Below are 72,089 nucleotides of genomic sequence, written 5' to 3' on the forward strand. Positions count from 1 at the left end.
TCTGGTGTGTGTGTGTGTGTGTGTGTGTGTGTGTGTGTGTGTGTGTGTGTGTGTGTGTGTGTGTGTGTGTGTGTGTGTGTGTGTGTGTGTGTGTGTGTGTGTGTGTGTGTGTGTGTGTGTGTGTGTGTGTGTGTGTGTGTGTGTGTGTGTGTGTGTGTGTGTGTGTGTGTGTGTGTGTGTGTGTGTGTGTGTGTGTGTGTGTGTGTGTGTGTGTGTGTGTGTGTGTGTGTGTGTGTGTGTGTGTGTGTGTGTGTGTGTGTGTGTGTGTGTGTGTGTGTGTGTGTTCGAAGAAATGAAGGAGCACACTTACGAAAATTGCATACTTTTACTCATTTCCGTTTCGGCCGTGCGTTATTGCAGAGAATTGGAGACAGCTTTAAGCAATGTCGTATTCTCCTTCCATGCTTTTCCTTTTTTTGTCTTTCCTTTTCTAGCATCTATTCCTATTATCTTTTACTTCCTTTCACCGGCACGGCGTAGCCAGCCCGTCTGAAAGCTGGACAAACCTCCGTCTCTATATTTCTTGCTCCTCCTGCTTTTTATATATTACCTGTTGAGGCACAGGACACTACGGTATAACAAATGGAAAGGAACAAGGCATGCACTGTACATACAAAACAAAGCTTTGTATATGCACCATACTCACAGCTGCATACCGTGGTCGCAGAAAATAAGCGTAGCTTTTAGCAAACCTCTATAGCATCTGTTGAGACATGTGCATCAACGTATGCGGCACTTGTGGCAAAATAGAGCCGACGACTTCAGAGACGACCATTACTATGCTATTTGCATGTACTACGTATTCGTATTGTAAAGTTTGTTTGATTGCAGTTTGAATGGTTCTCTTTGGGAAAATTCGGGCATTCACTAAACCAAAGGCCTGTTTTAGAAATATAATGTTTTTATTTTCCAAGACATTTGTTAGTGTCCTCCAGGCGAAAATCTCACATGCAGCCTGGAATTAATGTCCCTGAAGACCCGTACATAGCAGGCATATGTCTCCTATCGGAAATATTCAACATATAATACACTCAAGTTTTAGCATATATAATTAAAACGTAGGGAAACAAATGTGAAACACATAAACAGCTCCCAATTTTAGCGTGAATCACCGTACAGTATTTATAAGAAAAATGAACCACACTTAACGACAAACAAAGCCAACATGAATAGTGCGTTTATAGCTTCCTCATATGCATATCAGATTTCAAAAATAGGCACTTAAGTCAGAAAACAAGGATGTATAATATCATGATTCATTGAATTGTAAAACACTGAGCACGAATAATTACATACAATAAACAATGCGAAATGTAAAATGTTTTTTTTTCTTCATTTAATTTGTATTCCTTGCGCTTTGCGGAAAGGTATTTGCAATATTATTTTCTTTCGCTCATTTACTTAAATGTGGAGGTAAAATGCGTCTCAGCGACTGCTGAAGATAGCTTGCGCATTTGTATATTTGGCCACGTCCGTCAATCCTTCCGCGTTGAAGTGGTGACGTATGTGTTAAGAATGGTTTTAAAGTTTTCAGGTGTGAAGGAAAAAGATTACAGCAGCTGCAATTAATGAAGATTGGTTACTTTTATGTTGTATTTCTAGAAAATTTCAAAGTAGAAAGAAAATAAGGTGCATACGCTATGTGTCTCAGTGCTCCTTTCTGAAGTTGAAGTGAATGAAATTTTCTTTTCCTGGTGATGGCTCACACAAGGGCACAATAGCTCCCATGAAAATTAAACAAAGCTTAAGGCATAAGATATTCATCCTGGTGTGCGATTTGTTATTAGTTGAGAAGCGTTCTTCCTTAGAAATTTGTGCGAGTTTCCTTTGTAGCTTCGTGAGTCAGGTGGGTTTCTCCTTTTTTGGGCGCTTCCGCAGACTTTCTTGGCCAGTGCCGAGATTCAGTGCCGGAATCTATGTGCAGTTTGGTCTTTTCTAATAACGACGAAACCCCCTCTTATTACGTTATTTCCGCACTGCAACAACGAAGTACCACATTTGTTATATGGCATATGCTTCCTTTGCAACCAGTCCTTCAACGCCGATTTATATAAACACCACTTCGCAATCTTCATCTATTCACACATCCGTCAGCCATTCGCGAGAATATATAGAAGTGGCTAAAGAAGTTCCGTCACTGAAGAAATTAGATCTGTTCGATAAATGCTGTCACAAACAAAATATCTTAATAAAACTTATGCAACTGAACTGTCGCAATTTCCCGAGCAAGCGTCCCCCCTCCCTTTTGCGAGAGATTTGAAACATGCGCCAATGACAGAGCAAGCGCCTCCCACCCACCCACACCGCCATTTTCACAGCTTTATTGATCCGCGACCGAGCAGCCCCCCCCCCCCCCCGTCTTGTCTTGTCGGATATTCTTTCAACGGAAGGGGGTGGGCGGCACTTGCTCGGGATTTTACGGTACACGAATAAAGAAAGGAAGCCTTGTGGCCTGTGTTCATGTCCTCACAATCCAAGCGACATTCCGGGTCATGAACTTTGGTTTCTAGCGCTTGACATGCTAGCTCTTCGACTTGGAGGCCTTGATGATGTACATGCGGAACCTGGATGGTTCCGTCTCGGGGCCGTGAAGCTTTCGGACGATCGCTGTGACGTCATCGCGTAGCTGCTTCCTCTCGTCGTCGGAGACTAACTGGTTGATTGGGACGATGCTCATGTGAAGTCCTGCGAAAACAGCGCGCATAAGTTACCAATGCAAAGTAATTTAGACAACAGAAGATCGAGGCGATGAGAAATCGTCCAACAAAGCATGTCACAGAAGCCAACTGCCCGGCAAGATAACTCGTCTTCAGCTGCGCGGCAAACAATGAGACCCCTCAAAGAATGCCACGTGCAGTAGTGAGCATTGTGTAAGGGAACACCGAGGGAAGGAAGAAAAACGGAAAAGGAGAAGGCAGGGAGGTTAACCAGAAACACTTCTGCTTACCACCTTATAAAGGTCATAGGGGTTAAACGCAGTTGGCAAGCGCAAAAGTGTTTATAACACCAAATGGTCAAGCGACAAGGTATATCTTGCAATTCAATACGTTATAATCATATCAGTACATCACAAGGAATTGTTGATTAAGCACGAATTCAGTGTTCGCTCTGATACTGCTCATGACTGTACCCTATTGAAAGGAATGCCGCAGTGGGCCACTACCTTAGCTGAGAGAGCCGAGCACGAGCTGTTGGCGCTTGGACTGTGCCTCTGGTGTTGGTTTTCGCTGCCCGCCTTCAGCGTCCTTAAGCCTCCTTCTCAAGCGCTACTTGTCGCCAATAAACCCCGTTGCAGAGTGGTGGAGGTGCTGGGTACTCAACCTGGAACTACGAAACAGGAGACTGCCCGCTCCCCCGGAAATGGCCGACGATACCACCCAGCGAGGCGCGGTCCAACTCCCGATGGTCATCGTGCCCACGGCGCTACGCCTGCGCGATCCACCTTTCTTCGACGGCACCGATGAACAAGTCGTCGAAGATTGGCTGTCGACATTTGAAAAGGTGGGCGCTAGCAACAAGTGGGACGATCCGTCGAAGCTTCAATATGTGTCTTTCTACTTGAAAGAAGTCGCAAGCCTCTGGTTTCACAACCACCAGTCGGAATTCGCCACTTGGGGTGCTTTTAAGCAACGTATTGCCGATGTGTTCGGTCGCCCCGAGGTACGAAAGCTCCGTGCTGAACAGCGGGGAGCTTTCTGTCGCTGCCCCACTGAGTTATGCGGCTGTTCCTGCTACTCCACCGCGACCTCTACCTGTGTCGACTCCCCGACCTGTGCGAGCACCAACGACGCCACTTCCTGGTACACAGCAATGCTACAACGGCAACCCCTGGCGCACACTTGACAATCGTCCAATCTGCTATGCATGCGGGTACCCAGGCCATGTCGCGCGCTTCTGCCGTCAGCGCTTCGCAGCGACCCCAACAGCATCGAGATACTCCGACTACTATTTCCAGGCCCCGTACGACGCGCAACGAGAACTGCCCCCTCAACGTGACCTGCTACCAGCCGAACGAGACCGCCAACCTGCTCCCGAGTACCGATCATTCGCTCCTCGTCGCTCACCCTCACCACGGCGCCGTTCTCTGTCACTCCTGCGTCGCCGACCGAGCCCCTTGGAGACGGAAAACTGACTGCCGCACCTCCGGAGGCACGAGCTGCGTCGTCGTCACACTGTACAAGTCCTCGCCTGTCCCCCGCCAATGTTATGGAAGTGTTTGTCGAAGGTTTACGAACTCTCGCGCTTGTTGACACCGGTGCTGCCATATCTGTGATGAGCCGAAAACTTTGCCGCTCTTTACGAAAAGTAACGACGCCGCCTTCCGAGTTTTCGCTGAGTACAGCGAGCGCGCAACAAATTCGACCGGTTGGCGCATGTACGGCGAGAGTCATCATTCAGGATTGTTGAGGTGTTTATTAGACGGCAGTCGGCGACGATGCTCAATGGCGACAGTCAAGCAAGAACACGAGCTCAGAGCGCGAGCGGGAAGAGCCCAAGAGGACGACCCACTAGAAGGCTATAGAGAGCGCAACCCCTTACTCAACTCAAAGGCTTCGCTACAATTTCCCCGGGTACGAAAAGGGAGCCGTCCGGCGACCTAACAGCTCGTCACTATGAGTGGGTCATAGTAGGCCTTGAGGCGCTCCACGTTGACTATGTCGCGCCCTCGACGGCGCATGTCCGAAGATGGTTCGATGGGTTCGATCACGTAGTTGACCGGGGATGTGCGCTCGACGACCCGATAGGGGCCTTCGTATTTCGGCAGTAGTTTTGAAGAGAGGCCAGTTGCAGTGGTAGGGACCGAGAGCCATACGAGTGCTCCAGGGAGGAACGTGGACTCAGAAGTGGTGGTGCCACCGCGAATGCTCTTCTGCCGCTCTTGTTCCTGCGTTGTAAAAGTCTTGGCAAGCTCGCGACACTCTTCCGCAAGCCTGGCTGTGTCAGAAATCGGCGCACACTCAGTTGAATCCGGCTTGTATGGGAGTATCGTGTCGATGGTGTGCGACGGGTGCCTTCCGTACAATAAGAAGAAGGGTGAAAACCCAGTTGTGCTTTGAGGGGCGGTATTATAGGCGTAGATGACGAAGGGCAGAATGACATCCCAATTTGTATGATCGGCGGCGACGTACATTGAGAGCATGTCGCCGAGCGTGCGGTTAAAGCGTTCGGTTAGGCCATTCGTCTGCGGGTGGTAAGCAGTAGTTTTGCGGTGAACAGCATGGCACTCTTTGAGAATGGCTTCGACGACTTCCGACAAGAAGACACGGCCTCGATCGCTGAGAAGCTCCTGGGGTGGACCGTGACGCAGCATGAATCGGTGTAGCAGGAAGGAGGCAACGTCGCGCGCTGTAGCCGCTGGGAGGGCGGCGGTTTCGGCGTATCGCGTTAGATGGTCAACAGCGACGATTGCCCAGCGGTTACCAGCCGATGTCAGAGGAAGTGGTCCGTACAAGTCGATGCCCACGCGCCCGAACGGACGGTTAGGGCAAGGTAATGGTTGTAGACCAGCGGGTGACACGTGCGTTGAAGGTTTTCGGCGTTGGCAATCGAGGCAGGAGCGAACGAACTTCTGCACGTAGCGGTACATCCCTCGCCAGAAGTATCGTTGTCGAATGCGGTGGTAAGTTTTGGATACCCCAGAGTGCGCGCATTGTGGATCAGAGTGGAAGGACTCGCATATTTCAGAACGCAGACTGCGGGGTATCACAAGTAGCCACTGGCGGCCATCGGCGTTGTAATTGCGTCGGTGCAGTAGATCGTCACGCATGGCGAAATGGTGGGCTTGACGACGCAACGCGCGAGTGGTTGGTGTTTCCGACGGATCAGTGAGCAAGTCTATCAGCGAGGCGATCCATTTATCCTTGCGCTGTTCGGTAGCGATGGTGTGAACGTCGATGGAAGAAACAATAATGTTACGTGACGAGCATGGGGTATTGTCGTCAGGCAAGGGCGAGCGCGAGAGGGCGTCGGCGTCAGCATGCTGGCGTCCGTTGCGGTACAGCACGCGGATATCGTAGTCCTGTAGGCGAAGTGCCCAGCGGGCGAGGCGGCCTGAGGGATCCTTCAATGACGACAGCCAGCACAGTGCATGATGGTCGGTGATGACATCAAATGGGCGACCATACAAATAGGGTCGGAACTTCGTAAGGGCCCAGATGATCGCCAGGCATTCCTTTTCGGTGACGGTGTAATTGGTCTCGGCTTTAGTAAGCGTACGACTTGCATATGCCACGACATATTCAGGGAACCCCGGTTTGCGCTGCGCAAGGACAGCGCCAAGGCCAACACCGCTGGCGTCTGTGTGTACCTCTGTAGGGGCCGTAGGGTCGTAGTGGCGTAGTATGGGAGGCGACGTCAACAAACGACGGAGCGTTGCGAAAGCGTCGTCGCACTCCGACGACCACGAATGGAGGGGCCCGTTACTTCCGAGGAGCTTCGTCAGCGGCGATATGATAGTCGCGAAGTTTCGAATGAAGCGCCGAAAGTAGGAACACAGTCCTACGAAACTGCGCAGTTCTTGGACGGACGTCGGTTTCGGGAACTCGGTCACGGCCCGAAGCTTGGCTGGATCGGGGAGAATTCCGTCCTTGGACACGACGTAGCCGAGTATTGTGAGCTGCCGTGCTGCAAATCGGCACTTCTTTAGATTCAGTTGCAGACCAGCGTTGCTCAAACGCGTCAACACATGCCGGAGGCGTTGAAGATGCGTGGAGAAGTCTGGAGCAAACACAACGACGTCGTCGAGGTAGCACAAGCACGTGTGCCATTTCAGGTTGCGCAGAATAGTATCCATCATGCGCTCGAAGGTGGCGGGCGCATTACACAGCCCAAACGGCATGACGTTGAATTCGTACAAGCCGTCGGGCGTGACAAAGGCGGTCTTCGGTCGAGCGTCATCAGCCATAGGTACTTGCCAGTACCCTGAGCGCAAATCGATGGATGAAAAGAATTCTGCTCCTTGTAGGCTGTCAATCGCGTCGTCTATGCGCGGTAGTGGATACACGTCCTTACGAGTGATCTTGTTGAGCCGTCGGTAGTCCACACAGAACCGCACAGAACCGTCCTTCTTCGCAACAAGAACGACAGGAGACGCCCAGGGGCTGTTAGATGGTCGAATAACATTGCGTCGAAGCATGTCGTCGACTTGCTCGTTGATTACGCGGCGTTCTGTGGGAGATACGCGATATGGACGTTGCCGCAGTGGCGGTTGGGCGCCAGTGTCGATGCGATGCGTAACGGTGGACGTGCGGCTGAGAGAAGTTTGAGCGACATCGAAAGAAGCGCGAAATTCTTCCAAGAGACCCAGAAGCTGGGAACGCTGGACCGGCGTAAGGTTGTCAGCAATGGAAGAAGCGAATACATCATCGGGCGATGAACCAGACGTGGTAACAGCACTGAGCGTACTGGAGTTGGGGCAGTGCGTGTCATCTGGTTCGTCCATAACTTGTGCGTCTTCGAGGGGTTCCACGCTGCCGAGACATTCTCCTCGCACCAACGTAACACTGTACGGAGATGGGTTGATAACAAAAATTGACGCGCTCCCCTGAGTGACTTGCACGGTCGCGAAAGGCACCAGCAAGCCTTTCCTCGTGCAAACACGGTCAGATGGCGAGAGGAGTGCAGCGGTGTCGGAGAGACTGGCGCAGTAGACGGATACCGCCGTTGACGAGTTTGCAGGCACTGTGGTGTCGTCTTTGACGAGTACCTTGCTCACAGACGATGGACAGTCAGCCGGCGTCAGATCAGAGAATGGTGAGAGCTCTATTTCGGCTGGTGCGCAATGAATACCGCGAGGTAGAAAACCAAGTTACTGAGTTTGCCTGCCTCGTCCCATTTATTGGGTACGCTCACACGCTCGTACATCGCAAGCCAGTCCTAAACGTCGGTCCCATCCGCGCCGGTGAAGATAGGGGGGTCGCGGATGCGGGGGACACCGGGGCAGGAGGTCGTTGTTGGAGGAGGCGTTTGCTGAGCAGCGTCTTGAGGCATGGTAGTTGGTAGGGTACGGGATCGTAGCTCCAGGGGCATCGAATGGGAGCACAGCACTCTCCACCAATTTGTTGAGGTGTTTATTAGACGGCAGTCGGCGACGATGCTCAATGGCGACAGTCAAGCAAGAACACGAGCTCAGAGCGCGAGCGGGAAGAGCCCAAGAGGACGACCCACTAGAAGGCTATAGAGAGCGCAACCCCTTACTCAACTCAAAGGCTTCGCTACAGGATGTTTTGTATGACAGAGTTCCTCGTGTTGGCCGCGTGTTCCCACGACGTGATCCTCGGATGGGATTTCCTGTCGCGCCACCACGCCGTCATTGACTGCGCTCGCGCTCAGGTGGAACTTTGTGATTTCCGATGCTCCGTCCGCTGACACCGAACGACCTCGCGTTGGCAAGCTCCTTGTTGCCACCGACACCGGCGTTCCTCCTCTTAGTGCCGTCATTGTCCCTGTTTATCGCACCAAATTTTCTGGCTCCACCGTCGTGTTCACGCCATCTGACGTTTTCAGTCACCGGCACGGTACGTCTCTGCCATATGCCCTCCTGCCGCCTCACCAAGATGCGAGGAATTGTCGTTTGCAACCGCAGCTTGTGCGCTCTCACCTTACATATTCACAAGACGCTCGTCCACGTTCACCCTGCAGACGAAAATGCTATAGTGTCCATTCAATCCCACGACACTGGCCAAAACCTTCCCTTGAACGCTGTCACACCTCGTCTTACGCCGGATGACATCTCCTCGGATATATTCAACCGCTCCATCGACAGCCAGCTTCCTCCGGATCAACGGGCACAGCTTATCGCCCTTCTGCATGAATTTCGAGATTCGTTCGACCTTCCGCAGAAGGCGCTGAGTCAAACGAACGCAGTTGCTCACGCTATCTACACTGGAACTCACCCTCCTTTGCGTCAACGCCCCTACCGGGTATCACCGAAGGAACGTAGTATAATTGCGCAGCAAGTCTATGACATGCTTCAGCGCGGTGTCATCACGCCTTCTGCTAGCCCTTGGTCTTCCCCTGTCGTACTAGTTAGAAAAAAGGACGGTTCGATTAGATTTTGTGTGGACTACCGACGACTGAACAAAATTACGCGGAAAGATGTCTACCCTCTTCCCCGCATCGACGATGCTATCGATTGCCTACAAGGTGCCGAATTATTTTCTTCACTTGACTTACGATCGGGTTACTGGCAGGTCCCGATGGCAGAGTGTGACCGACCCAAGACCGCGTTCGTTACACCAGTAAGGTGGATATTTGGGCAAGTTGGTACAACTTCATCTTAACACAGCGCGCACACACGAACACAGAAGAAGGCCGTCGTTACACAGTATAGGCCGTCGTTACACCAGACGGCCTATACGAATTCACGGTAATGCCATTCGGTCTGTGCAATGCGCCTGCGACGTTTGAACGGATGATGGACACCATTTTACGTAGCCTAAAATGGCAAATATGCTTATGCTACCTTGATGATGTTGTCGTCTTTGCACCATATTTTTCTACACACGTTGACCGTTTGCGCACCATTCTTCAGTGCCTTACTAAGGCAAACCTTCAGCTTAATCTGAAGAAGTGCCGCTTCGGGGCTCGCCAGCTCACGATACTTGGCCATGTTGTGTCAAAGGATGGAATTCTTCCGGACCCAGACAAACTTCGTGCAGTAGCCGAGTTTCCGAAGCCGACTTCACTCAAAGAACTTCGGAGTTTCATCGGCTTGTGCTCATATTTTCGTCGTTTCGTCCGTAACTTTGCATCTATAATAGCACCACTTACGCAACAACTGGTTGGCCCCGCTAAACTTTCTAATTGGACCCCAGCATGTGACGAAGCCTTCCATACACTCCACCGCCTGCTTACGTCACCGCCCATTCTGCGCCGTTATGACCCCACTGCTCCGACTGAAGTGCACACGGATGCTAGTGGCGTTGGTCTTGGCGCTGTACTCGCGCAACGTAAGCCCGGCATTCCAGAGTACGTCGTCGCATATGCTAGCCGCGCACTCACAAAAGCGGAGGTTAACTACTCAGTCACCGAGAAAGAGTGCCTTGCAATAGTATGGGCATTAAACAAGTTTCGTCCATACTTGTACGGACAGAGTTTCGACGTCGTAACAGACCATCACGCACTCTGTTGGTTGGCTTCGCTAAAGGATCCTTCAGGCCGCCTTGGACGTTGGGCTCTTCGACTACAAGAATTTGACATTCGTGTCATCTACCGCTCAGGAAGAAAACATTCTGGCGCGGACGCGCTCTCACGATCACCAGTGAGATCCAACGCAGACCCGCACTCAGACGCTGACTTTTCCATCGCTGCCATTTCTGTCACGAACATATCATCTGAGCAGCGAAATGACCCATGGATTGCCTCTCTGCTTAACATCCTTTCCGACACTTCAGCGTCTGCATACCCACGTGCCCTTCGCCGCCAAGCCACACATTTTGAGATACGGGACGCGCTATTATACCACAGAAACTACCAACCGGATGCTCGTAAATGGCTCTTGGTTATACCAAGCCACATGCGATCCAACGTATGTGCGTATTTTCATGCCGACCCGCAACATGCTCACGCTGGCGTGTTGAAAACGTATCACCGGCTCCGCCAGCGTTACTACTGGCGCGGTATGTACACGTTCGTCCAAAAGTACATTCGATCCTGTCCATTATGCCAACAACGGAAGACATTTGCCCATTCGCCCGTATTACTTCAGCCTCTACCGTGTCCTGCACGCCCTTTCGACCGTGTTGGCATTGCCCTGTATGGGCCCCTTCCGTACACTGCGGCTGGCAATCGATGGGTAATTGTCGCCGTCGACCATCTCACTAGGTACGCTGAAACAGCTCCGCTACCTTCTGCTAGTGCTCTTGACGTAGCCAATTTCGTCTTACGTCGCTTCGTCCTGCGTCACGGTGCACCACGCGAACTACTCAGCGAGAGGGCGTGTGTTTTTATCCGAAGTTCTTCAAGAACTCCTTCGCGCTTGCCGCACGGTTCACCGCACCTCTACAGCCTACCACCCGCAGACCAATGGTCTAACTGAGCGCTTCAACCGAACACTGGGAGACATGCTCGCGATGTATGTCAATTCTGACCAATCGAACTGGGACGTCGTTCTGCCATTTGTTACTTATGCATACAATACCGCGACGCAGTCAACCACGGGTTTCTCGCCTTTCTTTCTTTTATATGGCCGTGAACCATGCGCTACCCTTGACACTATTTTGCCGTATCGCCCGGACGCCTCCGAATTCAGCCCTGTTTCTGAAATTGTACAGCACGCTAAAGAGTGTTGTCAATTGGCCCGCTCCTTCACCTCGGACAAACAAGCCCTCGAAAAAGAGTGCCATGACCACGACCAGCACATTGAGACTTTCGCCGTAGGCTCGCTCGTCTGGCTCCGACTGCCCTTTCACTCTCCTGGCCTGTCATCCAAGTTTGCCCCCAAATATCACGGTTTGCCCCCAAATAGCCGTAGGAAAGGAGAAACATCTGGCGTCTTTCGTTAAGCAACTGGCGTCTTTTCGTTTTGCTTTAGAAACATCTGGCGTCCTTTCGTTTTGCTTTTAGAAAACATCTGGCGTCTTTCGTTGGTTTATTTCATCAATCAACGGCGTTTTGAACAAAAATTTTATTGTTTATACACGCACAGGAGAAATCTCACCAGGCACTACCTTGGAGGTAAACAATGGCTGCTAATGGGAATAAGAGACAGAAGAGGTCGGCTTTTAGCTAACACTTACACTTCTACTTCTACTAACGTTTCCTACTGGAACATGCCAATGGCTGCTAATGGGGAATGAGAGACAGAAGAATTCGGCTTTTAGTTAACGCGCACGCTGCGAATTTTTTATTGTTCAACAACGCACAGGAGAAATCTCCCACCGGCACCACCTTGGAGGTCAAGATCTGGTACTAGCGTTAAGACTGGTTACGCACTACGACGGGGACGAACGGGTGCCGCTTTAAGGAGCTTCGCCCCTAAAACATTGAAGACGCTCAAGGGGTGGGTTTCGCGTTGTTTTGAAGCTTTCTTCGGCACATAGATTTGCCCGATGCCGCTCTCTACTTCCTCCTAACTGCACAACCTTGAGGCCGACAGTTGCTGCAGTGATATACCTCTCTTTTTTTTGCATAACGTGCCCGAGCAAGCACTCCTTTGCGAGCCAGTGGGACCTCTGAAGAGGCTGTCCGTTTCGCCACTGTCTTGTGCGTAACGTGCCCGCGCAAGCGCTCTCCTGGGGTCGTATTCTGATATGATCGCTAAAGGCAAAAGTGTCAGCTTGTGTTACGTATAGTCTAACGTGTTGAATAACTGAATCAACTGATATCCCATGACGTTATCATTGCACTGCCGTTGCTGATATCGAACGTCTCACAACACAAGAATGAGCGCACTGTACTAGAGCAGAGTGACCCCAGTGTCGTGTTTTGGAGTGTAAAGGCTTCTACGAAATGGCTAGGCGTGGCTCTGGCTACTTGAGATATAAGAAATGTTGAAACTACTTTCAACGTTTCTTGTGCAATTTTTTAAACCGCAGTATAATATTTAAAGAATGCAACCTTGTGTGAAATGTATTTTTGTTGAGAGTTTAATACGGCGAACTCAGAGAGTTCAGCTGTGGTGTGTTGCCGCACCGACATCGTCTGAGCATCTCAACATGCTGCCGGCGTACAATAAACCAGGCAAAAAACGCATGGTTCATGCTACTGCCACGTTCAAACCACAAAAACGAGCACTCGCAGAACAACGATCACTAGGAACACACCAAGGTAATGCTCGCTAAAAGCTTTAGCCTAAAACGTTCTGCGCACATCAATCAGGGATTCAGTACTAGAAGCTACCGTCTATATGTAAGTGAAACGCTAGACTTTAACACCGACCGATGGGTATAAGGTGCGTTCGTTTATGCCAGGCATGTAAAGAGCGCCGTGACGTCGACGGAAATACTAGGTGGCTCCATCACTTTGCAGATTTTGCTCAATAGTCAATCAGCACGCACCAAAGGCAACAATTTTGTGATTGTCGCCTTTCGCGATCATATTTCAACATAGTCCCTGGGTTGCTACACGACACGAGCAGATGAGAAGGCGTCGGTCGATACTATGGGAAAAAATATTGGCAGATCCCACTCATTCTGAGAGTAGATGTCATGCGAAGCAGTAGGTAATTAGTGGCCAAACCGATTTTTTTTATTGCTTTGAATCAAGCGTTGCGAGTTGGACCTACTTCATGTGCATTTTGAGTAGTTATGCGTATATCGTGGGCATATGCGTTTATACAGGAGGTTTAAGGGCTGGACAAGGGATGGTGAAATAACGACAGACCAGGGCGCTGAACTAACAAGCAGTGGTTTATTGCTGAGATATACAATATATACGGAAGCTTTCGCGAAGAAGACCAACAAAAACACAGTATCTGCGCAGAGATTGATCTGTATGACGTAAGGGGGAGGCCGCTTTTTTGTGGGGGCCGGCGCGATCACTTTTGATTTCGCCCTTAACGTTCCATGACGAATACCTCGCATCACGTGCAACTTTGGTGATTTTATAAAAAATGAGAATACCATAAATTGGCACGCACCACGACTTTCTAACATAAACAACTGCCGTCAAGTTAATAATTAAAATGTAAATGACGAGTTTTTATCAATTTTTCTTTACTGTCATTCCAGTCGTGACAAAATGTTTCCGCCTCGACGTAGAGTATGTGTGCGAAAACGATTGGAGCGTGACTTTCATAGAATTTTTATAAAATATCTGTATTTTCTAAAAAAACCACCCTGCAGATCATGCCAATCAGTTCTGCACAAATTCGCAAAGTCTGAGGAGATTTGTGAAAAGGAGAATCCTTCATCCGACTTGCAGCACAGAGGCGGTAAAAACACGTATATTTGTTCATCAAAGAAGTGATCACCGCAGGTAAAGAAAGGTTGGTCCCGTCTGGGGTTCGAACTTTGGGCCATCGCATTTATGGAGCGGTCACTCTAAATAGGGGGCTAGCTAGTAGCACTACGAGGTCGAATCAATGGACAATTCGAAAATAAATGCTTAATTCTATAAATTAGTTCCGCGGACTTCCTCTGCAGAAAGTTTCACAATTCATTTTCCTCGCGTCTTCAGATGTTGGGATCCTAAACTTGGACGCATCAGCTAGCCAAAATATCAATCGCACAAATAACCAATTACATCCATCCTTACCGCCATAACTTGGAATATCACTCACCGATTATGTCCTCCTCACGCCAGCCGTCGAAGGTTGCCATTCTCGGAATTGCGAAGATGCTAGGCAGAAGTCCGGCGTCCTTCAGCAGAGAGCACATGTAATCGATCTGCTCTTGTTTGTCCATGTCCTGAGAGGGAGCGATGTACGCCAGCAGTCTCTGCGCATGTGCCACACGCACATGATATAGTCAAATCTTTCCTTTCATATACGCGTACCTGCCGGAACCACAAAATAGAATTGTCAAAGCAGAAGCCCGCGAATTCTCACAATTTTCAATGCGAAGCATTTCTCAGCGAACCCCACGCACCTTGAGCGTTTCTATCTACGTATCTATCTATCTATCTAGCCGCCTACGTCTGGGTGGTGCTCCCGTGATCGCCTCCTTCGCTTTGTGTAGACCATAATTTGCATGGGAGAGCAAGAGGGCTTGACAAATATGACTGTCTGCTCATGACATGAACAACGTGAACATCCTTTCGCGTACGTCGCGAAACACTTTCCCCCAGACATGTGAGGCACATACCCGTATAACACGGGCCACGGTAAGCGGCTATGCGCCATGGCTGATTGACAGTTTATATCTTCCCAGGAACGGCGAGAAGAAACGTTGGTAAATTAAATGCGAGAGCGTCCAGAATAACCGACATCGGCAGCGTTGACCCGACAAAGAATAACAATTAGGATCCCAGCAAGAATCGAACCGAAGCTTTCTGCATGGCAGTCAGGTATTCTACCACAGAGCCAGGCCAAGTCTAGAAACTGCTTTGGAAAAACACCCTATGCAGGCGTAATGTCGGTGCAACGCCAGTTGTGGTTGTGGTGCTGGCTATCTAATTTTATAACAAAGCAATATGCACTACGTATGTATTCCTACGATACAGGCGTTGTTTCAGGTTAACGTACGTATATATATATATATATATATATATATATATATATATATATATATATGTGTGTGTGTGTGTGTGTGTGTGTGTGTGTGTGTGTGTGTGTGTGTGTGTGTGTGTGTGTGTGTGTGTGTGTGTGCGTGTGTGTGGTTCCAGTGTTGCCTCCGCTTTTATAGCAGTCTAATAAACATTAAATTTGTATTCCTATGATTCAGCAAGCTATATTCAAGCATTGCTTGACCCTCGTAGGAATATGCTAACAAAAGTTACCTATGATATTCGCATCATCGCACCGTAAAGTGCACTTCGTTTCGATAATACTGACATATGTGCTCGAACGTGACTGCTGACGTTACGTCAGACCATAAGTTACCCTTTAAACGCCTGTTTTGTCGACGTGCCTGGTAAGCCCACGATGCGCACACTACTGCACTTACAAAAACGCGTCGATCCACCACGTAACGCTCGGCTCAAAGCCAAAAATGCAGCATAGAACTACTCGCCGAATGCTTCGCATGAAGCCGATGCCCACAAGGCCTGAGATTTTCCGAATTTTTTTATTTCTCAGTTAGTCTCAACTTCGCGGTTTTTTTTTTGTTACGTGTAAGAAATAAGCATCCAATTTACTCGACACGATAAAAAGGCTTGCACAACACTGAAACAAATAAATTTAATGGAATTTCTTGGGTTAATTCGCATAAAATATTGCTACCAGACGGGACCAGAAGTTTCTCGGGGACGCAGGCTCACGGCTTTTCCAGAACGTCAGAAACCACCTATATAATGTTATAATGGTCATTCGAAGGCCTTATACATAATGGCATGCTTTACAACGTCAAGACATCACGAAACTGCTTTCAGTGAAATTATTGCATCGTGTTCTCGTCTGATAGTGTGCGTTTTAGTCAGTTATGTATTCTGCTGATCACATGCAATCTCAAAATTTCTGTTGTCTCTGTTTTATAAACTTTCAATTATTTCAACGTTAACTATTGCGTTCTGTGTTAAGATAGTGCTTGCATTTGCCTTCTCTTCATTGCCACGAATTGCTGATCCGAAGGTCGCGGGATCGAATCCTGGCCGCGGAGGCCATATTTAGATGGAGGTGAAATGCCAGTGGCCTGTCTACTCAGATTTAGGTGCGCGTTAAAGAACCCCAGGTGGCCTAAATTGTCCCTCATTATCGTGTCCCTCATTACCCTGTCCCTCATTATCATATCATGGCTTTGGGACGTAAAACCCCAACAAGAACAGTCAACTTCATCGCCACACATATAAAAGATATGGCTTCTTTTTTTCTATTACCTACCCTAATCTACACGTACAAGTGAATAGATTACGAACATGCTGCCAGTTTCCATTTACCACGCCTCTTCTTCAATGGCGCCGAATCTTCCCCGTGAACTGCCTTGAAATTATCACTAAATATATGAAAAGAAACTAACAGCTCACCTCCAAATACTTTTCCCAGTGGTCCATCTTGGCCAGCAATTGCCAGCCCGCGGTGGCCGGATTGGACGCTGGAAACAGCAGCAGGCACTCTCCTCCGGGCGTCAAGAGGCTTGCGATGTTCTTCAGCGCGACGTCCTGGTTCTTGACCCAATGCAGACAGTAGAAGGAGTAGATCCTGTGGAACTGGCCGTTGCGACGTAGAAAGTCTGTGATGTCGGCGGAGATGTCGAGCTGCTGGTAGTCGATCTTCACATGGGCCGAGTGCTGCTTCGCGTACTCGATCATGTCTCGAGACCAATCTGTGGCCACGATGCGTCGACAGGGCAAACACCGGGGCAGCAGGCAATCCCGCGTGAAGTCGCCGGTACCGCAGCCGACGTCGAGGAACTGCATCTTCCCGTGGCAGCCCTGCAGGAAGGTCGGCTGGCAAAAGTCGAGCACGAAATTGCTGTCCTTTCTTTGAAGCCTGTTGTTGTGGGCGTACTGTCTGGCCCGGAAGCGGGGAGGCTTCATGGAACTGACTTCCATGGTTCTGCCTTTCAATTCCGCTAGGAGTTCCATTAACGGCACCTTCGTAGATTTGGAACGTTTCGCTGCAAATGATAACAAATTCACCGACATGGCGCACAGATTATGTATCATCGGGCCATCAGCTGGTGCTGTGCGGTTTCTTGGCGGGATGTTACTGCTGAAAAATTAAGCGCTGTTGCTGCTAGCTTAAGCGGGACATATTTGACTGACGGACGGATTCAGCGTATCGTATTGCCATCTGTTGTTAACACTGCTGCAACGTCTGGAACTGTGAAACTTAAAGATAAGCAGTATCAACGAGGCCCATTTCAACCTGTGCTTGCCTTTGCATTTTTGTTGGCTAAAGGCCGCAAGAAAGGGCTGTGGTACAACATGCGCAGTTTTTACCGTGTACCCGCGATGCAGAAGCCTCTTCAAAGCTTTCCTGCAAGACAGTAGGGACCTAAACGAGTATTTTATGTTTGTTTCGCTGCTATTTCGTAAGTAGCTGCAGCGCTCTTTCTCAACAATATAATTTCCACTATTCCTAACTGTATTTATGCCTTGCTCTAGCTCGCAATATAGTAGGATGGTACTTCACTTATAGCTTACCCTGGTGGCTCTAAACATTACATTTACTTCACCACTGTTTCCAAAGTTATATTTTTCAGGAGGTAAACGGTGGTGTTTGCATGTAAACTGACCGGACTTACCCGACATCCTTGCACATTGCGACAACCTGCTTAGAAGCGCAGAGCTTGTGCCCTTGAAGTGTGCTGCGATGGGGAACATCCTTCCAATAACTGGCTGAAACAACAAAGCGGAAAAAACAGTGAGTGCTCAGATTTTCTACACTGTACAGTTGAAACAAGTGAGTGCGCATTCGGCTATTTGACAAGTACAGAAATTAGCGGCAAATAAGTCACAATTGGTGCTTCTTCTATGCTGCCATCGACAACAATGCGACGCCTGAGAAAAATGCTTACCGACGCGTCAAGTGCGTTAGCTTTGTTTAAAGACAGCCAAAGAGAAAATACTTACCGGCTTCCAAAACCGTAGAAAGGTTTTTGATCGCGATGCAATTCGCATTGTCCTGCCACTAGGGGAGAGCCAACGCGCGTGGTTGAGGACCATTGCGATTAGCGTCAGCTAGCACAAAAAAAGCTCATTCGGACTGGTTGCCACATCTTCAGTGCCGCAACAACCGAATTTCTAAGATCGCGAACACAGCGGAAAAAAAAAAGAAAGAAGCACCACGCAGGACGCTGACGGGTAAGGCATGCTAGTCAGTGTCTGTTGCATTTTTTTCGAGCCGTATGGCATGTGCTATTTTCCTTTGACCAGTGCCTACGCTGTTCGAAATTCGGCTGTTTGACAAGCACGAAAAATAGCGGCAAATAAGACACAGTTGGTGCTTCTATGCTACCATCGACAACAATACGACGCCTGAGCAAAATGCTTACCGACGCGTCAAGTGCGACAGCTTTGTTTAGAAAGAGCCAAAGAGAAAATACTTACAGACTTCCAAAACCGCAGAAAGCTTTTGGATCGCGATGCAATTCCCAGTGTCCTGCCACTAGGGGAGAGCCAGTACTTTTAACGTGTGGGGTCGAGACTATTCCGTCAGAAAGGGCAACGTCACTGCACTGTTTTCCGATATAGCTTCCGACACGGTGGTTCTAATCTGCCACGCGTGGAAGTGTTATCGCAGAAATGTACAAACATAAAGCAACCAGTTCCTACGAACCGGTAGTTGACCTCAGGAAGTTGTGCCACTCCCCGGTGGTGCACGTCAGTTAGCGGAACAGTACGTAAGCACGCCTGCGTCAATGCCGGAAGCTTTGGCGGGAAGGACGTCACGTGGGGGTGTATACTGCACCACTTTAAACCGCCCTTAGATGTACAATGTCGCAACAAAGCAAAATTTGCGATGGTTGACAGTCAATGGTGCGAATGAAATGAACTGCAGGTTTCTGGTACGTACGTAAAACACGTGCGTTTATCTCAACAAGTCAGTAATCAAGACGTTCCAAAGAGGTGTTACATTATCTGTTTTATTTGTCATGGGACATATAAAAAGATCAAGTCCGGACAGCTGCTTCAAAACACTGCTGGCGACACCGAGCGCTTGCGCTCTTCCGATTGCGTTCCTACGCTTCCCTAAGTGTGTCGCATGACAAGTACGCACGGCAGTAAAATCGTAACACCAGGCTATCCCACCAATGTGGATGACATTCGCCCGATCGTTTCTTTTTTTTTCTTGAGGCTTGCTCTGCGATGTGGCTGCTTATAGACCATCCGTTTGCACAAATTACTTCAGTGTCGCAGTGGAGTTAGTCAGTGTTTGTACCTCTGCATGACTGCATAGTCCGACCTGGCTCTTACATGTGTGAACGACAGCTACTCTAGAAAGAATACTAACACGAGTGCTGCAGAATACTCTTTTCACCCAGCTCCACACCACATCAGCTTAACAAAGATTACCTTTATTGGTGCCCCTTTTAAATGTGATGGTGATATACAGTCAACTAGCCTGCCTAATGAAGTTATACTCTATGATTTCACTGCGTGTTTTGTAGTCTAGCATTGCCTGTCTCATTACTATCTTTTATGATGTACTGTTGTAACGACACGGGTTTTATCAATATCTTCCTTCTGCTCTTTTATTAAAAATAATCAAACCGCCTCTTGTTTATCGCGACTGCTGATTAGTTAATATTTTAACCCTCTTTGAAATGCAGTGTCACTGAAAAATCTATGCGTCTGGGTGAGTATCCTGGCATTCCATTACATTGAGCTGAATACTTTCTGGGTTCTTATTGCAGCAGACACACTCTTTCTCGATTCAGAATAATTGCTGCAGCATGTTTCTGTCCTCGTGTGGTCTTGATGTGCTCCTCAATATTACAAGAAAACAGATGGCTGCTCTGCATTTTGACAGGACGGATCACTGCGTTTAAATGAGTCGTGACGGCGATTCTCGACAGGCATATGACGTGTTGTTTTGAGGTTCCTTTGCACACTCAGAGGAGGGACGTCAATGTCTGTTAGCAACGGAGCCCGATGCCTTGTTTGTTGGCGCCCGAAGGCTCGAGAACGGTTAATGGTCGTATCGCCTGTTTCATACATCACAGTATTTTTTAACACGAAAGTTTTTTTATGCCGGGGTCGACCAAATACTTGAGTTACATTTATGACGTTCATAAAATGGACGCCAACGGGTGAGAAAGAAAATAAGATACGCCGCTGGGGATCGAACCCACGACCTTGTGGCCGCGGCGGTAAGCACCCGACGCTCAACCGACTAAGCTACCTTGACAGATGCGCCGCTTCACGAACGCGCCTTATATCTTTCGCACATTCTCTCTCGCACGGTGCTCTCTGCTGGCGGTGTAGGTAGGCGGGGCGGGGTGGGCGCGGTGCCGCCGTCTGTGAGAGGTGAAAAGAAGTAATACGTCACGATCGACGCTTACTAGCACTTACTCCGAGATTGCGCGCCATATCGGAGGTTACGATTAAAGCGTCCCGATACCAGCGAGGCACACTGGCCGCGCTGGCGTCGCCGAGGCACCTAGACGCAGTTACGTTCTTTGCCTTTCGTTTCGTGTTATTCGTGTTAGCGTGCGTCGGCTCATCGGAGTAGTGCAGCTTCTACATGCACCAACGGGATTTCTCCGCCACCGACTACTTCGACTGCTAGAGCACCGACTAACAAAACTATTGCAATACGCGTTGCAGAAAGGACACAATTTCGACGGGCGAATGTCGTGCCTTGGTGGAGCGAGACAGAGGCCAGCGCGATGCACGCGTTTGCGGGTCAAGCTACGAACCTCCTCCTCCAACGTTTCTTAAGCGCAGTGTGGCAACACTGCGCTTGAGGAACACGGGTGCTCATGCATACAACTAGTGTATGCATAAGCACTGGCGTCGGTCACCCATTACTAGAAAGCGCACACCGTGCCGTTTCTCCCCTTAATTGACGCCGTTTTGAAGAAGTGGATATCGGGTACCAGTGTTGATTGTGAGCTTGTTGATGTCATCTTTGCGCGGCATTCACGATTTGCTGCGTCCAAATATACGTTCACAACTTCAGCTACCACAACGGTTTAATCATGATCATGGGCGTTTGTCGTCGCGATGGAGACATGCCACTAGGCGTCAACATGGGTGCATCCGCGTCAAACGGTGCTATAGCTGCCAAACACGAATAGACATTGTACAAACTCTCATATACCACTACACAATAAGCATTACTTCTGTGAAGACACGTTTCACTTTCGTGTTATACCGATTCCTACGACGGAGGGATCGCGTCTGGAGCTTACCGTTGCGGCCGCAACGTCGTGGGTTCGATTCCCAGCGGCGGATCTTTTTCTTAGTTTTTTTCTTTCTCACCCGTTGGCGTCCATTTTATCAACGTCATAACCGTAACGGACGTACTTGGTGGACGCCGGCATAAAACACTTTCATGCTAAAATGGAACTTTGACCTTCATTTTCTCCTCTATTAATGAACTTATTATGGTGAAATTAACGACACTACAGTTCTCAGAGTATACTTTATCAATCTAAACCGACTCATTGTTGATAGTGTCCCTTTAAGGAAATGTACCGATTCTCAGAAATCAAATATGCGCTGGCGGAGTGGTAAGAGACTACCTAATCTTAGTTCCACGACTAATACACATTGAGAAAAGGGCGCAGATATTAGGCGGCTGTGGAGTGCAATGGCCCTCCCAACGCAGGGCTCTCTCTACATAGACGCGCATCAAAGACTACCACTCTATAGGCCAGAAATTATTAACTAAATACTACATATGGTGTTCGAACGTCTTCTGATAGCATAGACAGTCAGTGCAAATAGCTCTGCGGCCTTCAAATTTTACTAAGCAATAAATTGTTCTAATTCCTCGCGTGATTGATCTGGTGATAGTCTTGGCCTGATTTCTTTTTTCTTGTTTTGACGGAATATTGCAGTTTCAAGACCACGGCATTGCTTCGCGTACTTTTAATAACAAGACTATTCGACGTCGATGAAGAAGATATAGGTGGTATCCGAAACGGCACAACTGACCTACTTCACCCAACTGCGCTCTTTGCAGCTTTCCGAATAATCCTTGTTGCAGCGTCTTTGTCCCGAAATCATTACCCACCTGATCACCCGAATGTACATGTTCGCGCCTTCAAGACCAATCATACTAGGAATCTTTTTCTCTTACCAAAATATTGGTATATTGTTCGGATGAACTACCTTACTGCGACAGCAATTACATGGACACTCTCGGCTGGTTTTTGCCACCGCCGTCGTTCGTCGGCGTCTCCATCATGTCCCGTATATAATTTTTTTCCCGAAGCGCGAGCTATTTATATATACCATTTACTTCAGCGTGCTTTCTTGGTCACCAGCGAGATGACGCGAAGGGCGCGAGGGGCGCGCTTTAAAGGTCATCGCCCAGCTCGTTGCGATGCGCGCGTGCCTCCTGCCACACCAGGTGCACTTTTCCCTACAGGGCGTGGTCGCGTGCGCTTACATCGTGGGGGGGTGGTCTGTATGTCTTGTGCTTTCACCGCGATGTCCGCGCTGAAGTTACTACAGAGTGTACGAAGGTCACTTCGCTCGATGCAGTGGCCGCGTTTGCGAAAGGAGCGTGCTGTTCAAACGGAAAGAAGTACTCAGACAGTTGTCACTTCGTGCTCGTCCTCTGTGTGCTTGTGCGTTCGTTTCGTGCGTCCTACTTTATTCTTGAGCAGCGCTCTTTAAGTGTCGAGCTGTGACTCTTGATAGTTCACTCTCGTCCTGTGTGTGCGTTCTTTTCGTGCGTCCTTTGCGCTTGAGCGACGCGCTCGAAATTTCAAGCTGCTTTCCGTTCTTCGCGTTACGTTCCCATTTGTTGCTATCGCATTCATTTCTCCGCCGTTGCGGTGAAACTGTGACTTTTTTTGGGTACCGTGACATTTTTGACAGTGTACATGAGATTGCGAAAGTGTTCTGCCACACTGGAGGGCCGCAGGTGTGGCAGTGGCTGCACTGCGCACTTTGTAAGCCCAGCATGTTAACGGGCATTTGTTCGTGCCAATGTCAATATTGCTGACGCCTCTTTCATTTTCTCTCTAGGCTCAAATATTGTTTCTACGGCTTTCACGAAGGCTGTTATGGAATGTGAACATTTGAGAAAACAATCCACTTCACGCAAAAAAAAGAAATGATGCTGTCCCAAAGCCTGCTCGTTTTCGAAGACATGAAGCAGTATACAAAACCGCAATATGAACTTTACAGCTGCAGGCGCAACGTGAACGCACTACAATGAAGGAATTTTCAAATGATCAGCTATATTTTGCTAAGTGTTCGAGCTGAAAGGAAAGGCTGCTAATAACAATAATAATTGCTTGGGTTTAACGTCCCAAAACAACGACATGATTAGGAAGTATGCCGTAGTGGAGGGCTCCGGAAAGTTAGGCCACCTGCGGTTCTTTAACGTGCACCAAAATATAAGCTCGCGGGCCTCTATCATTTCGCCTTCATCGAAATGCAGCCGCCGTTGCCGGAATAGGGGGCTGCTGCTTTTTCTTTTTGTTTTGTGTTTTTGAGTAATGTTTGGTATAGCGTGACGTCACAAGCTTGTTCTTTTTATTTTACTTTTCTTGCCAATCAGCCGATATATGTGCATTCACTATCAGCATATACACCAGCAGGCCCCAGAAGCAGGCCCTTGTAAGCTTCCTAAGCACATCGTATCGTAATAACCTCAAGAATACTCGCACAACCACATCTTACAATCTTGGCAGAACTGTTACAGACGGATTATGCCAGCAGTGGGATTGTTTTACCAGCGAAGCATGCTCTTTAGTCTCAGTTCTGGACAAGTCTACCAAATCTAAGTGAAAGACAGCACTTTGACAACTGTGCCAAAGAATTTCAGGCATTTGTTTAAAAAAAGTGCGCTGTCACAAAACGGCAGTCGAATGAATGCGAGCCTAAGCGATACTCCGAAAAATGAATCTTCGGAATTCCTCTAAGTTTATCGAGTTTATGGAGATCATTTGCGCACATCTGAACGTGGTCAATGATTCGTTCATTTTTAGCAGGCCTACATTTCTCAGATCTTGCTACACTCGTTTTCAAAATACCTGTCAGTTATACCTCTATTAGGAAAGAAATCTAGATTGTAATATCATTATGACTGATCCATTAAAAAATACGCGTTTTTTGTAAAGCCCTCGTTATTAGGTGAAATGACAATTACGAAACATAGGGTTTGTTTTGATATTAAAGCTCTTTTTATTCTTTGACTTTTCAGACATTACACAAAAGTATTTACTGCGATGAATAACGTGCATCAACTAGCAGCGATACTTAGACGCCATCACTATGTACATCCTGTAGCGTTCCTGGTCAGCGTGTGGGTCATGCACCCTTCGAACTTGTTCCGTAACGTCGGTGAGGAGCTGGGCCTTTTCTTCTTGCGAAACCAGCTGGGCAATCGGGAGCACACCCATCTGAGTATCTGGAAAATGCGCACATTTTTCAATTCTCATAATCGTAATAGTACTTCATACTTTAAAAAATGCACACTGGAATGTGGGGCTACCAAAACCGTGGAATTGGTTTGATTAGCAACACACCACAGCTGACGTTCAAGCAACAGATGTTAATGCACATAAGGGCAGAAGATTTCACAGCAACTTAAAAGGTGTTGGTAAGAAGCCCTATTTCATCGTTATATATCATTATGGCACAATCTGGCACAGCGATTTTGTTTGCACTTTGTCCATAAAGTCTGGACCGTTGGCACATGAGGTCTTAGGTGTTCAACGTGTCTTGCTCCAACACGTTAGACAAAGAAGCGCTCTGCAAAAGAAAATTGGGGGCAACGTGTCTCTAGCTGTGAAAAGGCTGGGGAAGAGCGGAGCTGACCGATCCTAGCTTGAGATGGCTTAACTCGCTTTGTTGTAAGTTATGCTATGCAAGGCTTCGCCTTTATAATTTATGCAATGCGAGGTTTGGCTATGCTATGCTAGGAGCTCCTTGACACATACCTGCTTTCTGGGGCGCATACCTTCCCAGTTTTGTGCGTGCTACCACTCGGAGTTTTACCAAGCTTAAAGCAGTGACGTCATAGATAGGCGGAGCTGGGCGAGGATAGTTTACCCTGTCACCTTTTCTTCGTCCTTTCCCTCCTCCGTACCCTATCATCAGTCCTCCTCACCCTTTCTTCTTTTTGCCATCTTCTTGCTAAGTTATACTATACAAGGCTATGCAATCATTCACCCTTACCCTTCCCCTCCTCCTTTCCTTCCTCCTCACCCTCGCTTCCATTTCTCACCCCTTTGCAATGCTCTACTATGCATGGATATGCTATGCTATGCTGCAGTCACACCGGTCCCGACTGTGGCCATTGTCAGTTACCTGAAACACTTGAACATGTATTTTGCGCCTGTCCAGCGCACGCACGAGAACGTCAGAAACTTATCACCTCGATTGGACAATATCATAGTAGACCATTAACCGATGAGCTTGTGTTAGGTCCTTGGCCTGACGTCAGCAGCACAAATGTGGTTATAGAAGCTGTCGTAGCCTTCTTACAAGCCACCAGACTGGATGCACGTCTTTAGATTTACGCCAGCGTTGCGGGACTGTATTCTCATCTCCCTACCTTACATTGTCATTCATCACTCTCTCGCTTCCCCGTCCCCAGTGTAGAGTAGTAGGCCAGAGCAAACTGTAGGTCAAGCCGACCTCTCTGCCTTTCTGTAAATAAATTCTCTTTCTCTATAGAAGCTGCTTGGCACATGGCCACTTTCTGCGGCGCACACCGGCCCAGTTTTGTTCGTGACGTCACCCGGAGTTTCGTAGTTTTGCCATGCTTAAATAGCTCCGCTGTTGAAAAATCCGCAGTCGTTACATAATGCACTCAGTTCGTATTTCATAAGCCACACCTGCTGCAAGAACCCCTAACAACATTTCTTCAACAGAGAAAGCGCAGTGTGGTCAATTTCACTGTGCACGCATATGTTCCTGCGAACGCTGCGATTTCCACATGCATTAAATCTGTGCTTGAAAATAAACCTTTGCGCGAAAATAAGACACGTTCACAAGCGAGGGCACAGGGACAAGCGCAGTGGAAGCGTAGAAGTGGAAATATGAAGGCACGGTTGGTCCTTGAAGCTTTTGCTATAGGCTTCCAAAGCAACGTCGAGCGGCGCCACTGCTCTTGTCGCAACTGCGGGCATCCACGTCCACAATAATGTCGCCCTCACTTCCGCGTACGCGCAGAGCTTTCGGATTGCATCTGTGGTGCGTCACATCATAACTATTGCTGACTAGCAGTGCTCTGGGCCGAATGAGGAGCGCATGCGCGCACTTGCCGCCGCCGCTGGCAAATCCGGTGACAAAGTGCCTTCGCGGGCAGCGTCTGCCCCTAGTAACGCATATCTCAGCCGCGCGAGCTTCGCGCCCAAACTTGAGCTTGGGTTCCCTATATCGCAGAGGGCATCTTCATATGTTAGTGATCCTTCTGTCGGCCTGTATAGTGGAGAGAGGGGGCTTCTGGCTGCTCATGTGTAATTCTCATATCTAGGCGTATGCACACGTGTTCTTGGTGTTTCTCTTTCTAATTTATTCAGTGGTTCCACCCATGAATAAAGCGGTGCGAGTTCGCGCTTGTCCCTGTGCCCTCGCTTGTGAACGTGTCTTATTTATACGCAACTTTTAATTTTCAGGCATGCCGAACACACTAGGCCAAGAACGAGTTTTATTAAATCTCTGATATTCCGTGATCATACGCATTCGTTTTCTCTATTATTTCTTCTGAAAACACGATGTCAGGAAGCATGCTGAGAGGTGCGGCCAGAAGGCACGAAAAGCTGGTCCCCTCTCCTTCTGCAAGGGAGAGCTGGAACCATACACATGGAAGAAGGAACAGACGCACAAACTAAAAAGATAACAGAGCACATGACCATAAACGCGCCTGTGGAGGCATAAAACAAAATGTGGAGCAAAACGCAATATATGCCGAGAATATCCGATGTGCTTATATCAGTGGTTCTCAAATAGGCGTCCGCAGACTTCAGGGGACCCACGTAGCCAATTTTGGGGGGTCCGCGATTCCCATCCACGAAAAGATACGTGTCCCATCCAAGAAAAGAAAGCGGCCCCTTCTGATTTTTGGTGCGCTGCACCGTCTAACAATTTTGCATTGCGGCGGAGCTAACAAAATGTTTTCCCTTGTTCATGAATTGGCTGTAAGGCTTTTGTTGCTGTTTTCTATGACATATGCACGCCAGCATACTTTTTCGAGGCCTGCATACTTGGAGAGAAAACGTAGCTAGGAACAGGATGAATGGGGCTGGAGACCGCACAACTTATTGACAAGCTGTTGAGATCGAATTGGTGTGGCACTTTAGTTTGACCATTCTTTACCAGGGAGAAATATGAGGCACCTATTTCACGCTGCATGTTGTGCTAGATTATGAACGCCCCGCCCCCACTTTCTCTCGCTGAAAGGGATCCCTCATCACTTCCACCGGCCCACAAGGGGCCCCCGAAATATCCATGGCTGAGAACCACAGGCTCATATGAACTATGCGAGTACCTCACTAAATTCGTGGTTTAGTACACTGTGTTGATGTCTACCTCATTACTACCGCAATATTCTGGTAATATCTGGCTTCCTCTCCCGTTGAGGACATGTATTTCTTCAGTAGTGCCTGTTTGAGCAGTCCTTCCGCGACTTACTTTAGGACCAGCACCTCCAGAGCCGTGGTTAGGACACAGTATGGGGACATTGGTAGCAAGCTTCGGTTTGCATAACCAGGCGTATTTTTGTCTCTTCGTTGCTGAAAATGCAGCTGCAGTTGATGTTTTGGAAGTACGAAGATCCTGGCAGAAATGGTTGCGACTTAACTTGTCTCCTAATAGAAGCAGGATGGTTAGCCGGAGCGAGTGATGCACGTGTTAACAAACCGTCTATTTCACTTTAAAGTAAGGAATCTGGATACCTGCACATGAGCTGAAGCTATCTAAGTGTAGGGGTTTCTTAATTTGTTATGATGACGGTGTTTGGAAGTCATGCCTATCGTTTTTTTTTTCTTATGCCTAAGCAATAACAGTAATCCACATTCTCGCTGTAGCGTAAGGCAAAGCGTATATGTTAGAGCTGGTAATAGGTAACAAACCATTTCTTGTGTCTGTAGTAGTGATGCAGAACTATCGGTAAATTGACTATCGATAGTATCGATAGTTTCTTTGAAACTATCGATAGTGTAAACAAACTATCGATAGTGCTACTATCGACAAACTATCGATAGTGCAATCGGTAGTACCATCGTTAATATTACTATAGCGATATTACTGCCACGCGTGTTTATTGCTTTGTTTTGACGTATTCGGGTTTCACCCACAAATACTGTTAGCAACGTTTGCAGCAGACCGCGCCGTAATGTTTGAGAAGCTTCACAATTGTTTGAGACCATTCTGTTCAGGTTACGCGCTGGACGCGAATAGTCAAGTTTATTCGAGTGTTTACGCGAGCACCAGCGATAACGCTGGAAGGTTTGATGACTGATGTACAAAGGATGACGCGTTCCACCGATGATCAGATTACTCGACGGCTGACGACTGCTCCCGCCGCTATAAGTGCGCAGCGTGTATCGCTTGTATATTGTGTTTTGATTTTCTGGACACAAGTTCGCCCAAATAAAGAGCTCCGTATTTCCCAGCTTTGCTGTAGCATTCTTCACTGCCACAACAACGTGACAATACTATCGATAGTGGTGTGAATAATGATGCGGTTGCTCGCCGGCCATATTGTCAAAATATTTGCGATATCCTACTACCAGCTTCGTTTAATTTATGAGCATTTTTTGGCACATAAATTATTATTTCTGCAGTGAAAATGGCGGAATATACCCGTCAATAAATTCGTAACGAAAAGCAACCAGTTACACCTTAAATTGACTTCTTGATAGTTTTTATTATTTTGAAATCATAAAATGCAATATCAATTTGAAGCCGCGCAGTCCCACCACATGTAAAGGCTTCCTTTTCACTACAGCTGAACAGTTTGACTTTATGATCATGTGTCAGCAAAGCACTCTGGTGAAGAACACAATGATGTCAACTTTCTCGCCCTTCAGCCTGCTCCTCCGGCTCCACTATGTACCACGCGCGCGGGGAACCAAGTTTATTCTGCAGTGAGTCGGCGCTGTTGATGGTATACTATCGATAGTACCATCGAATTTTTTACTATCGATAGCGCTATCGATAGTATTTTTCACTATCGATAGTTCGATAGTGACTCAGCTATCGATAGTATCGATAGTACCATCGATAGTTCTGCATCACTAGACTCTGTAGTGCCGACAGAGAGAGAGAGAGAGAGAGAGTGTGTGTGTGTGTGTGTGTGTGTGTGTGTGTGTGTGTGTGTGTGTGTGTGTGTGTGTGTGTGTGTGTGTGTGTGTGTGTGTGTGTGTGTGTGTGTGTGTGTGTGTGTGTGTGTGTGTGTGTGTGTGTGTGTGTGTGTGTGTGTGTGTGTGTGTGTGTGTGTGTGTGTGTGTGTGTTCTTGGGTTTTGCTTTTCTTCGTTTATATTATGTGCTAGAGTATCAGTCATAGATGTCATACCAAAAATGGTGCCATACCATAGACGACTTACGAAAAATCCCGCATTGTCACACTACCGCATAAAGAGCACCCGGCCCTACGCTATACGTTATCTTTTTTTAAGGTTCTCTTATTCTGATTTGAGTAGCAACAGCACCACGAGATAATGCATTACAAAGTAACAGCGTTTCTACTCAATTTTCCAACTATCCAGCCTAAATGCGTACGCTTCTGTAGCATTTTGATTACTCGGCATGTACGCAACCACGGAAACGCTTTTGGAACACTCACCAAGTGTTTCTTTCTCAGTGCTGTCGGCATAAGTGGCAGACTGGACGACTTCAATAACGCTGGGTACCAAGCCAGCCTTCTTCAGATGCCCTGACAAAAAACGGTACTGCTCCGTCTTCCCCATGTCCTGGCTCTTCGGTACGAATTTCAGTAAAACCTGCGAATGACTTACTGATTAACTCTAATCAAGCACTCACGCAGAGATGGTGACTGATCGCCATATTGTCGCAATCAATCAGCCGATTGATTGCAATAAAACAAAAAAAACTAATGCTACGTTAAATGCGAAAAACCTCACGGGTCTCCCCGCTGCAGTCACTCAGTTTGTGTCTCGAGTGCGACACACGTTGACATCTTCACTTTACTGTCCAAAGTTCATTTACATTGCAATAACGGTAGCAATAACTATGGGAAGCAAATGCCCCGGTACCGGCTAACATCACTGTTAAACCGGTTACAACAAAAAAACTGTGTTGAAATTGCAAACATAATGCAAGAGCTTCGTGACATGCTCATATAAATATCCTACAACATTCATATTATTACATTCTCTGTTTGTACAAATCCTTCCAATGTTCACGTTGTTTCTGTATGTTGCCTTATATCATTCTTCTCCTTTTTTTTGCGTAATCTGTTTTATCTAGCTAAACTATTTTTGCACCAAGGTTTCCTGTTATACCAATGCTTAACAAGCTTCCACTAGCGTGCATCGTCATTTCTTGTGTACATTTTGTTCAGTCTGGTTTTTATTATTTTTCTGTCCTACACACTGTCCGTTCTTGTCATTCTGAGGGGGCTGTCACCCCGTCAAGCCACTCATTGCAGTAACTTTTTTTAACTGCTCCTCTGTTTCATTGAAAGATAAAGCATTGAACTGAAATCAGTTGAATTAAAATTAGGAATTAAGTAATGATTAATTGATAGACTAATTTAGTATGTTCGTCATTTGAAAGCATAAAGGTCAACCAAAACTAACTATTGATATGTTGAACGTATTGATTCCTTGAATGACTGACTAGCATCAGTAGCACAAGAAATTAAGGACAGCGATATTAGCTAATTCACTGATAGGAGTATAACATAAAAGAAATGGCATAAAAAAGTAAGAACAATTTTACAATCATCACAGCGTGCATTCGAGTCATAGTTCATGGGAGAGAATACAGCGCAAAAGAGTACGTATACACGGAAGTCCACGCACACACAGCGCTAACTTACAATACTTGTAATGTTTCGCCAACAAACCCAAGCTTCGACGCTAAGTCGCTATATTTCATGCGTCACATCTGCAACAAGAATTCTTTTTTATTTCCCATATTACTAGGAAAGCTTTATTATTGTCTGGGTTGTAACTAAATAAAGGTGGAAAGCACTGTGCGAAAAGTTTTACTCTTTGTGAATGTCATTTTGTGAATGTCGGGCGCGCAGGGCATATTTCAGTTTTCATACTTCAGTAATGGAAACTGCTGCACGCAGCTGCACGTTGATTCGGTGTTCCGTCAGCATCGCTCTAACGGCACGTGCCCGCGAGGCGAACAAATCAAAGTGAACGGACACTGTTTCACATGTGTTCGCACGTGCTGTCTGTCACACGCATGCACCAAACTTATCTGACCCGTCGCGGACCCTATTATTTTCGTGCTTATTTGTACGTAACTTGAGCCACTGGCACCTGTTTCGAAACTTCGATAAGTATCTGCGTTACAGTTATCTCGTATGATTCTTACGGCTATCTTTCTACCCGAGGAACCGTCTGACTTCATGGCGATGCAATGGATGAGTTCGACCAAACACCCCATTGCTTTCTAGTGACAGAATCATTCTGGTATTTTATGACGACAAGATCATTTCTGGTAACAGGATCATTCGGAATGTTTTGGGATGTCAGGTAATTCTAAAACATTGCAACATAACCATATCTCGACCTACGCCAGCATTAACACGACGAACATTGAAGCAGCGTCATTGCACGCAACATCGCCACCACCGCAATGCGGCATGAATGAATAGTCCGCACCATGGTTAGCTTTTGCGCATCCCTCTGATATGCCCCGTCATGCAGCGGTGCCAGCGCAGAGTCCGCGACGACGGCACGTCGCACTAGCGTAGCCCTATATGTTTGCTGATATGAAACAGTCTGGGCGACGTGGAGGGATTGGCGCATGTATGATATGAGCACAAAAAACCCATGGTGCCTCTGTGTAACGTGTCAGAAGAGAGACGATGACGAGGACGCTGATGCAAGCGTGAAAATGCGCGAACGCGGCGAGCTGCGGAGTACAAAAAGCTATGCACAGCTTCAGCTGACTTAACGAAGGCTGATTTAATTAGCCTTCGTGATGTTAAGCCAGATGAAGCTGCGCAACGTTAAACATTGAGCAAATTGGACGCGCGTCTGGTTGTTTGCCTTGCCTTTCCTCCCCATCCTCCAACTCGTCCGTGAATACTTCTCTTTTTTTTTTTGTTCTTGTCCGTTCCTCCATCTTTAAATCATTTAACCACTTGCCTCAGCCCTACCTTTCGTATTATTTTCCTTCCTCATTTGTCAATACGATTCAACTACCATCACATACGAGCCATCTGCTATCAGTTATTTCCATGAAGTCAAGGCATAGCGAACATCTTGCGCTCTCAGCTGCTCAGTTGAGGACGAAAGCGTAATGCGGCTGTTTGGTTTCAAGGGCACAGTTTATGTCAACCTATATAGATTGTCACCGAACATTGTACTCCGATCCTCACCTCTGAGTACTTCTTCCAGCGGTCCATGCTAGCCAGGGCTCTCCAAACGGGTACCGACTCGTGTGAAGCGTAGAACAATAACAGGCATTCGCCCGTCTGGGTCATCAATCTGGACACGTTCTTCAGAGCCAAGACCAAGTCTTCGGCCCAGTGCAGGCAGTAAAACGAGTAGACCCTGTCAAAGCGCCCGAATTCCTCCAAGAAGTCAGTGACGTCGTCACATATGTCCAGCACCCTGAAATCCAGTTTCTCATTGGCCGAGTACCGCCGGGCGTACTCGATCATCTCCCCAGAACTGTCCACACCAACAATCTTTCGACACGGAAGGCAACGGGGCAGAATGACGTCACGGGTGAAGTCGCCCGTTCCGCAGCCTACGTCCAAGACCTGGTGCGTTGACCGCACGTTCGCGATAAACCTCTCTTGGTACACGTCCAGCACGAGGTTGTTGAATCTTCGCTGCAGCGTGTTGCTCTTCGAGTATCGTCCGGCAGACAAGTTGACGGCTTCCGACTCGTGCTCATTGTTTGGTGGGCTGGTGTAATTGAGCATACGAACCGGCTCAGTGAAATCTGTGACATGAGACGTCATGGCAGACACTGCAAAAACAAGATAAATATACCGGGCGTCCAACGTAACTGGATTCAGGGTAGGTTCAGAACCAAAACAACCTTCTTTGCAGTCACTTGGAATGAGTCACATTATAATTTGGCATTTCGCCTAATTAGGCAAGAATTAGTTCATAATTTAGTAACTCCCCATATTGTAATCATAGGAGAGTATCAATAAGAAATTTGTAGGTCCTTCTGGAAAATCTAAATCTACGTTTCTGTTGCTGATGAATGATTTTACAAAAGGAAATGCTTAAAACTTCATTCATCATCATCTTGATTACGTGTCTTGCACCGTACATGAAAAAAATGTATGGGACACTGTAGGCATAATACTCCATTCTAACTGGGGTTTATGGTTTAAGAACAGTCGCACTGAACATTTTCTCGAAACGAAAATAAATTTTGATGTGGCATAGTAAAATTCGCGAGTTACGGTTGGTTTTCAACTCAGAGTTCCTAGGTACGATTCGGGTTCTGGCTATCGCCGCGTCGAGAGGTACGCGTGCAGCAGGTACGTTGGGCATTGTCCAACCGGCAGTGGCTTAACCGAGGGGATGTGTGGCCGCATCGCGATGACCCACCCCTCGCAGGGCTAGGATAGTCGTCCACCGGATAATCAAATAAAGTCTTTTCACTCACTCAACCAAATCTACTTCTTTTCGTGAGTTTGATCCCGGCCACGGCGGTCGCATTTGGTTGGAGGCGAAATGTAGAGGCCTGTGTACTGTGCGAGGTCAGTGCACGTTAAAGGTCACCAGATGGTCTACTTTTCCGGAGTCCTCTACTATGGCGTCCCTCATAATCATATCGTGGTTTTGGGACGTAATATTTCACATATTATTATTATTATTTAAATCTACTTTTTTTGGGAGTGAGCTGTCATATGAACGGCGTGTAACGTCCCGCCCCTTGGCTACATGCCCTGTCAGGTTTGTACAGACCCACTGCCGTAGGCATCATAATCTAATCGCACCGTTCTCACACCCTTTTCTGCTGTTCATGCGAAACAGTAACATCAATCATAGCTGTTATGCGCGGTGATTCCTACTTCGCTTAACGTCGCACACCTGCCTTGAGCTGCCAAGAGAGCACAAGCAAGGACACTGACACGGAAACTCAGTACAGACAGCGTTGCATTTTGTGCTTACTCTTTACGTATCAATGTACGTGTGTACGTCATCAAAGCAGACTTACATGCAACATAAAAATTGCTTCACATGAACTTACTAAAAAATTCAGCTTTTCTGAGCTTCCAACATTAGGAATGAATGAAATGACGTCAAAAGGAGACAAAAATCATAATGCGACAAACTGAGAACAAGAGAATCAGCAAATAAAGCAAGTATATCAGAAGAGATTGAGGAGTGTCTACAAGTCCTTACTGGAGCCGACCTTGGTCTCAGATTGCATCCACACTTTCGCCCCGGGTCGCAGGAAGTGAACTGTTTTCAGTCAAAAGACCGCGAGAGCTGAATAGAGGCGGCGTTGTTGAATTTCTCGCCGTGGACACAGTGTGTGGAATTTTCTTCGCTCATGCATGTCCTGGCACTACGTGATCAACAGCGCACATGTGCCTGCGTGTTTTGAGCAGCTGCACATCATATAATGACTGGTGGGGGAAAAATAAATAAAGAGGGTGAGTGGGGTCAGCGCAGCGTGAGTACCCGTCAGCAATCGACGTCATGTGTCAAGTGCAAGCTTTTACGTTCGGGTTATTGCTGATGTTGTTTTCGAAAGGCATCAAAGAGGCTTTTCGACGTTGAAAAACACGGAATTTTAGTGCCCTCGCAACAATATTTGTAAACCTTTTGTGTTTTAGTACTATTGACGTTGCGGGAAGTCGGGAAGTTCATTTTAGTCCAATTATAATTAACTGTGAGGAGACGGCAATCATTTTTGTCGCTTCATTAAACAATAAAATGCCGGAAATTAAACATAACACGACAGCTTTGAAATTACCTTTCCGTGTTTCATGCGTCGCTCGATTATACCCACATGTTTGGTATGGGCAGCTATAACCTGAAGTTAGATGTATAAGATTCTTCAGAACATTTTTTATTATGTACGGAGCTTAGCCTACACCGCAACCACATGAAAATATCATTTTTGAAGTGATTAGGAGGAGGAAATACGAATTATGTTTATGCGGTCCCGCCCTTGTAGACTTAACAGCGAGCTCAACCAACAGCAACATTTCCTGCATTTATGAGAAAAACTGCATGTGCCAACACAAATGGTCCCTAGCCCTCTCGAAATTTTGTTCGCATGATAAATGCACTCTAGGCAATGCTGAGTGTTGTCCTTGCACTCAATATCTTTATCACAATGCTGTAACAAGCAGACAGAAAAATGCGAATGCTCTATCCGGAAACCGTTCCTTTTAAGCGTTCGCGTTTGCATTTCACGTTTTATTTTGTGCTGTTGCACTAAATGCTTCTCGAAGCAACGGCCATTAGCATGAACAGCAAAAGCAAGCAATATAAAAATGAAATTGTCAGTTTCGCTTAAAGCGTACGTAAAGCACTTAGAGCAATAGCAAGCATTAGCTTTATGCGTTAACCATTCGATCGTACATTGTTTTCTTGCTAAACACTCATGCGACATGCTGGCGTCACACAGCAAAAAAAAACGAGCCCTCCTGGCCAGAAGGAACAGTCCTTTATAAAAGTTTCCAGGCGTCCCACAACGCTGTGGCGCTTGAGAGCCGAGAGTGGCTCTGCAGGTTTTGCACCATGATCTATGGTTCGCGTTACGGGAACGACAGCGAAACATCAGCGGAATCGTGGCCTTCGCGATCAGCTCCGGCAACGCGCCGTTGCGTTGCCGGAGCTAATCGCGGAGGCCACGGCGCAATGAAGCATTCGCACTGACGATTGGCTGAGGTCGTGCGGCGAGCTGCCGCGGTGGCGCAGTGGTGGTGGTGGTGCTCGGCTGCTGACCCGAAAGACGCGGAACGCGGCTTTGATCCCGGCCGCATTTTGATGGAGGCGAAATTTTGAACGCCCGTGTACAGTACTCACGGATTGAAATGCGACAGTGAGGTGCATGGCCGCAGTTACAAGGAGCGCCGCCCGTGGGCGCCGGTGGAGGCAAGTTGTTGACGATAACAGATTTTTATGGCGCAAGGGCAACTGTGGCCAAGGAGCGCCAAACACAGGGTTTCTGGTCGACTGGAAGCAAGCTGTTGGGTTGTGGTATAACGCGAGAGTGTTTTGACGCATTATTACCTACTGCTACCGGTCACCACTGAGCTCCTGTGTTGTGTACCGCATCGTCAGCGGTGTCCTCCAATCTTGCTGCGCTTTTACGCGTGTATGCTGACGAAAGGTACTAGAGCTGTGCGCGCCGTCATTCGCAGACGCCAGGTTTGCAGCGAACCGCTGGCGCTACGGTGAACAACGGAACAACTCATTGGCAACCGGAAGCAGTCATCATGCGTTAAGAGCACTCTCGCCCCCGCACGATACCACAATGCAACAGGTTGCTTCCCCCGGCGCCCACGAGCGGCGCTCCTTGCACCAGCGGCGACGCGCTTCCACCGTAAGTACTATAGTACTTATTTAGGTGCTCGTCAAAGAACCCCAGCTGGTTGAAATTTGGGGAACCCTGCCCTACGGCGTGCCTGGTAACCATATATCGCTGTTTCGGCGCGTAAAACCCCCAAGAACTTTATTGTTATTGAGGCCTTCTCCGTGTCAGCTCTCGTTTCGTGCATTCGTGTTTATTTCCGCGCTGGTAAAATTTGCTTCACGATGAACTACCAACTCGCCCAAACACTCACGTTAAGGCCCGTTAGCCGAGTTGGTCGCACATCGGCAGTTACAAGTGTCTGAAGTGAACGACAGTGTGTATAACACGGATGAAAACAGAACAACAACACGAACACAGGTGTTGTCGCTGGAGCTGCACCAACGCACGAGCGCGGCAGTTTCAAGTACAGTAAAACCTCGGTGATACGAATCTTGCGGGGTTACCAAATATTCGTATCATCCGAACTTCGTATCACCAGTAAAGATGAAAAATTAGTATGCGACAAAAGAAAGTTGACATCCGTTTTGGTTTAGTGTTTCTCGGGGCCACAGCGACGTCATGAACAGCTCTGAATGATTGCCAGCAGAGTTTTTAGACGTCAACAATCATGCTTACACTCGTGAATATACGGTTGCGTGCGCGCTTGTGAAAAAAAAAATTGGCCGCGTATCTGCGTGCTTCGCTGCAAATGTCGTCTAAAGACGATAGAAGAGGCGCTGCGTGAGATATGGACGCCATCTGGCAATACGTCGGGAAACATGAGTGCTGTGTTGCGGGCTGGTAGTCCCGGCACAGCAGCAGGAGAAGACCGGCGGTGACCAACGCGACCGGCGAGGACGCCAGCCAGCCCGAACACGCGGTTTGGCGCGAAGCGCCGAAGCAGAAGAAACGTCCGCACTCAACGAGTACTCTCCACACACACTTTTATTTACACGTCGCCTGGGTAAAACAGGAATGCCAGAGCGGCGCCCCATGGCATTCGTACAGTGCAATACAACCGAAACCGAAACACGACGAGTTCGTGCAGAGGGCACGGAGGAAGGCAAGTTTCAGCGCATTCGCATTTTCAGCGCAGCTTAAGAAACTAGGGTTCTAGAATTACGTATATATGTATTTTCTATTACAGGAACACACCACCTAATACTTACCTAGTGATTCTGCGCCTCAGATATGCGTAATGTTTGCTTTTTGATCAACAATGTACGCAAATATGAAGCTAGTCAGCCGTTCAAGATGGCTGGCCCTTGGGCAAGTGGTTCAACTTTGGCCGGGTGGCTGAATCGAGTGACGTGCCGACAAACAGAAAAACAGACCAAAATTTCTGCGTTTAAGTTCCCCAAGAAAGACTATCGTCTTTAAAAATGAACCAGATGTGTTGTGACCCGTTACCGCTAGTCGACCCCTCCTAATCTTACTACGCTTTTCTTCATGACGCCAGAGTACTGCGGCGAAAGTGACTTAAGAGCGCTTTGCAAGCGGTGGATGAAGGCCAGAAAATTTTAGAACCGCTGTCCTTTGTTGCTCTTATTTTCTTATCGCGATGGTGTTGGGGCTGCTTTTCTTGTGATTTACGGCCGTGCCCGCACAATCGGGAGGTTTGCTCAAAATTTTGGAGTCTCCCGTGCAAATCGGAGAGTTGGCAGGTGTGCGCGTACGTTGCCAAGCCTAGTTTCTTCACCTAGGCCGTCCGCTTCGTCTCTTCGGGTATTCGTCCACCTTTCATGGGACTTCATGATGGACCCGCAGCCAACGTTTCAGTGTTGTTACATAGAACGTCTGATTGTGAGGACATGGCTTGCATCGACGTGGTGGGCACGAGTTAACACAGTACAAAGACGCTGCTGCCTCGAGCACAGCACCACGCGTCAACCGCTGAAAAAAAAAAAATAATAATCGCGACGTCGACGCCATCTGTAACCTAAACTCGAAGACGCAGAAAAGCCTCCAAGATTCGCGCGCACAATCTCGGAGGCAACGACTCACCGTTGATAGTTGCGCAAGGCGCATGCCCGCGCCCGCGCGTGCCTGCCGCGTCTTCCGCTAGAGTGGTGCCAGTACCTGCTCGTACTTGTGCGCTAGCGTACCTTCGTATCAAACGTCGCGGGGTGAAAATCGGTTCGGAACAACCGTTCTCCAATACAGTGCAGGCTAATGGGCTTTGGCCGGGACCACAGAAATATTCGTATCACCCCGAAATTCGTACGAGCCGAGATCGTATCACCAAGGTTTTACTGTAGTCGCTTTTATCGCAAAGCGACCGATGTGGTAAAGTCACTCAGGGAAGCTAAAGTGCACTGCAATGAAGTATATATAGTGTGCACTAGAAATGCATCTGAGCGGATTGATTCGAGTCACTAGTACGTACAGTTGGCGTCAAAAGTTTAGAGATTACTACCTGAACAGCTACAGCGCATGACGGGAAAGAAGAAACGGCCGAGCCTGCCAACACAAAAGGACTGAGCGATTACTTCCAACTGATTTTTGTTGACGAATTGCATCAGATATGTAGTCTTGCACAAGCATATAAAAAACACCCTATCCTAACGCCAAGATGCGACAGCACCATCACAAAGTCACAAACCAACGTTTCATAGACGGTTCGCCTGATCAAGGAAATACGTTTTATGTTCAGATAAAGCCAAGGAAGGGGCACTGATACGCGTGATTCCAGCCCTTGCTACAGAATGCGCTTCTGTAATTTCTCGCGTGATTTGTGACCAGTGCTCCTTCAACTCTTCGCATTAATAAAGCTTAAATGAACATTCACAGTCACAGCAGTGAATTTCAGTGTGTCCCTGGTTTGCTTTGTGCACATTGTGATAGTGCTCTTTTAGCCTTTCATTATGGCAGCGCCCCGTTTGGCCTATATACCTCTTACCACAGGAAAGTGGTATCGAATAAAGAACCCCTACAGCACAAGACACAAACCGCGTTTTGCGCTTGGTTGAACAAACAGTGGCGCGCGGTTGGACTATATATTTGATGCAATCGGCCAAGAAAAATTAGTTGGAAGTAAGCGCTCTGTCATTTTGTGTTGGCGGCTCGGCCGTTGGCGCTCTACCAGTTCAAGTACGAAAAGACCAACTCACCCAATCTTCAACACTTGCAGAGACCACTACGTCTGAAAAAAACTTGGAATTTCCCAGCAGTTCGTGATCATATTCGGTCGAACTGCACATGTACATGTTGTTAGCGCGTTTTAGCATAGACCCGGAAATTCAAGTTTCATGCTGCTTGCGGAAGCAGCTGGAATAATTCAGCTTTTTCTTGTGTCTCGTTCACTCTAAACTTTTGACGTTGACAGTACATACAGTGAATCTCAGCTCTTTCTATTCTACCGATTCTTCGGTATGAGTAGAAACAATGCGTTTGTGCCATTTCTTCTCCTTCTGAAGGGACAGATAATTAACAAAGGAACAGCGCCGTTTCCCTTCCCTTTCTTATGTCCCGAACTGTTACGCAGTTTCATCTCAAGTCGTGAACCAATTGGCCCAGATGCACGGGCCTCTGAAGGAAGAAGACCTCCGTCCAGTGCTAACGCTTTCTCAAGAGGATCTACATTTGCTAAGGCAACATGTTTAATTATAGTCGTGTAGGGCGTTGCCAACCCTGTGCGACTCTTTGGGCTAGAAAACTACAGTACGCTGACCAACACGCTATGGCGAGAACCGCAGGGTGTCTGCGAAATTCGATATGTTCTATTCATTTGCTTATACCGTAATTAGTCATTTTCGTTAATTAGCATACTGCGTACTGTGATCTCTCGCACAAATATCGTCCGTGGTTTGGTGTAATCCTGCTAAAGAACTACAATTATATCATGTGTGACAAACGGGTTTTAACGATGTCGTATTGTCCATCGGTGGTGCGATTTTGTCCGCGTTATTAAAACAGACGGAGGCGGTCCGTTCCAGCCACACGCGATTGGTTAATGTAGGGCCGTGACGTGTGTCACGGTTCACCTTGACCATTCGCGTGTGGCTGGATAGAACGGACCGCATGCGTCCGTTTTAAGAACGCGTACATAATCGCGCTACAGGAGCATGCTGTGTACATACTATTCGATTCAGCCGCTGGGGTTACTATTCGCACACTTCTAATCAGTAATAATTTAACGTTCCTGTCAGTCAACTGTATAATGTGTTAAGTATGCGAGCAATTAACGTACTTACCCTTTGAAGGCCGCTGACAAGGATTTCAAAGTAACGCTCGAAGTTGTCCTCCGCTTACAAACAGTGGCCGCCTTTTCAGAGCTGTTATTCGCTCCTTTATATGCACGCTCACAGAGTGAAAGCGCACGTGTAATGTTTCGAGCGTAGACTTGTTTTGTCCAACGTCTTCTTGCTTCATCCGTCAAATCGGCCGCTGCGCGAGGTGGCTGGGGGCAAAACAAACGCTTTGCTGGACGTCGTCTGTCTCTCTTCGTATGTCGGCAAAGCTGTGTCAGCAGAGTCGTCTCCGGCGGATCTTTACGCAAGCAAACCCGCGGTGTGCAATATGTAGTTATCTCGAGTCGATGTCCTCCAATAGACTTTCTCTTCGGCGTTACGGCCGAGGTAGAGCGTCTGTAAAAGACGATCTGGATGCGCGTGGAAGACGCGGACGACGGTGAGACGGGACACACACAGCGCAACTTTCAACTTGTTTATTCCCCCGCCAAGGTGGTCTAGTGGTTATGGCGCTTGACTGCTAAACCGAAGGTCGCGGGATCGAATCCCGGCCGCGGCAGCTGCATTTTCGATGGAGGCGAAAATGTCTGAGGCCAGTGTACTTAAATTTAGGGGCACGTTAAAGAAGCCCAGGTGGTCGAAATTACCGGAGCCCTCCACTACGGCGTCTCTCATAATCATATCGTGGTTTCGGGACGTTAAACACCAGATATTATTATTATAACTTGTTTATTCAAAAAACTAGGGAAGCTTCACGTGTATACGCCGAAGCACGTGACACAAGGTCTGCGCTTTACAATCACTGGGCACTCAAAAACTATCTCCTACACAGATATCCTCAAGGAAGCTATACTAACACAGGACCCTGCGCGTTCCCAAATCGATTTGTGTTCTATTATGAGTCTTACCGATTGTTTATGGTTGCGGGATACGACTGTGAACAGACCAAATTTCGGGTGGTCACGAGTACCTTTTGCAGTGAGCTGCAAGATTACCGTTGGAACCGTTCTTCGTCATCACATCAACATCGTCGTCAAGCAGAACAAAACTAGCCCAACTGAGCGCGCTGACACGCTTCATGTCTATAGAATATTGGTTGCTCATAATTACAGACAAGCATTCTACCAACACGGGAAGAAACAAGTGTGCAGCCACAGCGGAAAGAGGTTAGCACACAGTGGTCTACCGATGACTGGAGCAGCGAAATCGCGACTAGCTTTTGACATGGTTTCACCATGGGCAGCTGCTTTCTCTTGCCATTTTCGCTTCGAAACACGCATCGTACCTTTCACAACATTACTCGCTTCCTGTAAAACAAGGACGCCACGTGCTGCCATGTGTCGCGAAAAGATTACCGCAAGCGAACGACGGGCTCGAGGCCATCGTTCGCTTGTGGTAATCTTTTCCCTCTGCAGGCGTACGTGACGAGTCAGCGCTCACCGTGTCGATGTTTAGTCAGTTGTGCGTTGTTACGAAGTAGTATAGGCCCTCGAGTGCGCAGCTCGAGATACGGGGTCGTGGTATCCCACCGCTGCCACCACTGTTACGAATTGGGGGTTGCGTGACGAGGAAAGCCGGGAGGCTGGCGAGCCGATGATGCCGGAGATCGGACTATCGCTTATGAGCAGAGCAAGGAGGCAAAACGTTTACAAAACAGTAACAACGTTTATAGCAGGTATAGCAGGTTATAGCAGGTTATAGCAGGACAGAGCCTGCCAGCACGACCAAGTCGGCTGGGGCGTCTCTCTAACAACGGACCAGGCCGGTCTTAAATAGGGGACCAGTCCATTGTTGACAGGGTGGCTCTTTGGTCCCAGGTAAAGTCCCTAGATTTTTCGCTTTTACTTAAGTACCGACAACTGCCTCCTTTCACGGCCCTCTCTCACGCGCAGCTGGCGTCCGACGCCATTTTCTTCCTAACTTGGAAGATTTACAAAGCCATGTGCGTCTAAGTACATTAGCCACGCACCTTTCAGCGGACAATATGCTACCGCGACGCGCCTTTCTCCTCCCGTCAACCCCCTGTCATTAGTGAATGGGGGACGCGTTTCACCAGGTGCTGGAAAAGAGTTAGGAAGAACATGGCTACCGAAAACGAGCGTTAGCCAATGAGATTCGTCGCCGGCGCTTCAATGGTTGTCGGTACTTAAGAAAGAACAGGGAAAAATCTAGGGACTTTAGTCCCAGGTGTTGACGTCCCCTTAGTCTGTCGGGCAGTCCTTTAGGTAGCAGGTGTTGACGTCCCCTTATGGTGCTGAACAGCCTTTTAGGTAGCAGGTGTTGACGTCCTCTTATGGTGCTGAACAGCCTTTTAGGTAGCAGGTGTTGACGTCTCCCCTTATGGTGCTGAACAGCCTTTTAGGTAGCAGGTGTTGACGTCCTCTTATGGTGCTGAACAGCCTTTTAGGTAGCAGGTGTTGACGCGGCTCGTGGCCGCTCTTTTGTACTGTTATCCGGTCTGCCGTGGTGCAGGTGTTGATCCCTGCTTCCAGGTCGCCGGTGCGGGCCCTTTTCTTGGTCGCGGGGCAAACGCTGACCGCGATGCCGTGAACTTCCAACGAAGTGCAGGTGTGTTTGTTCGCTTCCCCGTTCGGTCAGGTGCTCTGGCACAACAGCGTGTCTTCGCCAGCGCGAGTCGTTGCGTCCTTCCGTTACTTCTTTATCGAAACTAGAATGCGCTTTTATGGTATATAAGGTCGTTATCGTTGTGTGCAACATACAGGAATAGAATTCAGAGCCGCAGACTGCGGACACCCTGTAACAATTAGTTTTATGGACGTTCCAACATTTACAGTAACAAAGTAATGAAACAAAAAGTATAGGAGGGGAGAAAAATATAGGTATACGACCGTTTCGAATACCATTCGAATAGTAACACTTTAGCAAATTGTCACAGCTGCGGGACAGTGCGTGCACACACACACAACACGCTAACTATACATGTCTGCCCCCGCAGTTCGTGCAGTAGGCTAAAAAACTACTTGGAAACTCTTCATCGTGGGCCACCTCCTAGGACTACGATGAAGAGAAGGATCAGCTATGAAATGGAACGCGATCATCGATATAGATGCTCGGTTTTGCGTCTCTTTTCTCGGGCGCCCTTAGACGCCGAAGTTCGGTTTTCCCACATAGAGAGCAATGAAGTCCATATTTGGAATAGTGGCCATGCAGCCAACTTAGTTATGCGAACACAGATTGCGAGAAGGGTCCACTGACTCAAGTGTCCTTAGGCGTGATCGCACAGGGAACCTGGAGCACGACAACGAGCCACTATGGAAGTTTACTTCAATTTTCAACCGATTGTTAAATTACAGTTCAAATAAATGCGCGTATAGTGTCTCCTTTGTGTTCCGATGCAATTGTTCCGATGCAAGGCGCTTACATCGAAACACTATCACTGATATGCCGCATGATTCATCTAAACTGACCACAGAGTCCACGATGACGTCGTAGTTGAGGCTGCTGATAGTCTTAGCAATCGCTGCCAATTTAAGTGACTCGCGGGGTAACACAACAAAGCAGGCCGCGCATACACAATCTTAAAAGTCACGCTGTCGAGTGCGCAGACTTGTCGACTTGACAAGGAAATTTCTGGGCACATCAAGGCGGTAGTTTTGCCCGTTAGCATGGGGTAGCCACCATGAAACGTGCTTGCGCCGCTAACATTGGGCGATGTCTTGGTGGTTTTTAGTCTCGTGCCACCGCGAGCGGCGTTGAGGCTCGTACCTATGCTCGTACCATGGGCGCGCAAGGAGCGTTCGTGCACAAACGCGCGCGCCTGTGGCGGCGCTGCAGCGCCGTGCTAGCTAGAGTTACTGTATATGCTACCTTTAGGTAGCAGAGTTGCGCATCTGTCTTCCAACGCCGCTAGCAACCATGCATTGCGGAGAAGCTGCCGCTTGGGCCAATTTTAGGGGCGAAGCTCCTTAAGGCGGCACCCGTTCGTCCCTCGTAGTCGTAGTCGTAGTGCGTAACCAGTCTTACGCTTTGACCTCCAAGGTGGTGCCGGTGGGAGATTTTTCCTGCGCGTTGTTGAACAATAAAAAATTCGCAGCGGTAGCTAAAAGCCGACTTCTTCTGTCTCTCATTCCCATTAGCAGCTATTCTTTACCTCCAAGGTAGTGCCTGCTGAGATTTCTCCTGTGCGTGATTAAACAATAAAAATTTTGTTCAAAACGCCGTTGATTGATGAAATAAACCAACGAAATACGCCAGATGTTTTGTAAAAGCAAAACAGAAGAACGCCAGATGTTTCTAAAGCAAAACGAAAAGACGCCAGCTGCTTAACGAAAGACGCCAGATGTTTTCTAAAGCAATGGTTTTCTAAACAATGAAAATTCACAGCGTACATGTAAAATTAAAGTGAGCTGCAAGTCGTCATAACTCATCGAACTTTTAGTATAAACGCGCCCGATCTCACGTCGGTGATGATGTACTGGGCAGAATTCACGGAAGATTCACGGTTTACCGATGAACCTCCGCAGCTTCACCCACTCATCATCATTCACTCCGTGGATATGCTGTGATTTTTTTTATTTCTCGACGCCTCCGCTGCAGCGAACTGAATTAACACGAGCCATCGACAGCCAATGTTTATCGCCGGTCTTCGACACGCCAGACAGGTTAATCGGCGACACGGTAGGCATGTCGCCTGCAAAAACGAAGTGCGACTTCACCGCATAGCTGTGGTTGCTAGCCGGACCTATGCGCTACTCTGCTACCTAAAGGTAGCATATACAGTGACTCTAGTGCTAGCTAGTGCTAGCGTTCGAGCACGGTCGTTGCGTGGGCATATTCAGACGTGTTCCTGGGCTTGCGCTCCCCGCTCGTTCGCATCGGCGGTCCCCTTCTCTCGCAGTGGAATGAAAGAAGTGACATGGTGTTTTCTGAGCAATTTCTCGCAGCGAACAAAAAATTAGGCGTGGCTCTGCTATCACAAACGCCATAGACCATGGGGGAAGCCACTCTTGCTTAATGTAACTTTTTTGCTGCGCTTAACTTGATATCAATTTAAAAAACCACCAAATTTTAACACGAAAGTGTTTTATGCCGGGGTCCACCACGGCTCCATTGACGTATTTCAGTCACGGATATGACGTTGTAAGCATATAACGACTAACAGATGGCTAAGAAAAACTAGAAGAAAAGTTCCGTCACCCAGAGTCGAACTTACGACCCTTCGCTCCGCAGTGCGCGGCGCGAAACGATTCGGCCACAGACGGCACGCTCTTTGCCATGCTAACGGCGAGCTATTTATATACACCATGTGCCGGTGACGATACTCAGAGATCGGTGGTACATCAGCGTGTTTTCTTTATCACTAGCGAGATGGCGCGAAGGGCTCGAAAAGCGCGCTTTAAAGGTCGTCGCCCCACGCGGATGAGCGCGCGCCTCTACAGGGCGTGGTCGCTCGTGCGCGCGCTTATCCCGTGACGGCGGGGTTTTGTACGTCTTGTACTCTCACCGCAAGTCTGTGTTGAGAGCGCGAAGGTCACTTCGCTCACTGCAGCGGCCGCTTTTGCGAAAGGAGCGCGCTGCTCACACAGAAATAAGTTACAAATGTGACAGTTCGCGCTCATCCTGTGTATGTTCGTTCCGTGCGTTCTTTCTGCTTGAGCAGCGCGTTGCAAGTGTCGAGCTGCTTGCCGTTCTCCGCGTGACATTACAGTTTCTTGCTGTAGCATTCATTCCTTCGCGCTTGGGGCGAAAGAATGCACAACAAACGCTCAACTACGTACGTCCATACCCAGCAAATCCGGACATCGCTTTCAGTTCGCGGTTTTTGGCACCACGTGGCGTACAGACCTTAAAGATTCATAATTCCCGCTATGAATTCGACAGCGTAGCGGACACAAAGACAGACGACAATATCGGCTTTCACCACCGCGCGCGAACCGGCAATCGCCGACTGATAACAGCAACGCATGCCACGAGCGGGCGGCTGCTCAACTGTGAATCAGCACTATACTCGGGGACAACTTTCTGTGGCAATGCAGTCAAGGCTACAGAGCCGAACCACACCGTTTCGTCAGTGTCGCTGCGCAGCTGGAAGTAGTTCCGCAAAAAAAAAGGGTTTTTGTGCGTAACCTAATTATTTAAAAACGTACAGTTATAACTTTTAGCTGTTAAATGATAATTCCAGAAAATTATTAGTGATATTATGTGAAATAGCGTTATATTTTAGATTTTTCGGGGGTTTTTTTTAGTTGCCGCGTTCCCCACTGGCGTCGCATTGGCTCTCTTCCTTCACCATCACCCTTCAGAAAAAAAAATGACCTCCGCGTCGCCAGTGCCTTCCTCCTCCGGTCGCTTGCCAATTGGCTCGCCGCACAGGATATTCAAGAAGCTTGAGTACCAAAAGCTGTCGAAACAAACCAAGCAAGTGGTTGGCAACGTGTACGCCCAAGTGAGACTGACGCAGCCGGGACTCTCCGTCGCTTCCGTGTTTCGTTCGGTTAGCCAGCTTACCGGCGTGAGCGAGCGTACTGTCGCACGGCTCAAGGCGGATGTTTTAAAGGGTACCCTGAAGTCCCCGAAGCGTAAAAGGCTTCGTTTCGCGGCTGAATCACCAGCAAAAGTTACTGGAAAGGCAAGAGTGCAGCGGTACGTTAGTTTTACCTTGTCTGCTCTTCACCGGAAAGTACATCAGTACGCCGAAACGGAAACCGAAACAAGTTCATCGGGGCTACTTTGGCGCAGTAACGCAGAGCAGTTAGCTCCACCCCCGTAGCTTTCACTTCATTGCCACAGAATGTTGTCCCCGAGTATAGTTTTGTTGCAAAGTGGCTCGGTCCTTCTTCAAGACGATGGAATCTGGAAAGGGTGTCCTGCCCTTCCTCCCACTTTTCTTTCAATATTTTCCGAGTTTCTTCCATATTTTTCCTCCGATCGTACTACCGTTGGCCTCCCCGGGTTCCTTTTAAAGTTGGCGTGCACGCCTTTTGTCGCTGCCATGTTTTGAATCACAGAAGCTAATTTTGAGAAATAATACCATCTTAAATTATGATGATGGTCGCGTGTTTCGGACTATGCATACTCAGGCTTGACTTCCCTCATTTTCGTTGGCGTCAGTTTACAAACCCATTATACTGCACAACTGGGTGAAAGCGCCAAGCCGTGTGTTACAGTCGCTAACAGACTTCGCTTTTTCGTGTTCAATAAGCGACTGAACTAAGGCACAAATTTATTTGAATACTGATTATTATTCAGTAACCTTCGTTGAAGTATTTTAGCTAGGCGCCATAGTTTCAACCGTGTTGCTTTCCTTTCTCAAACTCATAATAAAATACGCCCTAAATAACTTATGTTCCTAAGCACAGTACACAATTTACAGCTCGCCCTCGCCTTTCTTCTCAGTGTTTCTGAAAATGAAATGAAATCGAATAAACTGACAAATCCCACCTCAATGCCTCAATGGATATCTGCTAGTCAGCAGATTTGTGCGAAGTCATGGATTGAAACCAAGGTATTGCGGCCTGCTTAAAGCAGAAAAAAAAAAACGAAAACAAAAACGTGTTTCTTTACGTGACAACGTACGTTAACAGGCCCTTCACGAAATCTATTGAAAACTTTTGTTACATTTTGAAAATTTTCTGTTGCTTATGTAAACAAGGCAACTGCAAGAGTCTCGAAACGCATGTCTTCTTGTTCTCTGTGATGAATGCTTGTTTACCGTGAAAAAAGTGCGTGTTCTTTGCAAGACATTGTTTCGATTACACCTAAAGTTGTAAGTGCCATCTAGCTAAGATTTTAAGAATGATTTTTTTTGTGAATCAATTAATTATAGGAAGAGTTGCGAGATGTTGAACTGTCCTGTTACCGCATTTCCAGAAGATCAGCACCAGTAACAACTCAGGCACTCTGTGTCTTTACCTCGGCAAGAGTCCACAAACGAAGTTAGTTTTTTTTTCCGCTTTCTTGTGGACACTGTAGCCTCAGTACGTTGTAATATTCACGTGATGGGTCCCGCATGTTTTTATCGCTATTTTTCATTGCGGCACCATTCTAGTGGCGTCACTGAGCGTCTCAGATTAGAGGGTTAACTGAAGTTGCGTGTCAGAGCCAGTGACTCGATCACTGCGCTGCAGTCCGTGGCTCACATTCGCAGAAAGCCCGGCTCCCTCAGAAAGGCATCACCTTCTGTATCAAAGTATGGCCGCCCTTCTGCGAACCAGCCACTCATGTTTTGTCGACACGATCACCACAGAATGATGTGTACTGCCCATTTATTTGTAGTGCGCACTCATAGTGAGAAACTCCGAAGTGCAGGGGAGGATTATGGGCATAAGGCAGGCTAGCCGATGTTTTCTTAGGTGAGCCTATCTTGTTCAAAGGCGTCACTGACCAACCCTTTCAAACATATGGCGCCTTTGACGAATATACCACCCATCGAAACATCATCTAACCGGTATGAGGCCCCTATTATGGCGAAAGCCTTAGATGCCTCATCATGGTATCCACACAGCTCATGATAGAAAATGACATTCCGCTCCTCGAAACACGCCGGCAGATGCTTCGCCTCAACTTTTTACAATCATTAATTAGTCATGAATTATCCATAGAACCCGAGTTATATGTGTCCCCCCTGTCCACGAGGCGTACACGTCATGATCACACACATGCATTAACCCCTCATTTCGCTAGGACAGATACTTACAAATATTCCTTCTTCCCTAGAACAGTGTCGGAGTGGAACTCCACGAATAAACCTTCCTAAATCAGCTTGTTACCCATGTCTTATGTTGTGTTTCAAAATATGTATATTCTTTGTATCACCGTATTCATGTTTTGGCATTATGTTGCCTTTCTTGTACGCATATTAGGGTCATTTCTGCGTTATGTTTGAGGTTTTATATATTGTTTGAACTAACTGTATTGATATTTTTGTAATGTACTTCCTGTTTGGATGCAAAATGAGTGCCCTTCCTGCAAGGACCGAATTGTGGTCTGCAGTATTTTATAAATAAAAAATAAATAAATAAAAAAACGCAAAAAATGACCGTCGGCGTCTTCGATATTTGGCAATATCTCTCGATACTTCGCGAGACCGGCGTTGGCGTTGAAGGATGCAAAAAAAAGTAATAAAAGTGGGTTCAGAGTCACGTGGTCCTGAAGTGAATATGTGTGTTTGTGCAGTCGGCGTACCGAAAGTCACATGACCTCAGTGTAACATGACGTCATCATGACGTCACAGATCGCCAGAATTTGACACATCGTAGTGGCGACATCCAAGGGCATCGTCACTTGATTAAAGGCTGGCCGATCACGGAGGCTCTGCAAAACCATGTCAGGAGCAGAAAGCTTGTAATGCCTCCGATCCAGGAGGCATTGCAAAAGCACGTTGAACTCGGAAAGCTTTTGAATATGGCGGGGGAGGGGAGGATCAGCACGTCGACCGAGAAGAAAAAGAATAATAAAATGGCTTTCGTCTTCGAGCCGTCTTAGGCGATTGCATAAGGTACCCTCTGAGTCTTTCCTGTTCAGACAACCTCTATAGCACACCTATTCGGTGCCTTTGACTACGCTGTCCCTCATCGTCACAAATTCAGTCATGCGATACTACCAATAAGCACTTCACAAAATTTAGAGGGCAGTACTAACATTTATTAGTCCAAAGTCGCCGACATGGGTCACTGGGGGGCAAAAAGATACGACCCGTTGAACAAAACCACACATTTATGCTTCGTCGTTAACGCGGGAGTGTCACGCACTAAGCTTCGCCGAAATTAAGCTTGAGATTGTTCTATTGCAAGCATAAGTTAGTCCGTGCGTAATCTGGAAAAGTTCACATGCGCATGCTATGCGCATGTGAACTTTTCCAGATTACGGACGCTATTGCTTCGCGATGAGGTATTCCAGTTACCACGGCGGATGTTTATTCCGCCCCTCCGATCTTGCTTCTGCTCCCTAGGCTGTCTTCTGGCGCTGCTGTTGCACGTGAAATGTTTCAGTGCAGAGCATTTTACTTCGTGGGATACGAGTCAAGCAATTTATTCTCATGGTATCCGTGTTTCTTTTTCTTCCTCGCGCCATACACTCTAAAAAAATCCTGCGCTTAATATCACGCTAAACTGTTAATTTAAGCGTGATGCGCATGTAAATGAGCTGTTGATATTGTTTCAAGCACCACGTTACCGAAAATAAGCGTGACGTCCCTTCAGGTCAGCGTGGAAGCAAGGCTGCATGCCGTGGTTCATGCGCATGCGCATACGCGTTCTCCCCGCGGTCCCCGCGCCTTTTGCGAGGAATACGGAACTTTATTTCGGGAGGCTGCCGCGCCAGCCATACTACCGAAGAGCGTCTGTATCGCAATGTTTACTTCAGAAGATATTCTCCGCGTGCAACGCGGGCGGTGCAAGCACAACGTGAGTGTTCCGAGTTTATGAGAGAAAATCCGCCGAGGTCCGACGGCTCAGGAGCGGTCTTTCCACTCGGATGGTATATTTACTGTGGTCACGCACTTACGTACCTGCCATTCATGGGCCACTGGAATATATAGGTAAGAACTGCTGTAAAAGCAAGCGATAATTGGTTAGCTTAACAGTGTAGTTGAAGTGTCTTTTTCACCTGTAGCATTGAAGTTTGGTTAAGGAAATATTTTTTTTTTACAGACGCCCCCAATTGATTACATTGGACCGTGCATTGTTTGGGGCGAAAGAAAGTTCCTCATCTGCGGCAGCGAACAGGAGACCATTCAAATGAGGGCAGAGACCTCTCCAGAGAAAGCACTAAGGATGTGCTTATGCATGTACTACATGAAAGACCTAACGTATCCGGCAGCGTATGGCCAATTGCTTGGCTTCGTCCAATCAGTCGTCAAGCCGGGCTCGGCAAGGAAGTGTCAGGGGCCCACACAAGATTGAAGAACTTGCTTACCGCGTTGCGGATTTAAAGAAACGAAGTCTTAAGCATTATAAAAATATTTCAGGTGTCAGCTCTGCAACTTCTTTGAGCCACTGCTTCGTTCCATCGCATTTTGAGGGAGTTTATATTTCACAAATAAAAGGAAAAAATATATGGGTCGTATTTCTTTTGCTGCTTACAATCTTTGTGTTGGCTTGATAGAACGCCATGGAAAAATAATATGAAATTGTATTTTGGACAACGCGGAAACCTAAATTCTGGGAATGCTGTCCTATCGTTTCATATATGGTGGTCATGGTTCACTATCTTCCAACGCAAGGCGCGGCACAGCGTTTTTGAGAGGGCATTACGCCTTTGTGCAAAGAAATAGGGAAGGGCTTGTATACAGATGAAATTGTCGACCAGGGCTCACCCAAGCCGCTTGTTAATGGATTACTCTCAGTGTCAACGGCGGGAGTGTCTCGCGCAATCTCTATGCAGAACATTCAGCACCTACTTCGCCTGCCTGCTGCCAAGGTCAAGAGGAAAGGACAGGTTTGTGAGCAAAGCTCGCTTCGGGGAAGCGACCGAAGACGACAGCGACCGCTGCTTCAAGCTCGCTAGTGTCTGCGCCCAAGGAGAGACAGGAGAGGGAGTGGGGCTTGCCCCACTCCTTCTCTTTTCTCCTCTGGCGCAGATCCTCGGCGCCGTCTTTAAGCGTGAAAAACGGTCACGCCAATATAAACGTGGGAAAAGCGGCCCATGTCACGCCTGGCATGCGTGAAGAGGATATTGCCGGTCAACGCCTATAGGCGTTGTCCGTAAGCGGGGAGAAATGTCACGAGTAGCTTAAGCGTATAAAGGTTTCAAAAATTCACGCTTAGGTAAGCATGGGATTTTTTAGAGTGTAGGTTGGGAAATCCGCAGCATGATTAGAGGCTTAATACTTGTGTAGCTCATTGTTCGTACACCGGTGCACCGAGCAGACAATGTTGAACCAGCCTCAATGGAAAGCTTCTGAGCTTTCATTTTTGCCAATACAATTAAGTGTAAACGATCACATTAGCAGTTTTATGAGTTGACAATAAAAAACAACCGTTTTAACTGATTTCATGTATTTCATCAGGGCTTATAGCTTAGAACGCTAGGTTACGTTAAATCCAGTTAAATTGTATGTTCAACAGCTAGGGCACACTGCTCATTCAGCTGTGATTAAGCCCTCTTTCGGTCATTCCAAGAAACGCCTCTGTGAGCAGCATAAACATAATTATCATCAGCCTATTCAGTGACTACTTCAAAACTGAGGTTTTCTCTAACGATGACCCATTCCCTCTATCCTGCGACAGCTGATTGCACTTTATTCCTGCGACACTCTTAATTTCATCACCTCGACCTAACACTCTGCTGTCATTGACTTCGTTTCTGTTCTCTTGGTATCCATTACGCCGCACTAACGGCACATCACGTATCGGTCCTTCGTATTAGTGACCTGCGCAAGTCCACTTTTTTCTGATGATGTTAACTAGGACGTCGGCAACGCCTGTTTGTTCCCTTATTTCCTCTACGTATCAATCGGTGTCTTAATGCGGGCCATTTTTTTCTTCCCTCATACATTGCGTGGTACTTCACTTTTTTCTCGAGTTTCCTTGTTATCCTCCAAGTTTTCAGCCCCGTATGTTAGTACCGGTAATACGAAATTGCACATGTCGGCAAACTCGCTCATGAGTCGACTCACTCAAACTCATTCAGACTCTGATCGGGCCATGAGTCTGACTCTGAGCGAGTCCGGGTAAGTAATGTTTTGGTGTGTTTGAGTCGGAGTGAGTCCGACTGAGGAAAATTTTAGTGAGCCTGAGTCCAGGTGCGTCCGGTTGAGAAACATATTGGTGAGTCTGAATACGAGTGGGCCCTAAGCACAATATATATTTCTTGAGTGAGTCTGAGTGGGCTACACCGCCTATTGCCGACCTATGGTCATATCTACTCATCATTCAGCATTACTATCAGTCTTATATCCGCTTACCATTAAACCCAAGTCTATTCACACATATGACAACGCAAGAGCGTTCATGCGCCACCTCAATATTTATTGATCAGAGGTGTGAGGTGTGTGTGTGTGTGGAGGGGGGGGGGTGACCTCCCCGTGCAAACTCTTTCACGGGAAGTTCTTGATAATATATCTCATGAGACTCGCGTATTTCATAAATATGTCCTTGCATAATTTAAGCCACTTATAATACGTGTTTGATGGTGCAAGATCAAAAGGCACTTCGTAGAGCACCGATTACGTGAGATATTGGCGTTAAAGAGCATCGGCACCATGACCGAAAAAGCTAATTTAACGCTAACAGACTCATGAATCGACTCACTCACATTCACTCAGATACAGGTCAAGCCGTGAGTCTGAGTCTGAGTGAGTCCGACTGAGTAATATGTTGGTGAGTTTGAGTCCGAGTTTGTCCGGTTGAGAAAACATTTAGTGAGTCTGAGTGAGTCCGATTGACGAAAATTGGTGAGTCCGAGTGAGCCTTCGGAGGAAAATGTATTTCTTCAGTGAGTCTGAGTGAGCTCCAATTTTTTTGCCGACCTATGCGCAATTGTTGTATACATCCCGCTTTAAGAATAGCGGTGAATTGCCTGTCATGACTTAGGAGTAGGTTACCCTTTTAATTATTGGTGTCGATGTACATGCTCTCGCGCAGGTTCTGAACACTGGTTGCTAATTTTGAGTTCTTCTAAGGACTCAAAACAGCCGAGCACGCAACACGGTTAAATTTGCAGATACAGCAAAAAATATTTTTATTGTCACTGCTCCTCCACTTGTGTTTCTTCGTGGTAAGGTGATTCGACACATTGTTTTTTTTTTTTCATTGCGGGCTCACTACAGGCAGTAGTATCTAACTCCTCGAAAAAATACTTACAGAGTCCCAGTTCCACGCAGGAGCGTTTTACAGCACTTTGAATGAAATCTGTACAGTTATGGCGTTATATATATATATATATATATATATATATATATATATATATATATATATATATATATATATATATATATATATATATATATATATATATATATATATTCGCTGAAATGTCTGTGCGAGTCAAAAGCCCCGAGGCAAAAACTTGGAGTACGCGGGGGGTCTGCATGACCCTTGCCGAAACTTCGTGCTTTGCCCGCTCGGGCGCGGTCACGCACGCTTTGTTTTGACAGAGATCAGGAGACGGCTCATACCCTTCTAAGCGCTGTTCTCGGCGCTCGGTTTGCGACGAAGGTCGCTGCGCACGTTGCAGCGGCTGCGTTTCCTTACGCGGCGTATTCTTCAGTTACGCCGGGCTGGTTGCTAAAGTATAAAACTGTTAGCCTTACTTCACATAACATTAAAAATTGTTGCTATTGCAGCATAGCTTCACCCTTGATGCGAAACTGCGGCCTTTTTCTCTTCTGTTTGCCAACAAAAAAGTAAGTGGCCTCGTTTAAAGGTTCAACAGAGACCTTATGTTTTATTTGCTCATGGCTGCATAGATAGATGGCGTGACATATTCACCACCCCATCAGAGTATACTCTAACGACTATACCACTGCATTCCTCTCTGCATGCACGACGACCAAGTGAAGTACGCGACTAGATATCTCTGCCTTAAAAGGTCATTTTTTTTTCTTGGGAAAACCTGCACAAGCGATGAAAATGTTGCACCCGTGCTTCGCACAGAAATAACCGTCTTCGAAGCAGTACACGGAGCAGCGTCGTGGAGCCCGTACACACGATGTGTAACCATTAGTGACAACATACATTAAAGAAGCCGCGAGTTCATAGCACACGTTCGTGGTAGGATCTGCAGAGGGTCATCAAACGGCAATGAACAGCTTCATTACTGTCGCAAGACTGACACATGCGGAACGCTACCCATTTCAAGGAGTGCGCAAAAGAGCTACCAAAGAATTTGACAACAAAGAATGCTTGTGCTGCAGTGTGGACGCTGCATACTACTACCCGTCTGCGTCGAAGAATCAAGCGCTCGATCACGGAATTTTGAACCGCCACCTACGCAGGAATCATGACATGATGCTTAACCAATTCACTCAATTGACGAATTCGAATGTCACTCCGGCTGAGTCATGCTCACAACTGATAGGTCACTTTTATTCTAATTACTGCTTAGTAATTCCCTTATTTGCTGCATTTCTTAGCGAACCTTTGGCACTTTGAGCGTTTCTATCTATCTATCTATCTATCTATCTATCTATCTATCTATCTATCTATCTATCTATCTATCTATCTATCTAGCTGCCTACCTCTGGGGGCTCTCATGATCGCCTCTTTAACTTGGTGTAGACCAAAATTGGCATGAGAAGGTAAGAGGATTTGACGAATATGACTGTCGGGTCATGACATGAATAATGTGAAAATCCTGTCGCGTACGTCGGCAAACCCTTTCCTCCAGACACCCGTGGCACACACCCGTTTACCACGGCCCGCGGTGTACGGGTATGCGCCACAGGTGATTGCCAGTTTTTATCTACCCAGGAACGGCGAGAACACACATTGGTAATTAAAATGCCAGAGCATTAAGAAAAACCGACATCGACAGCGTTGACCTCGAATGGAAAGAACAAAAACTAGGATCTCAGCAGGAATAGAACCCAAGGATTCTGCGTGACAATCAGGTGTTCTACCACAGAGCCACGGCAGGTCTAGAAACTGCTCCGGAAAAACACCCAATGCAGGCGTAATGTCGGTGCAACATCAATTGTGGTTGTGGTTCTGGGTACATAATTGTGTAACAATGCAACAAATATGTCGTCCTACGAGAAAGGCGTCATGTCAGGTTAACGTCTCTGGTTCCAGTGTTGGCTCCGCTTTTATAGCAGTCTAATAAAGATTGCATTTATATTCCCATGGTTCAGCAAGCTATAATGAAGCATTGCTCGACCCCGGAAGAATAGATTAACGAAAGTTACGTATGATATTCCCATGATTGCACCGTAAAGGGCATTTAGTTTCGATAATAGTGACGTATGTACTCTAACGTGGGGGCTGACGTTACGTCGCACCATAAGTTACACTTAAACGCCAGCGTTGTCGACGTGCCTGGTAAGCCCAATATGTGCACACAGCTACTACACTTACAAAATCACCTTGATCAACCTCGTAACGCTTGGCTCAAAGCCATAAAATGCAGCGTAGAAGTACTCGCTGACTGCTTCGCATGAAACCGATTCCCAGAAAGCATGGGATCTGCCGAATTTTTATTTGGAGCAACAATCCGAAAATGTTTAAAATTCATATCAGTACTTCTTTAACGAGTAGGCCGACTACGTCACGGGACTCTGCAGTGCTCTTCGAAATCGAAACTGCCTCAGGTCCTAACATACGAGCATATAAATAAACATTCGTCTCGCGCTGGGGCAAATGAGTTTCGTTGCTGTTATTAGCGAGACTATCGCCACTGATTGGGAGAAAAAAAAGAGGTTCAGAAGTTTGCTGTCGCCCCTTCTTTAAGACATGCACGTAGTTGTACTGCGGTCACGGAAAAGCGCGCGCATTGTTCTTCACTCCCGCGTACAGGAAGCATCGGCAAGCCTAAAGAAATCGTGACACTTGCTGGACAAATAAAAACGAAAATTTAAATAAAAAATAAATTACGACTGGATTCTGATAGCGTTCGTGTCAGACCAGACTTTGCGGGCAGCAGCCAAATAAAAAAGCGTCACAAATGTTCCATTCTTGAAGCACTTTGCGCATGCGTGTGGGAGCGACATTGGTATAAAAGGCAAAGCCGCATGGTCGACAAGTAACAGCGGTTTAACTGTGTTGGCAACGATTCGTGCGGCTTCTTCCCGCGGTGGGCACTTCGCGTCTTCCTGCAGATGTACTACGTGGACGACCGATTCACTGATCGAGCATTTGCGTATCGGCATGGCTTGGTGTCTGCGTACCAGGAGCCAGGCGTCATGGTTCTACCAACAGCGCTCTAAGTGAAGGTGAGTTATGCGTTGTAATATTTTCGCTCGAGCAGTCGTGTTTCGCTGCAGGTGGCAACGAAGTTTCATTTGTTCAGAATAAAGTGGTAATACTGAAATTTGACATTAGCACAAAAAGCCTTCAAGAGTAATAACAATTCGTCGGGTTTCACGTGTCAGAACCACAATATTAATATGAGGAACGCGCTTCAGTATAGTAATGGAGAACGGGCCAACAAAAAAGCGGCAGATAGTTACTCTCGCAGAGAAAGAAATCTGATGATGAGAGCAGTGCTTTAATAATACGCAGTAGTCCTGTTATTCTTTCATTTATTTGCTCCTGCGAAGAATTTGGGACGCTTCTTTCAGCTAGACCGGCTTCCGTCGACACCTAGCATGTTGCCGTCCTATACATCACAAAGCCTACCGAGTAAGCTAACTTGAGTGCGATACCGTGACATTTGCGCCAACGGCTACAAGAGATGCGTTCAAAGCCTACCCAGTAAGATAACTTGAGCGCGATACCGTGTTGCGTTCACTTCAGTTTTGGTCGAAGGCAGCGCCGTGACTTTTGTACTGGCGTGGTTTCCTTTATATGGTGCTACATATCTGTTACTACTGCCGATAAATGTAGCCGCACCGTTGGCAAACATTGAAACAATCTAACCGCAGGTTCAGTGCCGTGGACGTTGCCGGCGCTGCGCTTCGAAATGAAGTACATGTTTCCCATACTTTCTGAAAAAGGAGACAACCGTGCAAGACCGCATGTAGAAAGCTGATCAGTGGTACACACGATGTGTGTGATCGATAACTTCCACTTCTTTTGTTTCTGAATGGCGCGCTTGCACAACAACCTCTGTTGAAAACTCAGATTTTTGCTTTTTGTGGTATGCTATACTTGTCAGACGTAGCAGTTCGCCCTCTAAATGCGCCCGTTCAGCAATGCAGGAGCGAATAAGTGACGTTACATCGTATAGATTAACATGCGCACGTTAGCTGAATTATAGACGAAGTCAAGGTCATTTTCGGGTGGTCAGTGGTGCAGCAAATACATGACTGCGTAAGATTGTCTCCTTACCAGTAAATTTTGCCCGTGCGGGTACAAGATGTTCTAGATATGTTTCCATAAGACCATGCAACGTTTTTCTGCATGGGCGGCCATAGGTATACACTGAAATTTAGAAGACAGCACTTCGGTGTGACTGCGGTCAAAACCTGGTGTTCAAACAAACCCGGGTGTCGCTTTTTTTGTTGTTGTTTTTCGACCACCATACACACCGTACAAGTTCACGTACAAATTGCATTTTCTAAGTAAGAATTTGTGAAATATTGGGCGGGCCTAGTACGTGACGTGCTGCAACACAATTTTAGGCATCTTAATTCACTGATGCTCTCGAGGCATCTTTCGCTTGCATGATATAACTCCTGAGAAAGCATGTGCAAACCACGATATGATTGAAGAACGCCGTAGTGGTGACTCCGGGTTAATGTAGACCCACCGGGATTTACTTAAATTGCAAGTCCGTCGCGGTGGAGCAGTGGTTATGGTGCTCGGCTGCTGACCCGAAGGTCGCGGGTTCAATCCCGGCCGCGTCGGTCGCATTTCGATGGAGGCAAAGTGGTAGAAGCCCGTGTACTGTGCGATGTCGCTGCCCGTTAAGGAACACCAGATGGTCCAAACTTCCGGAGCCGTCCACTACGGCGTCTCTCATAATCGTATCATGTTTTCGGGACGTAAAACCCCAGATATTACTATTAAATTGCATCCAGTTCTGAGAACACGGGTGTTCTTCGCATTTCGGCCAATCGAAATCTGGTCGCCATCGCCCGGAAACAAAGCCCGCGACCTCGGGCTTAGCAGCGCGACAGCTTACGCGCTAAGCTACCGCGGCGGGTCGTTATTCAGCTCGCATCTCTGCAGTTTTATAGCTCGCTCACCTCTGCAACCAATTGAACCCATCCCGCTAAAGCGGTACATTCATTAACGCGATGCAGCCGCTTTCTTGTGTTTTTTAATTGCATAAGTGCAATTAGCGATAACCATTTTGTAGCTCACGGCTGCAGCGAAGTTGAGAGCTCTGTGGCCAACGTAGCGGGGTGCCCGATGCGCGCCGCGCGTTGAGCGAAAACTTCGTACGAACTATTGCGCAGACATGGTGCCAGAATGCAGATTGCTCAAGCTAATCGTCAACAAAAAAAGGCGGGGGGGGGGGGGAGGCATTTCATGCAGGCAGTTACGGCGACGACATCGTCGTGACCGAAAACCGTACGACCGCACATGCACATATACCCTCTGATAGCGAGCATCAGGAGTAATCCACCCTTATTGTGCTGCCGACTGCGATTCCGTTTTGCTGGTAACATTTTTGCGGATGATCTCGCCCACACTTTTCAACAAAACATGAAAAAGTGTTGCTTCAAAAGCGGCGCAGATTGACTGATAGCATTGAGCATCCTTCATGTAGCAAACACACGTGCGGCGCGGCTGACGACTCACTGCTGTCGTCATACGCGATGGGACGGCAGTGAGAGATGTGGTGGGGGCTAATACTACTCCCTTGTAACTAACTTAGGCAAAATTAAATTTCATTGCAGTTGGCCTTCTGATGCACTTAGGATGCATCCCTTTTTTTTCTTTCTAACGATTATTAAAAAAATAGTCTGCATTAGCGAAATGGGCTCAAAATGTGGTATAGGTATGTTATCGCGAAGAACGCCGCGCGATGCTAGTCGAACCTATTCAGAAAGCTTGGTAAAATCACATCCACGGCCTGCCTGACCTTTTCCCGCACCTGTCACTTGCACAGGACACTTGTACGTTTTTCACAAAAAAAAAATAAAAATCAAGGGAAGTGATTAACGAAAAGACCGGTTGACTAATTCATTGAACATACGATTGGTTTCAACGGACTCTATCAGCTATATGTACTGGACGATGCCCTAAGTATCTGCTGATGCTTTATACGCCACATATTGTATATGTACAAAGTGCCTCTGATTATTTTTTATTTTCTTATTCCTTTATTTTTCCTAATTTTCTTGTCTTTGTGTATTTCTTCAATACTACTATCATGATGATGGGATAGCCGGCTCTACCGTAGCCTACCTTCCTATATTTTTTTTTCATATATAAATTTATAAAAAAAAGCTGACCAAAGCCGCGTCAAAGCGCTATCGCGTAAATGGTAGAGGCCCGTGTACTTAGATTTAGGTGCACGTTAAGGAACACCGGATGGTCGAAATTTCCGGAGCCCTCCACTATACGGCGTCTCTCATAATCATATAGTGGTTTTGGGACGTAAAACCCCAGATATTATTAAAGTGCTATCGCGTGTAGTACTGCATAATCGCTCCCATAGTTTCAGAAACAGTGACGTAGGGAGCAACAAACGCAATCATTATACCCAATCACTAAACCGAATCAGATACAATACGTGTTGCGCGAGACCAAGCAAATAGCTGCACGACCAGCCTCAAAGGCCATGCTATACAGGGTGTTTAAGCTAAGAAGCACCAAGTATTACAAAAATTAAGCATAGGAGCTACGCGTCTTCAATTAGCGCAGTATTGTTCTGAGCCATATAGAGCACGTCAGAACATTTTTTCCAATCCGCCAAGCTCGGCAATTAACAAAGATTGCTAAATGAACTTTTTAAATAGTAACTCTAGAGAAGTTTTCAATACAGAAGTTGTAGCGCTTGCTCAGGAATATCGAATTTTTCGATCTATGTTAAGATAACTCCCCAGCTTAATTTTTTTCCGGCCTTTCTTTAAAGCGCGCAAATTTTAAAAAAAATACCACGTGACTGCCGCCAAACGCGCGGCGCTTTGTGCCCTAAAATGTAAGTTAGACGAATTATCAAAGGCTGCTTCGCGCACGCAGATCGATGGAACAGGTTATTGGTGACTGCGATGGACGTTAAGCGACAAAATGAGCATAGCGTTTTAACAATAACAAAAAAAAAATCTTCAACAAAAAAGTGGCAAATGCCACGGAGCAAATGCCACATGAGACCGTAGGCAGCATTTGATGCAGCGTAGGAATTTTTTTCTTTTCTTTTCGCACCAATGAAGACACGCATCGGAAGACGAAGAACGAAAACAGCGCTAAACACGGGACGAGAAGAGGACACGGCGCGGTGTTTGTGTCCTCTTCTCGTCCCGTGTTTAGCGCTGTTTTCGTTCTTCGTCTACTATGCAGCACCAACCAGCCCAGTCAAGCACTTTGTTAAACAGGCATTGGAAGGGGCGAGGGTGACAGGGCGATGAAGGACCGAGATAAGATTCACTCACGCGTGGCGGCCACCCTTACTGCGCATGCGCAAACACTCTCCATACACCTCCTCGTCACTCCCCCTCTGAAACGCGGGCTCGATATGCCGAAACGCTGCTTCGAATCGCCTCATGGTCCCCTTTAGCGGGAGATGGTGTGATTTTTTTTCTTTAGACGGTACGCCCCTATCATCATTTAGCGTCCATCGCAATCGCCGGTAGCCTGCTCCATCGAGCTTCGTGCGCGGAGCAGCCTTTGATAATTTGTTCAACTTACATTGAGGGCCCTAAAAGCGCCGCGCGTTAGGCTGCAGTCACGTGGTACTTTTTAACATTCGAGCGCTTTAAAGAAAGGCCAGAAAAAAATTAAGCAGGGGAGTTAGCATAGATTAAACAAGCGCTACAACTTTTGTATTGAAAATTTTTCTCTAGAGCTACTATTTAAAAAGTTCATTAAGCAATCTTTGTCAATTACCGAGCTTGGCAGATTTGAAAAATATTCTGACATGCGCTATATGCATACCCAGGAATTCGGGACATCGCTTCTAGTGTACCGTTTTTCACACCACGTGGCGCACGGACCTTCAACTTTCAAAATTCACGCAATGACGCTTGCCGTAAGCGCACGAATTGAGAACACAATACATAAAAAACATGGCTGATCCCTCCGTCATATGAATCGGTATAACACGAAAGTGAAACGTGTCTCCACAGAAGTAGTGCTTATTGTGTAGTGATATATGAGAGCTTGTACAATGTCTATTGTTTGACGTGGATGCACCCATGTTGACAGCATGTCTCTATCGCGACTACTAACGCCCATGATTAAACCGTTGTGGTAGCTGACGGTGTGAACATATATTTGGACACAGCGAATCGTGAATCCCGCGTAAGGATGATATCAACAAGCTCATAATCAACACTGGTGCCCGGTATGCACTTCTTCAAAGCGTTGTCAATTAAGGAGAGAAACGCACGGTGCGCGCTTTCTAGTAATGGGTAACCGACGCCTTGCTCATGCATACATAACACACACTGCGCTTCAACAACAAGGGAGGTAGAGATTCGTAGCCTGAGCCGCAAACGCGTGCGTCCCTCTGGCCTCTGTCTCGCAGGCGCTGCTCTCGCTCCACCAAGGCACGACATTCGCCCGTCGAAATCGCGTCCTTTCTGCAACGCATATTGCAGCAGTTTTGTTAGTCGGTGCTCTCGCAATTGAAGCAGTCGGCCGCGGCGAAATCCCGTTGGTGCACGTGCAAGCTGCACTACTCCGATGAGCCGACGCACGCTAACACGAAGCCAAAGGCAAAGAACGTAACTGCGTCAAGGCTGCCTCGGCGACGCCAGCGCGGCCGGTCTACCTCTCTGGTATACACCAGAGCCGTATATTCCCTTTGGGAGAGTTCGGCGCTCTTTTGATCTCGCCGCCAGTCTGGCAACTGCTGCACTACAGTCTGGCAACAGCGCGCTTCCGCGCCGCCGACGCCATTTCGTGCCAAGGTTTCTCGTGATGCTGTACCCGTGACGTCGCTGTCGGCATTTATGCTTCCTCTGTGACCGACCTGGTGTGTCTTTGCTGCTGTTCGTGTAAGTGTCGGCTGCGTGGAACATCGTGGACCTGCACGGACGTCGCAATGGGGGCTTGCAGCGCAGTAGCCTGCTCTAAGGCTCTGTTATACTCCGACGTGCGTTCGTGTCAGCCCGCGGCGGCGGGAGACGGCGACGCTAGGTTCGTCACGTTACGTTGACGCGAAAACAGAGCACTCTATACTGCCACTTGCGCGACGCACTACGTCGCCTTGACGCATGCGCAATTGAGCGCACTTGGCGTCTCTTTTTCACGTAGAGACACAGACGCAGTTCAGTCTGGATAACGTCGCCGGCGTGGAATGCAGCATGTCGCATCTCGCGCCGGCTGCAGCCGGGGCGCGTTGACGGACGCTGGGCGCGTCAGTCGCATCGCGCGTTTGCCTATAGAGTGCTGCACGTTTGTTAGCGTAAGCGTCACTGTGCCGAGCGTGCGCGCGCGTCGACGTTACGCTGGAGTATATCAGCGCCTTAACTCGCTGAAGAAAGGGTTCGCCAGAGACGGAGCGTTGCGGGCGCACGCCAACGCGAGCTTACAGTGCCGCGGCACAAAATGACGGACAGCGCCGCCGCTAAATTTGGACGGTTGTTGGCTCCGCCCCTCCGCCGAACTCTCCGAAGGAATATACGGCTCTGGTATACACCAGTGGTGCGATCTTGTACGCGTTACAAAATAAACACGGAGGCGTGGCATGACAACCGGCCGCACGTGACCGCACGCGATTGGTCAATGCAGAGCCGTGACGTCTGTCGCGGTTCAAATGGGCCATTCGCGTGCGGTCACGTGCGGCTGGTTGTCATGCCACGCCTCCGTGTTTATTTTGTAACGCGTACAAGATCGCACCACAGAGCACGCCTGTCTCGCACCCAGGCTGCTGGCGAGCCGAGCGGATACTCTCGCACCCAGACGCCGGGCTGACCGGGCTGCCGAGGCGCGCGCCGGCTGCACTAAGTAAACAGGGCAAGCTGCAGTTCTGAAGCTTTAAAGTGCAAAAAAGTACCCGTTCACGCCGCTTCAGCGTATAAGAGCTCGTCTGGGCACTACTGCGTCGTCTTTGGATGCCAAAACAAGCAGCGCAACAAGAGGATAATAGCGTTGTCTGCGACGATTATACGACGCGCCACGGAAATAGTGCCGGTGCGGTATTTTCAGCTTCGCCGCGAGTGGATAACTGTGATTCAAGCAAAAAAACTAGGAGCCGAGTGAAAATGCTCGAGTAAGTACACTAAATGCGTGTATTCTGCAGTGTGGTGCCCACCTATTTCGTTTTGCGAACCTAATTTGCGTGACACGCAGCTGGGTTGAAGGCAGGCGCGAGCTTTGTGTGGGGGTGCACTTCATACCTTCGAGCGTTTCCTTTGACGAAAATGTAGTGCAAGGTAGTGCTTTCAAGCACAAGAAATCAGCATGCTTTGCCACTTTCAACGTAGTATTAAGCTTTAGTGCTTTTGATGGCATCCACGCCTTCGAGATTTCGTCTTCGAAAGGTAATAAATGGCACGGTGCTCCTCAACAGCTGGCCAGAATTTCGTGCTTTCACTGCAGTGTTCGATGTCCCCAAATTTATTTGGACACGACGCATCCAGCTGCACATAATACATATATTGGCACGTAAGTAAAGAGTACTCGCGCCAGTGTCCTTTACGTCGCAGACGTAGCTAACCGGCTTAACTAATAGTAGCACAGTTTCGCTTGTAAAACACCATCGTTAAAAGAATAAAATCGCGCAGATAGCTTCCAAAAGGGATCGATGAACGTCACTGCAGGTGATACTCTCTGATAGCACGCTTTTGTGAGCAAGACGCATTATTGTAAGAGCGCTCGTGAAACAAAAATTACGTTCCGCGAAACTACCCGTAAAGCGTACTCTAATTATTACGCGATGAATGCTGAAATGATGAGCTTTCACAAAACTTTGTGCACAACTTGTAATATGGGGCAACAAAACATCGTTTCACTCTTTCGCGAGCTGCACTGCGATTACGATTCACGCGTACTACAGCGAGAACGTTTTTTTACAAATGTAACAGCGTACGTATCCGACGAGGTTGCTTCCGCAGCCCACTCAGCACGTACTGTATACATTGTGGACTTGCATGAGCAAGATGTTCTTGATGTTCCAATAAAATCAGCGAAAATGTCCAGGCCAGAAAAGACGCGAAACACGCTCTCCGACGGGCTGAGTTTCGGGAGTTTCACGTTTGCTCTGTGCGGCGTCTGCTAGCGTGGCAGCCCGCGCACGTTGTTTCCTCGCGTGTGCGATAGATGGCGCGACGCGCGATGCAAATATGGCGATGCGCATGGAATTCGCTGTGTTCTGGTCTATCGAGACGCTTTAACCATTACCTCCGATATCGCGTGCAATCTCGGAGGAAGCGTTAGTAAGTGTCGATCGTGAAGCATTACTTCTTTTCACGCCTCACAGACGGCGGCACCACCCCGCTCCGCGCGCCGCGAAAGAGAGTGTGTCAACAATGCCTCCTTGACTAGATGCCCGCCGCGTGGTCCGGTAACCCGGTTCCGTACCCTCTCCCTCTTTTTTTCTCCGCGGTCAGGCCACGAGCGCCCCCTATAGCGCACGCCTGCAACGGATGCAACGGGTTTTTCCTCCTGCGGCACTTAAAACGTCTGTCCTGTGTTAAAAAGGAAAAGGAACACCTTACTTATTTACTTACATTTACTTACTTACTAACAAAGGTCACGTGCTGCCGCCTCCGAGATTGCCATCACGCCTGTTACAGTCTCGAAGGTGTAAGCGTATTTCCGCTGGCGCCGGAAGTCGGTCAGGCTACGAGCGCTGCCTCACGGATTTTGTGAACTAAGGGAACCGCCGCCGCAATGGGAAAGCGAGCGACGCGGCGGGCATCTAGTCAAGGAGGCATTGGTGTCAAAGATATAAGGCGCGTTCGCGCTGAGTCTAGCATCTCACGAGTTGGCGTACTCGGTAGGGCGTCGGGCGCTTGCCGTCGCGGCCGCAACGTCGTGGGCTCGATTCCCAGCGGGGTATCTTTTTCTTGGTTTTTCTTTCTCACCCGTTGGCATCCATTTTATCAACGTCATATCTGTGACGGATGTACTTGGTGGACCCCGGCATAAAACACTTTCGTGTTAAAAAAAGCACGATGACGACATCCGCTACAACCAGCGAGCGCGAACCTCATTCGCCGACAGATAACCGCAACGCATGCAACGAGCGGCCGGTTGGGCTGCTCGACCGTGAATCAGCAGTTCTGTTGCAATGAAAGGATGTTGCAATGAAAGGGTCGCTTGGCTGTGCTTGGTGACCACGAACTCTCGAAAGAGAGCGCTGCCCTTCCTCTCATCCCCTGCCTCTCCAACATATTTCGTCCAATGATGTTGTTGGCTCCAACGGGTTTCTTAAAAGAAAGAACATCCTTTAGCGCTGCTGTTTTTGTAAATGTGAAAAAGCTAACTTCCAGAAAATAATGCAAGCTTGGGAAGTGGTGACGACGATCGCGGGTTTCCGAATGTGCAGAGAGTCTTGATGTCCCTAATTTTTGTTGGCGTCAATTTATCGAATCGACATTTCGCACTATTACGTGAAGGCGCCTGGCCGTGTTATATTCGCTGCCACAGACATTTTTCTTTAAAGCTCAATAAGAAGCACAAGGAAAGGAAGAATACCTTTGCAAGCAGAATAGTGTTGGATGATCTTCTTAAAAAGAATGGTTTTAATAAAATAGCTTTAGTTTCAACAGCGCGCTTTTTGTTTCTAAATAACATAACTAAAGACGTCGGAAAGCACTGACTTCATTATACGCATGACACGCTACACAGGCCGCGTTTTCCTCTCTGTTAAGTTGGTGAAGGAGTTATGAGAGAGATTAGATTCCTATAACGTATCGAGAAACCCGCGTTGTTTGACTGCCTATGCTGGTCTGCAGAAATGTTGGAGGTCGCGGCTTGGAACCTCGCTCTTGCGGCCAGCTTTATTCGGTACAGAATAGCGCGTTCTATATTTACGTGGTAAAGTTCGCTAAAATACCCCTCGTCAGGACCCGCTTAATGTATTGATTACGAGCTGCAATATTTCATTTATATGAGCAAGGACACCTGGAAGGTTCTCGAAAAGCAGTTTTATTTTTATTCGCTGTGTCATGTGTTCGTTTACCGTGAGATAACGGTCGATGTTTGGGGCAAGCTGAGGCGATGTTTGGCGCAAGCTGAGAACCTTTCAGAAATGTCTTCTTTTTTTTTTGGACTGCATTGAACTGCCTTGTTACCGTGCCGCCAGAAGATAAACATTGCTGTCAACGCAGGCCTTGTCCGCCGCGGTGGAGCAGTGATTATGGTGCTCGGCCGCTGGCCCGAAGGTCGCGGGTTCGATCCCGGCCGTCGCATTTCGATGGAGGCGAAATGCTAGAGGCCCGTGTAGTGTGTGATATCAGTGCACGTTAAAGAACACCAGATGATCGAAATTTCCGGAACCCTCCAATACGGCGTTTCTCATAATCATATCGGGGTTTTGGGACGTAAAACCCTAGATAGTATTATTAACTCTGCCCTTACCTTTGCCAAGGTGATGGCCTGCAAGCGGAGTTCTTTCCCTGCCTTCCCTTGCTATCGTAGGCAATGTACCCTGTTTTGCTTACGTGACAAGCCCCACCTTCTTTCTGATTTTCTTCGCGGCGCCTTTAGAGTGACCACTGAGTGTCTCGCAATGCGAGGTTAACTGAAGCCACGTGCTGTAATCAATGACGCTGGAAAGTGTGCTGCAGTGCGCGACTCGCGTCTCGCAGGAAGTGTGGCCCCGTCCGAGATGCGCGGACTACTTTTTATTATTTTCATGCTTGGTAGACACGATGTTCACCTACTAATTTACAGACCTAATTTGTCAGAAATCTTAGATCATGAAGTTCTTCGGTTTCCTCGACTACCATATCACTCATTACCATCGTTTCAATTGTACAGTAATGTCAATAAACACACCGCACCGTCAGAGGGTGCTAAGTAACTATCACTCATTAAGGAGAGAGCGCTGTATGGCTCGTGATTTTAAAAATCCGGCGTTCGGCGGCGCGAATACCATTGGTACCAAAGCTCGAGTGGGCCGATACCGCAGGCTGTGCAACAACGGGTGAGGTGGAAAATGCTTGAGGGTGAGGGTGGGACGAACAATGCAATTGACTAATAACGTTAAAGTAGTTTATTTAATGAATGTCTCTCCAGAGCATAGGCTACTGTGGTCTCCTTAGCGTGAGCTAAAGGGGTTAAATTTTATTCCAGCGCCGCCGAGATAATGTACATACTCGCCGTGCGAGCTATTGGCAGATAAAGTGTGGCGCTGCTAAGCGCGAGGTCGCGGGTTCGATTCCCTGTCATGGCGGCCGTATTCCAGCGGGGACGAAATGCAAGAACATCCGCTCACTTAGATCTAGGTGCACGTGCAAGAACCCCGGGTGTTTAAACCTATTACAGAATTCCCCACTGCGACTTGCCCCGTAATGACAATGTGGTTATGGCAAGTAAAATCCCTTAAACTATTATTTAAGTAGGACGCTGGGGGACAACAGAAATAATACGTGAAAAACAACCCCCTACACACGCTTCATCATTAACGCTGGAGTGTCACGCACCGAGTTTTGCCTAAATTAATTTTGGGCATGTTCTGTCATCTGCTTATTAATAATTCGCAAGTGTCCACGTGTATTTGCATGTGGACACTTCAGAATTACGGATGCTCTTGCCGCAGGACTGCTTGCTTTGCTCGCTAGGCCGTCTTCTGGCGCTGCTGTCACATGCGAAAAGCTACACCGCAGTGTGTATTTTCGCGGGGTACAAGTCAAGAAATGGCTTCTCCTGCTCTTTGTATTTTTTTTTCAGTCATATAGCAAGTTGAGGAATTCAAAACACGACTAGACGCTTAAGACGAGTGCGGTTTAAACCAATGCACTTCGGAGAAAACATTCAACCAGGTTGAATATAAAGGCTTCGAGTTTCATTTTTGGTAATTCAAATTACATAAACCAACACTCTACCAGTATCAAGTGTTAATAATAATAATAATAATAATAATAATAATAATAATTGTTGAGGTTTCACGTCCCGAAACCACGATATCATTATGAGGGACGCCGTAGTGGGGGGCTCCGCAATTATTGACCACCTGGGGTTCTTTAACGTGCACCTAAATCTAAGATAAGATTTATTCCAGTATTTTTATATATGGTTCGTCGACGCTCTGATTCCGTAGTTCCTGCGTAACTGCTGATACTCGACCGAATCAAATGCCTTCTCGTAATCTATGAAGGTTATATATAGGGGTTGGTTATATTCCACGCATTTCTCTATCACATGATTGATAGTGTCAATGTGGTCTACTGTCGAGTATCCTGTACGAAATCCTGCTTGGTCCTTTGGTTAATTGAATTCTAATGTTGTTCTAATTCTGTTAGCTATTATGTTTGTAAATAGCTTGTGGACAATGGACAGTAAGCTGATCGCGCCTGCAATTTTTCATGTCCTTGACGTCCCCTTTCTTGTGCATTAAGATTATGTTAGCATTCTTTCAAGGCTCCGGTACCTCACCGTCAAGAGGCACTTCGTATACAGGGTGGCCATTTTTTCTTACACATTCTGTCCACTGTCTTTCAACGGATCTGATGTTACCTGATCCTCACCAGCGGCTTTGCCTCCTTTCCCTCCAAGGCTTTCTTTATTTCCCCTGTCGTTATTGGTGGGATGTTCCATTCCTCTGGTCTACTATTCTTACATTATCGTCCTGGTTGCCCCGGCTACTGTACAGATCTTTGTAAAACTCCTCAGCTACTTAAGCTATCCTATCCATACTGTTAGTGACTTTGCCTTCCTTGTCCCTTAGTACCAGTGTTGCGGAGTTCCCACTCCGGAATTGGAATGACTCCGGAATCATTCCACATTTTCGCGATCCCGGAATGGAATGCGAATGGAATTAAGCGCTTTTTGCACGGAATGGAATGTGAATGTAATTACGTCTTTTTCCGAAAATAGAGCAAGTTTTCGTCTACGCGCTGTTTATCAAACTTTTCAATTATCAGTAAGTCAGAACCTTGAATTTAACAATAAAGCAGTATTTTTAAAATGGCTTGGCTTATTACAAGCGCGGTACATTTATATAATAATAATACTATCTGGGGTTTAACGTCCCAAAACCACGATATGGTTATGAGAGACGCCGTAGTGGAGGGCTCCGGCAATTTCGACCACCTGGGGTTCTTTAACGTGCGCCTAAATCTAAGTACACGGGTCTCAAACATTTTCGCCTCCATCGAAAATGCAGCCGCCGCGGCCCACGGTACATTTATAAGCAACGCGCCTACTACAATCATGTCCTTATATAGACTGTGTTGCTCCGAAGTCTCGAGCTGAGAGCTGGCCAGCCTGCACTCCCACTGCTCCGGGGTGGGATCGTTTCATTATTATCGTTATCCATTTTTCTTTTGCATCTTTTCTTGCTACGACTCGGCACATACCCGCGTTCGCATCGCGAGGGCATTGGGGAGGAACGTATTTTCCGACACCCTTAATTGCTACTACTGTAATATGATGCTCAAATTAGTCATGTAGGCCTGAGTACATGTTTTTTTCGAAGTCGAAGGCCATAACGTATTCTCTAGGTCCACCTTTAGTTAGCCAGAGCCAAGGGTAGACGTGTAAAAGTGTGAACGATCTGCCAATTTGTAAAAGAGAAACCGAGGCATAAGTTAGTGTGCAAACAAATGCATTATCCCAGCAGATACTGAAGCGAGAAACAAATTATCCCTGCGCGTTGGTTCCCATTGATACCCCCACACGAAAGCGGCCGGGGGCGTAGCCAAGGGGGGGATTGGGGCGGTTCAACCCCCCCCCCCCCCCGATATTTTTCAGTTTTGCTTGCGTATATAGGCACGCACACATACAAACGCACACACGAACATACATAAAGTATGGTTGAACCCCCCCCCCCCGAAAAAAATTTCTGGCTACGCCCCTGAAAGCGGCGAATACTCTATGCACAGCCTCATCTTTATCTCACGAGCAGTTTAGTACCTGACACACGTAAATAACCTTTGCGGCAAGGAAGACATTGCATGCCTGCGCGCAGGCGAACACAGAAAGTCCTCACCCCATCCATGCTTGAAAGGCGCGCTTGACAAGCATGAGTGCTGACGAGCAGTGCTGCCCAGTGTTCCGTATTCGATACAAAGGCACAAGGTGCCCGAGCGGTGCACTGTTCCAACTAATACCAGCAGATCTAGAGGGTTTTGTTCCCTATTAACCAAATCTTAGTTTTCTCCATATTCACGACCGCTCCAGACGCGTGGCAAAACTTAGTCTTCAACGCTACTTTTGTCAGCATAAAAATGCGTTATGTCGTCATTTTAGCATTAACACATTTAAGCTTAAACAATATTCAAACATCACCATTCG

The 72,089-nt window shown here is 47.6% G+C and overlaps 2 protein-coding genes across 2 annotated transcripts; both read right to left on the reverse strand.

Annotated features, from left to right (window-relative positions):
- Nucleotides 1-2,429: 2,429 nt before the first annotated feature.
- Nucleotides 2,430-18,647, reverse strand: LOC119401435 (juvenile hormone acid O-methyltransferase). Its single transcript, XM_037668251.2, has 5 exons — nucleotides 18,589-18,647; nucleotides 17,784-17,877; nucleotides 16,561-17,153; nucleotides 14,222-14,378; nucleotides 2,430-2,685 (listed from the first exon to the last, which is right to left on the reverse strand). The coding sequence occupies exons 2-5, from the start codon at nucleotides 17,860-17,862 to the stop codon at nucleotides 2,522-2,524; spliced, it is 993 nt and encodes a 330-aa protein (XP_037524179.2). The 5' UTR covers nucleotides 17,863-17,877; nucleotides 18,589-18,647; the 3' UTR covers nucleotides 2,430-2,521.
- A 5,703-nt stretch (nucleotides 18,648-24,350) lies between these two features.
- LOC119401436 (juvenile hormone acid O-methyltransferase) lies at nucleotides 24,351-41,148 on the reverse strand. Its single transcript, XM_037668252.2, has 4 exons — nucleotides 41,017-41,148; nucleotides 32,700-33,298; nucleotides 29,961-30,117; nucleotides 24,351-24,574 (listed from the first exon to the last, which is right to left on the reverse strand). The coding sequence occupies exons 2-4, from the start codon at nucleotides 33,288-33,290 to the stop codon at nucleotides 24,411-24,413; spliced, it is 912 nt and encodes a 303-aa protein (XP_037524180.1). The 5' UTR covers nucleotides 33,291-33,298; nucleotides 41,017-41,148; the 3' UTR covers nucleotides 24,351-24,410.
- Nucleotides 41,149-72,089: the final 30,941 nt, after the last annotated feature.

This window comes from Rhipicephalus sanguineus, chromosome 8, assembly GCF_013339695.2.
Source record: "Rhipicephalus sanguineus isolate Rsan-2018 chromosome 8, BIME_Rsan_1.4, whole genome shotgun sequence".
Lineage (NCBI taxonomy): Eukaryota > Metazoa > Arthropoda > Arachnida > Ixodida > Ixodidae > Rhipicephalus > Rhipicephalus sanguineus.

Bases quoted from the DNA above. Each gene is read 5' to 3' on its own strand.
- LOC119401435 (XM_037668251.2), bottom strand. From the start codon at position 17,862: ATGTTCCCCATCGCAGCACACTTCAAGGGCACAAGCTCTGCGCTTCTA. The intron at 17,154-17,783 runs GTAAGTCCGGTC...TATCATTTGCAG, and splicing joins GCAATGTGCAAGGATGTCGG to CGAAACGTTCCAAATCTACG. The intron at 2,686-14,221 runs GTGAGTGATATT...CTGTTTTCGCAG, and splicing joins GCGTGAGGAGGACATAATCG to GACTTCACATGAGCATCGTC.
- LOC119401436 (XM_037668252.2), bottom strand. From the start codon at position 33,290: ATGACGTCTCATGTCACAGATTTCACTGAGCCGGTTCGTATGCTCAAT. The intron at 30,118-32,699 runs GTGAGGATCGGA...AGTCATTCGCAG, and splicing joins GCTGGAAGAAGTACTCAGAG to GTTTTACTGAAATTCGTACC. The intron at 24,575-29,960 runs GTGAGTGTTCCA...CGCATTTTCCAG, and splicing joins CACTGAGAAAGAAACACTTG to ATACTCAGATGGGTGTGCTC.